Raw genomic sequence first — 71421 nt, 5'->3', positions numbered from 1 at the left:
TGGTTAACCACACACCACTTGCAGGCAACAGTTACTCCTATTGGCTCTCTCCAGATTCCTTCATTTGCATATTAGTTGCAAGTTGTTACATGTCTAGCATCCTGACTGGCCAGTTCTTCCAGACTTCAGGATCCTGGTTTGCAAGGAGTGCCTGTCTCAAGTTCACGCAACAAGAACCCAGTAAAACACAATACAAACACACCAATTTCTAGTAAACATAAATTAACATTTGCATTGTACGCCCCCAGAAGAATGTTGCACTCCCTGGATGATAATCTCTTGGTGGTTCCCAGCCTGAGAGGCATCTGGCTGTCCTTCACCAGAGCCAGGACATTCTCTGCACTGACTCCAACCTAGTGTAATTTTCCACCAAATAACATCCGTGCCCTGCAGGATCTGTTACAGTTCTGTAGGGCTTGCAAGGCAGAGGTGTTCTGCCAGGCATTCAGTTGAGGACGACAGTTCCATTTTGACACTCCTTCACAAGATAAAAGCATAATGGGGATGTTTTAGAGCCATATTCAGTCAAATTGTTGTGCTTTCTTGGTTTTTAACCTATATTATTGATGTTGTCACGGTTATGTTGTACACCACCCTGAGCTTGGTTTTATGAGGGAGGATGATTGGGGGAAAAAGATAAGATAAGATAAGATAAGATAAGATAAGATAAGATAAGATAAGATAAGATAAGATAAGATAAGATAAGATAAGATAAGATTGAAGACAGACAGATGAAGATGATAGATAGATAGATGATAGATAGATAGATAGATAGATAGATAGATAGATAGATAGATAGATAGATAGATAGATAGATAGATAGATAGATAGATAGATAGATAGATAGAGATAGGATTGAGAGAGAGAGAGAGATTAGATTGAGAGAGAGATAGACAGATAGATTAGATTAGATTAGAGACAGACAGACAGACAAGAGAGAGAGATGTCCAACTCCTTTTTTACCCCATTTGCAGAGGAAGGCAGGGTATTAATGAAGTCAATTGATCAATAAATCTTGTCATCTTTGTTCACCTGCTGTCTCTTTTTCCTTGTACTTGAATATCATTTGCATCGCTGATGTGCACATTTAAAAAGGGACAAAGAGACACACGTACAGAGAAAGAATGCAAAACCAAGAACAGGAAAAGGGTATCACAGTGGCTGAGCCAATCTATTGGTGGTTTACTGGTTCAAAGCATTTCAAAAATGAATTTGTTTGTTTTTAATGGTAAAGCTCATCCTACTTTTGTGAAGGATTCTCTTCTTCACAGCCAAATTTATCTTCTGTGCCATGCAGGATCAGTTCCAGGTTTTGTTGGGCCCTGGGCAGAGAGTGCCTAGGGGGCCTCTCTCAAACCCTTCTCTACCCACCACTGTACCTCCCATCAGCACTTCCCTGCACACTCACCTGTGCTCTCCTCCCGCCACTTCTAGGGTTGCCAAGTCCAATTCAATAAATATCTGGGAATTTTAGAGGCGGAGCCAGGAGACATTGGGGGTGGATCCAGGAGCAAGGTTGTGACAAGCAAAATTGAACTCCAAAGGGAGTTTTGGCCATCACATTTAAAGGTACAGCACACCTTTAAAATGCCTTCCCTCCACTGGAAATAATGAAGGATGGGGCACCTCCTTTGGGGGGGGGGGTCATAGAATTGGACCCCCCTGGTCTAATCCTTTTGAAACTTGGAGGGTACTTTGGGGAGAGGCAACAGATGCTATGCCGCAAATATGGTGTCTCTACCTCAAAAAACAGCCCCCCAAAAGCCCCAGATACCCACAGATCAATTCTCCATTATACCTTATGGGAATTGGTCTCCATAGGAAATAATGGAACGCCCAGCAGACATTTCCCTCCCCTCCCCCACTTTCTGATGACCCTGAAGCGGGAGAAGGGCCTCCAAATCGGGGATCCCCTTCCCCCACCTGGAGATTGACAACCCTACCCACTTCCCATCCATGCATCTCCCACCCATTCATTCATTTGCCAGCCCTCTCTGTGCCCATACATTCTATCCTCACGGTAGTAGGTGGTGTGCCCCCACTGGGAGCACTGCTGCTACAAATGCCATGACTGTTTTCCTCCCGCACACCCTGCCTCTAATAGTACTGGGCAGCATGTGCAGACAGGAGCGTGGGTGGTTGGAGGGTTCACAAGCAAACAGATGGGCAGCAGGAGAGGCCAAAGAGTAGGAAGAGGTGGCAGCTGCACCACCCACAAGACCTGGGCCTCAGCAGCTGCACCACTTGTGAGTATGGTGATCCATCTAGTTTTCAGTTTCAGTGGGGGTCAGCTTGGCTTTCCAAGTTTGTACTAGGAGCAGGGGCGGAATTCTATCAGGAGCTCCTTTGCATATTAGACCACACCCCCTTGATGTAGCCAATCCTACAAGAGTTTACAAGGCTCTTTTTTGTAAGCTCTTGGAGGATTGGCTACATCAGGGGGTGTGGCCTAATATGCAAAGGAGCTCCTGATAGAAATTCCACCCCTGACTAGGAGACAATTGGCAATAGGTTTGGCACTCAAGCACAGCATCAAGCTTACTGAGAAGCAATCAAGGCCCGCACGCACAGAACATATAGCCAATTATTAAGGTTGCGGATTCCAAGGAGCAAGAAGACTTTGTTGCAAAATTAATTGGCTTAGACACCTGTGACCAACACATTTCCCAAGACGTTACAGGGCAGGTGAGATCAGCTTCTCTGCATTTCCAACAGTCTGAATGAGCGGAAGAATTCGGGGAATGAGCACCACGGGAGACCCAGCAGAAAATTGTCAGCTGCTTTGATGTAAAATCCAGCAAAGGGCTGGTTATTTCTCTGAGTGCTGGTTCCAAAATGAAGTCAAAAGCAAAGCGGTGAATCTTCAGCTCCGCATAACACAGAGGAGAGTCCATGGCTGAGGCCTCCTCTCTCGTGAATCATTAGTTCCATTGTTTTCAGAAGTCGTGAGCTACCTCAAGAGTCTGTGTTAAGTGACAGAGCAGGAGAAAAGCTGAGGATGAATTAAGCAGGGATAATCTTAGAGCTTTTTTGATCAGGAGCGCACAGGAATGCAGTTCCGGCTGGCTTTGGTGGCAGGGGGTGTGGCCTAATATGCAAATAACTACCTTCTACACAAAAGCCCTGTGTAAAACAATGGTGATGTCAGGGTGTGTGGCCTAATATGCAAGTGAGTTCCTGCTGGGCTTTTTTCTGCAAGAATAGCCCTGGCCTTAGGTATCCATCACAAAATAATAATAATAACAACAACAACAACAATACTGAGCCCACCTGAAAGTGAATGAACACAAAGATGCCCATTAATAAAGGTGAGACTAAGTGTATTTCTTGGTTAGGGATGCCAACCTCCAGGGAATTCCCTGGAATTATCATTCATCTCCAGACCACAGAGAGAAAATGGATGCAGATTTGGGGGTGGGGGGTGATATTTTTGTACATATGGAGTGCTTTCACACTACACTAAATAACGCATTTTGCAATCAGATTTGCTATTCTCACACAGTAAAATCCAGTTGGAAAAATGCATTATTTAGTGTAGTGGGAATGCACCCATGAGAATAAAAAATCCTGTAAGGTCAAGATGAGTAGCACTAGCCATATTAGTATGTCTGTAGCAGTAGAAAAGAGCAAGAGTCCGGCAGCAGACTAACAAAATCTGTGGCAGGGGATGAGTTTTCGTGAATTACTGTGTATAGTCAGGGCTGCATTAACAATTAGGCAAAGTAGGCACTTGCAGAAAAAAGTAGGCACTGGTCCCATGCCTTTAGGGCCCCAGGTTGGCTACCCCCCCCCCCATTTTCTCCCTGCTTGCTAACTTCCCAGCCCGCATGATCAGCCAGCAACTGAGATGCTTTTTGCCCGACTTGCCTGGTGCAACTGCTGCTGGCATTGTCGCCAAGTTTGCCTCTCTCTGCCTTAGGGCTGCCAAGCCCCTGGTCCAGGTGGGGAATCTCCCGCCCAAGAGGTTTTCAACCTGCCGGCCCACATTGGGCCAGCGGGGGGAACCTCCCCCTGCCCCGCTGGCACAATGACGTCACCCGGAAGTGGCGTCATCAAAATGCTCTATGGTTTTTCCAGACGGTCTAGCCATTTGGGAGGGGAAACTCTATGGTACAATAGGTACCATAGAGTTTTAACCTCCCAAATGGCTAGTGCATCCAGGAAAATCATAGAGTTTTCCTGGAAACGCCTAGAGCGGCCCCACACAGGCACCGCCATTTTGATGACATCACTTCTGGGTGACATCATTGCATGCACGAATGTCCCCCGTTGGAGGATGAAGAGGACTTGGCAACCCTGCTCCGCCTCTCCCCTGCAGCTTAGTAAAAGGGGCTTTTGAAAAAGTGGCTGCAGGATGCAGTGGGGGGGCTGTGGGTGGCAGGGTGGTCATTTCAACTGAGACAATTTGAAAGGGGGCCCACGAGATTTTGACTGACTAGGGGCCTCCATAGGGTTTAATCCGGCACTGTGTATAGTAAATTAGTACATCTGAAAGAAAGCAGCACCATAGTCTGGATTTTTTTTTCCCTTGGGGACAGGCAGGGAGGCAGTTTATCACAGTGGAGGTTACTTTCAAGAAACTCTGCTAAGAGGATCAGGCTGCACAAAGAAATGGAGACTCTGTTGTTTTGTTTCGAAGCTCAGCTTCCACCAGCCTCACCCAACAACACTTTCGAAATGCTAATAACCACTCTGGCTAGAGATGATGATGATGATGATATTGGATTTATATCCCGCCCTCCACTCCGAAGAGTCTCAGAGCGGCTCACAATCTCCTTTACCTTCCTCCCCCACAACAGACACCCTGTGAGGTAGGTGGGGCTGGAGAGGGCTCTCACAGCAGCTGCCCTTTCAAGGACAACCTCTGCCAGAGCTATGGCTGACCCAAGGCCATTCCAGCAGGTGCAAGTGGAGGAGTGGGGAATCAAACCCGGTTCTCCCAGATAAGAGTCCTCACACTTAACCACTACACCAAACTGGCTAGAGACAATGAAATGGTTTAGTTCACATCTCCAGCTAGTCAATTTCTCTCCAGCCAAAGAAGACTTTAGAAATGCTAATGACCTCCCTGGCCAGAGACAATGAAATGGTCAATTCACACATCCAGCTAGAAGCTGACAACCAGCAGGGAAATGAAAACAGCTTTTACCTCCAAAAAGGTTTTTTACCCTTCAGTCTCTCTGTCTCTCCTACCAGAGCAGACATGGTACAATCAGTCTTCTGGCCAGGCTGGACAAATTGGGGTGAGAGTCCTCTTGTAGCTACAGGCCTGAAAGAAAGGCTTAGTAGAGCTCCTCCTTGGTATACTAGCTTACCACATGTAGGCAGCTTTTTACGTGGCGATATATATTTTTTTAAAATCCCCAGTTGCAATATGAAGCGGTACAGCACACCATTTCTGCAATGCAGGCTTCCTCGCCGTTCTGTGCAAACGGTGGAATAGCAGTCAGATTTACAGCTGCCCGGAGGTACCTGCGGCTGTTGCCGTGTGGCGGCTGAGAGGTAAGGCCATAACGTGGGCATCGGAGACGTTCCAAGTCTGCATTGCTCTCTCAAGGGCGACTGGAACTCTGCTGATTACAACTTTCTTTGCTTCGGATGCTTATTCTGCAGAAAGTGACAGCGAGGGTTCTTTGGACAAGTTCCGTTTCCCAAAAAGTTTCCACTTGCTTTTATTGTTTTGCGGCTGCCAAGCAATGCATCAGCTCAAAATAAAGCTGTCACAGGATACGTCCTTCCCAACTTCTCTAAACAATGCTAACCATGATCCTCCTTGTTGTTCTTGCAGACCTTCACTTTTTAAAAGGTTTTCCCAGAATCCCTACGCAGGTTAAATGCCTGAAAAGCGCCCTTCAATCTGCACAGGAGCATTTACATTCGCTTAACCTCCAGAGTCTTCCGAATGAGAAATCCGGCTACAGTTTTCTTTTGCAAAACCAACATTAGTTTGCTGCACCATTGGGTGAAATCCAAGGATTTAGACAGGGTTGTTTCCCTTGCTGCCTGGCTTAGCACATGTAATGAAAATTATGCCTTCCACAGCCATGCCAAGTGGAATACATTAGTTGCAAGAAATAACTGAGTCAGCACTCTATCAAGATAGACAGCACTGCAGAAAGTCAGCTAATGCATTCATATGCAGGCAGCAGGCAGCTTCCAAAATCTTAGAAGTAATGAAGAACGACTTACTAGATTTGAGGGTTCCTATTACAGCCTATTAGAGACCTTACCTGAGAAGGAGGAAATAACCCTATTAAAAGCCTTCCTAAGAATCCTGAGGATAGACAGGGTTATTAGTGATCATGTTCAGGCCTACCACCACCCCAAAAAAGAAAAGAACAATGCAGGCCCCAACTTCCTGGAATAGACATACAGAAAAACCAAAGAGTTTAGCAAGAGAGTTATTTCTTGGCTTTCACTACTGCCAAGAAATGCCCTTTATTGGGACAGCTAGGGTTGGAAGAAGAAGACTGCAGATTTATACTCCACCCTTCTCTCTGAATCAGAGACTCAGAGTGGCTTACAATCTCCTGTATCTTCTCCCCCTACAACAGACACCCTGTGAGGTGGGTGGGGCTGAGAGGGCTCTCACAGCAGCTGCTCTTTCAAGGACAACCTCTGCAGAGCTATGGCTAACCCAAGGCCATTCCAGCAAGTGGAGGAGGAATCAAACCTGGTTCTCCCAGATAAGAGTCCGCACACTTAACCACTTCACCAAACTGGAGAAACTCTACACCAAATTCCAAGCTACTGTGAATCTAGGGCTAGATCCAAGCGACTCGTAGGGCTGCCAGCCCCCAGGTGGGACCTGGAGATCTCCTGCTTTTTCAACTGATCTCCAGCTGGCAGAGATCAGCTCCCCTGGAGAAAATGGCTGCTTGGAAAGATGGGCTCTATGGCATTGTAGTGCCATGCTGAGGCCCTTCCTGTCTCCAAACCCCGCCCTCTTCTGGATCTGCCCCCAAAGTCTCCGGGTATTTTCCAACGCAGACCTGGCAACCCTAGGGGTGCCAATTTCTGTGTTGAGACAGCAGATCTCCTAGGATTGCAAGTGAACTCCAGACAACAGTGATCAATTCCCCTGAAGAAAATGGCTGCTTTGGAGAGTGGACTCCATGGCATTGTACTCCCCTCCTTCCCGTCCCCAAATCTTGGCCTCCTCAGGGATGCCCCACAAAAATAAAATCCTCAGGAAATTCCCAACCTGGAGTTGACATCCCTATGCGCAGGCTTGCCAATCCCCAGGTCCCAGTGGGTTTTGTAAGCTCTTTCCCACCCCCAGCCAGCTGGCTGGCAGAGGGAAGCCCCACCCCAACAGCTTCCATGTGCCTTTCTACCTGGGAAGGCTTAAGAAGACATGTGGGAACAGCTTGCTTTTTTGAAGGGGTGTGTGCGCCTTTAAATCTGAAGGAGACAGGCTGAACGGGGATAGGCAGAGCTGGCAGAACAACGTAGCAGTGAGAAGCAAAGGGAGAGCAGCTCAGTCCTTCCATTGGTTTTAGTCCTGTCAGAAGCCGTTTGCACAGAATAAAAAATAAACTAGAACCTTGGTTCCCCTGAAAAACTTGGTTGAATATACAGCATCTCGTGAGTAAGTCAATTGCCCCAGTGAGACCACAAAAGTGTGAACTAGCAAACTGTTTATTCTTGGCTCCTCTGTGTGTATGTGTGTGTGTGAGTGAGAGAGAGAGAGAGAGAGATCAAGGGGACTTGAGGCTGTGGGGGGGGGATGAAGAAAAGACTGTATTCAGGGGGACTTCAGTGCTATATTTTCATTTAATTTAGGTAATGGGGAAGTCTCCTGGCTCCACCCTCAAAGTCCCCAGATATTTTCTGAGTTAGACTTGGCAACCCTACCTACGTGACTCAAATAAGTTTATGAAAGCAAATGTTACTGCCTTTCCACCAGCAAGGCCCTGCGCTCACCGAAAACTTGCTGCTGAGGTTTGGGGGAGACCAATAAATCATGCAGCATGGGGGATGCAGAAAGAAGGGGAGGTTAACCCAAATCTCCCTACATTGGCTGGAGCAGAGCAGTTCTCAGGAACAAAAAAAAAAGAGAGCATAGTATCGATGGAGTGGGATTTTAAGGAGTGCTGCAAGGAAAGGGAGCAAAAACTATGGTTGCCACCAGCAAGCTGGCTGGTGGGGAGAAACGCTGCCCGCAAGTGCCCCCGAACATGCCTGGAAGTGACGTCATCACCAGGGGCAGAATTCTGGCAGGAGCTCCTTTGCCTATTAGGCCACACACCCCTGATGTAGCTAATCCTCCAAGAGCTTACAAGGCTCTTTTTTGTAAACTCTAAGAGGATTAGCTACATCAGGGGGTGTGGCCTAATATTCAAAGGAGCTTCTGCTAGAATTCCACCCCTGGTCATCACATTGCCAGTGTTTTAGTTTTTTGGAGAAACTCTGGTGAAATTGGGCTCAAAGCTTCAGGAGGAAGATTCCAGAAGATTCAGGACTCTGGAGCCCCCTGCTGGCAGCCAGGTAGGACCTGGCAACCCTAATAAAAACGGCTCTTGATGCCAAACGTTATCCAGATCATTGCACAGAGCTGATGGTGACAGAGGGCTGGGCCACTGCTCATTCTTGTTGCACCTTCAACAATTATGCAAGCAGTTCATTCTTGGGGCAGGATGGGCTGCAATAGGGCCCCTTGTGTAAAACAATCAACCATGAATGGGAAACTACCTCCCTGGACGGGAGCGGAAATCTAGGCCCAGACTCGGATTGGTGTGAGGTGCAAGGGAAAAGGATTCTTTTAGCTGAGTGACAAGAAGCAGTCTTGGGAAAGTGAAAAAAAGTGTGCTGTTGGAGATGGAATTTAAGGATGGAAGAGAAGCCCTGCTGGATCAGAACTGTAGACCATTTAGCCCAGGAGTGTCAAACATGCGGTCTGGCTCCTATCAGGCTCGTGAGCAATTCACTGACATCTGCTTCCTTCTCCCTCTCTCTTGCTTCCTTCTGCATCACAGCTTGTTTTGCCAGGCTTGCTCAATCACACAGGAGCTACAGAGCAAAGGGAGGACATGGGAGAAGAGCTAGCTTTGCCAGGCTCTCTCAATTGCCCAGTAGAGCTACTGAGCCAAGCCTCTCTTCCTTCTGTTGGCTGAGGCTCAGCAAGCCAGTGAGATGGATTAGGCTGAGTGTGTGTGTTTGTCTGTGCCCTTTATAAAGTTTATATCTCCCTGACCTGGCATTACATTTTATGACACACATGGCCTGGTCTGGCCTGGCCCGACAAGGTCAAGATCAGGCCCTCATAGCAAATGAGTTCAACACCCCTGATCTAGCCCACAAGGTTGTCAGGTGTCTGGTATTGATCCAGATAGTCTGGTATTTTTTTCCTGGATAGTCTGTGAAAATACCAGACTGTCCAAGTCAACTGGCAACTTTGCCAAGTCCCAAGAGCCAAACACACTATTTGGACTGGAAAGAGGCAATGACAAGGCAGCTCGAGAGCAAAATACATGGACTGAGTGCTCCTGCCAGGGCAAAGAGCATGTTCCAAGGACTGACTGCCTCCCCATCAACTCTCTGTCAGAGGAACTGAGCATCTGAACCCAGAGGCCTCAGATAAATTGGCTAAAAATGTATAAAAATACTTTGAACAAATGTTGGACATTATTGTTAGAAGAACAGACTGACGATGTGCCTTGCTCAGTCCTCCAAGACGACAAACACCATAGAGCAACCTAGATAGATAGGTTTATATCGGTCTCCTTCCTATCTATTCTACTGTCACTCACCCTCCCTGATTAGTAGAATGTAAACTCAGAAAACTTCCTGTTTCCTGTTTTCCTCTTCCTTCTTCTCATGCATCAAGAAGAACAGCATGGTGTCTCTCCTTCTGAACTGAACTAAGCAGATGGTCTACAACAATCCAAAGCCATCCAGTTTAGTTAGAATAGTTTAGTCACTCTTTCTCTCCACAATGTTTATATGTTATGTTTTCTTTAAATAAATCCACCAGTTTTGGTTTCTTAACGTAAAGCAAGGCTCTCTGTGCAATTTGTGAGATATTGTGGTACCCATTAGACTAGGCCGGGTGGCCAATGGTAGCTCTCCAGATGTTTTTTACCTACAACTCCCATCAGCCCCAGCCATTGGCCATGCTGGCTGGGGCTGATGGGAGTTGTAGGCAAAAAACATCTGGAGAGCTACCGTTGGCCACCCCTAGACTAGGCCATGCTATTGCACTGAAGCTCAGGAGCACTCTGCTAAGTGAAGGTAAGGATGTCTGCCTGGCCAGTCCAACCATCCTAAACCAGACCCAACAATAATGAGCAATTTGAAGGTATTTTATATGTGGTGGACTAGTAACAAAGCTAGGGGTCCTGTGATGACGTAGAGTGGTAAAACTGCAGCACTGCAATCTGAGCTCTCTGCTCATGGCCTGAGTTTGATCCCAGCAGATGCTGGGCTCAGGTAGTCGGCTCAAGGTTGACTCAGTCTTCCATCCTTCCAAGGTTGGTAAAATGAGTACCCAGCTTGCTGAGTGTAAAGTGTAGATGACTGGGGAAGGCAATGTCAAACCACCCCATAAAACATCTGCCATGAAAACACTGTGATGCAACATCACCCCACAGTCAGAAACGACTGGTGCTTGCAGAGGGGACTACCTTTACGTTTTAGTAACAAAGCTAAAAAATGTTGGATACAAATGCATTCAATAATACAGTAGATCTTGAAAAATTAGCATACAATTGAAGCCAGAAACTTTTCTTTTAGGACTGATGGACAGTCAACTTGGCATGGGACTTTTTTTGTGTGTATGGTTACAGCAGCCCAATTACTTTATGCACAGAACCGGAAATCTACAAAAATAACTACAGCAGAAGAATGACGGTTAAAGATTTGGAACTTGTGGAAATGGCCCAGTTTACTTTGATTAAAGAAAGGACATTATTTACTTGTATTGTGAGTTGAAAACCCCTTATTGACTTTACGCATGCCATGATTTGATGATTTGCAGTTTTGATGAGTAAAGAGAATTTTAAATAATAGAGAAGAATAAATGATTTGGTATATTGCTTATGATATTCGAGAATATGGTTATGTTTGAATTTTAGATTTAGTACTGAGTGATTGTATTTGGCTTTGTCGTGGAGGAAATTTTGTAAGTTCTTTAAGGATATGTTCCTCTGAGTCTTTTTTTTCTCTTTTTTTCTCTTTTTTCTTTTTTCTGTGTTTTTTCCTCAATTTTATTCTCATATATGAAAATCTGAATAAAAAGTTTTGTAGAGGAAGCCGAAGAGGAGGAGGATGACAATAACGATGACAATGCTGATAATAATGATGGGGAAATTTACACCTCGCCCTTCACTCAGAGTCTCAGAGTGGTTTACAATCTCCTTTCCCTTCCCCTCCACACAACAGACACCCTGTGACTGAGAGGTACACAGGACTGAGAGAGCTCAGAAAAAACTGCTCTTGAGATAACAGCTCTGACAGAGTTACGACTGACCCAAGGTCACTCCAGCAGTTGCATGTGGTGGAGCGGGGAATCAAACCTGGTTCTCCCAGATAAGAGTCCATGCACATAACCACTACACCAAACTGGGTCTCCAGAACCCATAGGCTCCATCATCGATCAGAGCTAACAACCAATGGTAGAACCATCCTCTGTAAATATCCTACCATAGACGATCTCCAGTGGATTATGCATCTTCCCATCTTTTCAAACTATATATAAACAGATATTGCAAATATTGTTCCACTTGCAGAACTGTCAGGTTGCTGTGAAGGTATTAGACATCTCTAGATACTGCCCTTGTGGTAGAGCTGTAACTGAAACTCACTTTGTATTTAGTTGTTATTTGTATTTGGTCCATAAGAGCTAAATAAATATTACCTTTATTGAGCAGGATTCCTTCCCGTTCACATGACTTTCATCTGTTTTATCTTTTGGCTGGTAGTGATCGGCAAGTTACTTTGTCTGTGGTAAAGTTGGTATTTTGTGCCCTTAGAATTAGGCAGGCATATGTTAGAAATATCTCTGAGGTTAAGTATAAGCAAGCTGTTGTTATATCAGTTTTGATTTTGGGGCATGTAGGTGCTCTGATTTTGAAACAGGAACAGATATTGCAAATGTGCTGCAAGTCAGCAAAATGCCATTGTTTCTGAGAAACTTGTGACTAGGGATGGGCATGAACCAAATCACAAATCATGATTAATGCTAAAAATGGCAACTTTGTGGTTCATTCTGAACTGGTTTTGTCTGATCCTGCTGCACCTGAACATGAAATGAATTGGCCCTTTTTTCTTGGGATGTTGTTTGGTTCATGTTTGCTTTGTTTTTCCAGATAGGCTGGCACCGGCATGATTCACCAGCCCCTGAAACTGACTAGAAACTGACTAGAAGCAGCTGCTCTGCTCTGCCCAGTCCCCTGAGTTTCTGGTCAGTTTCCAGTGAAATAGACTAGACACCACAGCTCCACTCTCCTCAGCCTCCTGCGACTTCTAGTCAATTTCACTGGAAACTGAAGAGAAGCAGGGGGAATTGGGAGAGCAGAGCTGCCATTTCTAGTCAGTTTCCAAGCTTCCTGGGGATGAAACTGACCAGAGATTGCAGGACAGTTTCCTTTTCTTTCCCCAGCTTGACTTACTCCCAGGAGAGCAATTTACTGGGGGCACCTGATTTGGCCCCCTGGAATCCAATTCACATCAAACTTGGCAAGCAGGTAGAGAAGAGTCTACTGAAGAGTTTGCCACAAGTCTGGCATCTCTAGCCCAATTTGAAGGCATTCTACACCTTCCTGAACTGAACAAACCAATGAACCAGGAATTGTTCAGAAAATTGAAAAAAACACAAACCAAACCAAACCACTGATTTGGGCAATCCATCGAACCATGAACCAAACTAATCAACATGTTGGCATTCCATTCCCATCCCTACTTGTGACCATTCAAGACCACTGGAAGCACAAAAAAGGGGATTGGGGGAAAGTGTGGGCTTATGCTGTCTGACTGGATTGTTTTTACATTTCGTAACTTGCCTTGAGTCTCAGTGAACAAGGTGAGTTTGAAAGAAAGCTATTCCCTAGCAAAAAAAAGAGCCCACATTGCAGAGATGAATGGCCGCTCTCATACGGGGCAAAAGTTGAGCTGTACTGTCCTTCGTCTGCTCACCCTCTGCCTGTTCTATGCCAGCTCTCTTGATTGCAGCAATTGTATTGACTTTCTTATCTGCTAGAAAGTGATGCTGAAGATTTTCATAGCGCTGCTCAGCTCCCACTGAGTTCGTTTCCAAGGCACCCACCTTTCTGTACCTGGCAGCATACTTTTCAATTTCAGCCTTTTTTCTATTATTATTACGCCAATCATTCCAGTTTTGCGATGCCCTTCATTTCTCCTGGACTGGCCCATGAGTTCGAAACCAAACGGCCACTAACGGCCACCCTCTTGCTAAGTCCTCTTGCCCATTTGCAGAATCCTCCATTACTCTAATTCTTGGTCAATATCCAAGTCAGCTTTCTGCACAGCATCAAAACACGAAGGCCGTGAGCTCATGCAGCCCTCTCTGCCAGCTCTTCAGAGTGACAGTCTCCTTCAAGGTCCCTTTGGTTAGAGGCAGTGGGGAGGGGAAAGAGACCTGTACCTTGTAGCAAATGTGGCTGCAAGGGGAAACTAAGCCAGAGTGATGCATGGCAAGGGATTGTTGATATATTATAGCAAACAGTACTCGCCACATTTCCAGCACACAAGACCTGCTGAACAACAGTATGACTGGGCAGCCTTGATGCCCCTTAGCAGCAGGCCCAGGGTGTGGGTTCTGTCATCCAAGGAAGAACCCCAACACACGCCCCTCCCAGTAGGTGTTTTGTGATGTCATCATGCCGGGCGTTCAGCGAGTCCCCTCCACAGCGCTTGCGGAGTTCTTGGCTTTAAGGGGTCGGAGGAACTCCCTCGACCCCTTAAAGCCAAGAAAAAACACTTGGAACTTTCCCCTCCACGGTGCTCGCCAAGTTCGGCAGGCGCTGCGGACTGGAAGTACCATTTTTTCTTGGCTTGAAGGAGCTGTGGGAGGGATTTCAGTGAAGCACAATGCTGTGCAACCCTCCCTCCAAACCAGCCATTTTCTCCAGGGGAACGGCCTTTTTGGGTCAGGCAATCAATTGTGATTCCAAGAGATATCCAGGTCCCACCTGGAGATTGGCAACCCTAGCTGTGGCCAGGGCTTGGAAGAGAGGCTTTGTGGGATTCTTACATTCATTGCCTTGAGTTTGATTACAGAAGGAAGGAGAGGAGGAGAAGGAAGAGGAGATTGGATTTATACTCCACCCTCTGCTAGTCAAAGCTGTCTCAGTGCAGCTTACAAATCTCCTTTCCCTTCCCCTCCCCACATCGGGAAGATAGATATTGGGGGAGAGCCTAAAGCTGCTTCTTCCTACCTGTGGGGAGGGGAGGCACAAATCTCCCATCATGCAGCTGATGCAAAGCCCTTGTGTTCCCCAATGAACAGCAGGACTTTGCAATGGACAGATAAGCCGAGCCAATTTCATACTGCCTTTACTAAGCAGGTTTCCCTGCTGCTTGCATGATTCCCATTTCCTGTATCTTTTGGTTGGCAATGACCAGAGTGTAACTTTGGCTACAGCAAAGTTCATATTTCACGGTCTTAGAATTAGGCAGACAAATGTTAAAAATAATAATTCTGGGCTGAAGTACTAGGCAGGCAGTGACTAAGGGTTCTATTCAGGCCTGTAGCTACAGTGGGGCCTGGGAGGGGCCAGGCCCATCCTTTCAAACCCCCCTTCCAACTATATGGCCCCACCATTGGAGGGCCCCCAATCTGTCCTTTTGATCACTGCCACTCTGAACAAGTAGTAGCATTGCGGCTGGTCTTTTCTCTTTTTTCTCTTTCCTCCCCTAAGACACCTTGCAGAGCAAAGCGGGGAAAGAGAGTCAAGAGGTCTCTGTGAGAGAGGGGCACATAAGAAAGGGGTGGGGGGAAGCAGAGCTGCTGTCAGTGCCCGGGCACGAAGCGGGGTTGGCTTGCGGGGCTCAAGGCAGCTTATAGTGCCAAGAGCCTCGGACTACCAAACCGGGTGGCCCCCTGGCCTATTCTGCTATGGGCCCCATCAAAGATGAAATCCTGGCTACGGCCCTGGTTCTATTTGTTTCCTCAGTGCCTTGGGGCATTCTGATTTTGAAACAGGTATAGCCATCTTGCTATATATCTCCGTGTTAGATGAACAGACTGGCGATGGCTCTTGCTCAGTCCTCCAGGACTACCAACACCATAGAACAAGTCAGATAGCTAGGTTCATATCAGTCTCCCTCCTCTCTGATTCTGCTATCACTCACCCTCTCTGGTGGTAGAATGTAATCTCAGGGAACTTCCTTCCTGTTTGTTCTCCTCCTCTTCCTTCTTCTTTGCTGCTTGCATCAGGAGGAGCAGCATGGTGTCTCTCTTCCTGATCTGAATGAAGATGACCTACTGCAATCCAGAGCCATCCAGTTAGCTAGAATAGTTTAATCACTCTTTTCTCTCCGCTACACTTTTATGTTATGTTTCTTTTGAAAAAAACCAGTATTGGTTTCTTAACTAAAAGCAAAGGCTCTCTGTGCAGTTTGTGAGATAGTGTGGTAACCATTAGACTAGGCCACGCTGCTGCGCTGAAGCTCAGAAGGAGTACTCTGCTAAGTGAATGTAAGCATGGCTGCCTGATCAGTCCAGCCATCCTAAACCAGACGCAGCACCTCAGTCCCAGGCGGCAGGAGGAAGGAGAGGTAGTGGCTCCCACTTTATGTCAACCCAGGCCACAGCTACCCTGGCTGAGGTCGGCCTTAGGGTTGCCAATCTCCAGGTGGGTAGCAGAAAAAAGCACAAGGCTTCCATGATTACCAGCCTCAATCAATAATAGTAAGAGTCAAAGAAACTAACAAAACTTATATAATATGTAGTGAAAATAAGCATAGAATCAATGCAATCATTTATACAAAATAGAACGTTTCAAAAAAACACCGGAAATAAAGTCCAACTCATAAGCAATCTGACGCTGTCTTCTTGCCAAAGAATCCGATGATGAAGTGAAGAAGGATGATGTCCCAACAGTCCAATTTGATTTATAAGCAGCCAGCAGTCCAGTTGTGGCAACAAGGCTGTACGAACGTCCTTGTTTCTCAGTTGCTTCTTCAAGCTTCACAAATCCATTTCAGATAACAGGTATGAATGGCAGAAAATTTCTTTCAGATCACTTATAGCAAGTAAATTGGGGAGCTGTTTTGTGAGGCAGAGGCACCAAATTTTCAGCATAGCATCCAGTGGGGTCCAGTTCTATGAGCCCCCAAAGAAGGTGCCCCCATCCATCATTATTTCCAATGGAGAGAAGGCCAGGGCTTTTTTGTATAAAAAGCCCAGCAGAAGCTCATTTGCATATTAGGCTACACCCCCTGATGCCAAGCCAGCCGGAACTGTGTTCCTGTGCGTTCCTGCTCAAAAAAAAGCCCTGGAGAAGGCATTTAAAAGGTGTGCAGTCCCTTTAAATGTGATAGCCAGAACTCCCTTCAGAGTTCAATCATGCTTGTCACACCCTTGCTCCTAGCTCCACCCCCAAAGTCTCCTGGCTCCACCCCCAAAGTCCCCAGATATTTTTGAGTCAGAATTGGCAACCCTAGACAGCCTTGAGATAGGGAGGGGGGCAGAAGAGGGCTTTCCTCTTTAGCAGGCCTCAGCCCTTCTTACCCCCAGCTACCAGACAGAAGAAGATGATATTGGATTTATAACCCACCCTCCACTCAGAGCAGCTCACAACCTCCTGTATCTTCCTCCCCCACAACAGACACCCTGCAAGGTGGGTGGGGCTGAGAGGGCTCTCACAGCAGCTGCCCTTTCAAGGACAACCTCTGCCTGAGCTATGGTTGACCCAAGGTCATTCCAGCAGCTGCAAGTGGAGGAGAGGGGAATCAAACCCGGTTCTCCCAGATAAGAGTCCACACACTTAGCCACTACACCAAACTGGCTCTCAGAGACTCATCTTTGAGGAGGACTGCCCCATTGCAATTATGTCCAGGGAAGGAAGGATAAGGATGAGGCTGGTGGGAACAGCCAAGCTAAGAGAGGCTTAATAAAACAAAAGTCCAGTGGTGCCTTGAAGATTAGCTGTATTTACTTCAATATGAGCTCTGAGTCACAGCTCGCTTCTTCAGATTAGCGAAGAAAAAATAATAATTGCAGTGGGACTCTGCTATCTTTGGAAAGCTCAGACCCCTCCTGAGTATTCGGGTTGGTGCAGAAGTTTCTGACAATAGACAAGCTCCTCTACAACCACAGCCGGAAGGAAGGAAGGAAGGAAGGAAGGAAGGAAGGAAGGAAGGAAGGAAGGAAGGAAGGAAGGAAGGAGCAGTCTGGATAGCCAAGAAGTATCAAACACATTTCTTGTGAGGGTCAAATCTGACATAAATGAGACCTTGCCAGGCCAAGCCATGTCAGGTTCGGCTATGACATGGCCGTACCTATTTATGATTAGGTAGCAGAGATATAAACTTTATAAAGGACACAAACAAACACAAAGATTTTTTAAAAATGGCCTTAAAACATGCTTAAAATGTTAGCACTCTTGGTTTTAAAGGTGCTTTCTTTGTATTACTCCCATGAGGCACAGGGAACTGGGCGAAGGAAGCTCTGGCTCTTTCCTTCCTTCCCCAGGCGACCAGGAGGGGGAGGAGTCTCAGCCAACAGAAGAAAGAGAGGCTTGGCTCAGTAACTCTGCAAAGCAAGCTCTGCCTCCCCCCCAAAGGAGGAGCCTCAGCCAATGGAGAAAATAGAGGTTTTGCTCTGTAGCTCCTGTGCTATCGAACAAGACTGGCAAAGCAAGCTGCGATGCAAAAGGAAACAAGAGAGATGGAGAAAGAAGTAAATGACAGCCAGTTGCTCACGGGCCTGATAGGAGCCCTCCATGGGCCTGATTTGGCCCTGGGGTGCATGTTTGACACCCCTGAACTGGGGGGGGGAGGTCACACAGGCAACAGCGCCACTCATGTTATCACAGCGCCCCAAGCAGCCTCTTGAGTCCGGAGATGACTTGGGGAAGGTGCGGGGGGGGGGGGGATCCACCTCCACAAACTCCTTTGGCAGAATCCATTTCATTAGTAAGAAGCTTGATTTTGGGACACACTACTCTCCCAAATGCCATACATTTCTCCGGTTAATGTGGAAAAATACACTTACGGGTTGAATATATCTTCAAAACAACCAGCAAAGCGCACTGAACCAAAACAATCTAAATTGAAGCTTTCATGGTCTCCACCTTCTTCTATCGGACTGCCAGGCTGCAAGTGAGGCCTGGGGATCTCTCAGAATTACAACTCATCTCCAGATGACAGAGATCCGTTCTTGTGGAGAAAATGGCTTTGTAGGATGGATTCTATGGCATTATACCCCACTGCAGGACTTTTTTTGGAGCAGGAATGCAGAGGAATTGGTGTCAGGAGGTGTGGCCTAATATGCAAATGAGTTCCTGCCCCACTGGGTTCCCTCCCTTTTCCAAACCCCACCCACCCCCAGGCTCCACCCCCAAATTTCCAGAAATTTCCTATGCCCAAAACCAATGCTTTACCTAACGTAGGAGAAAATTCAAATCCAGTAGTACAACAAAAATCCAGGATATAAACTTCAAATCCAGTAGTACAACAAAAATCCAGGATATAAACTTTAGTGAATCAAAGCTCCCTTTGTTAGATGCCATTTCCATAATAGGCATCCCAGTGTAGCTTCAGCTGTATTACTAGCATAAGAACTAGGGCTGCCACCTCAAGGTTGGGAGATTTTAGGGGTGGCTTCTAGGGAGGGTGGAATTTGAGAGGGGAGGGACCTCAGCTGGGCATAATGCCATCCATAACATCCTCCAAAGCAGCCATTTTCTCCAGGAGAGAGACTTGCTCCCTATAGCCTGAAGTTCAGTTGGAATTGCAGGAGATTTCCAGCCACCACCAGGAAGGTGGCAAGCCAAATAAGAACATAAGAAGAGCCCTGCTGAATCAGACCAACAGTCCATCTAGTCCATAATCCTCTCTCACACAGTGGCCGACCAGTCCCTCTAGAGGGTCAACAATAGGGCATAGGGACCAAGGCCTTCCCCCGATATTGCCTCCTGGCTCTGAGCTTCAAAGGATTAGTGCGTCTGAATGTGGAGGTTCTCCTCAGCCACCATGGCTAGTAGCCATTGGGAGCCATGACTCTATCTAATCCCCTTTTAAAACTATTCCTGTGGCCAGGGCTTTTTTGGTAGAAAAAGCCCAGCAGGAACCTATTTGCATATTAGGTCACACCCCCTGACCACCATTGTATTACACAGGGCTTTTTTCGAAAAATCCCAGCAGGAACTTATTTGCATATTAGGCCACATCCCCTGACATCATCATTGTTTAACACAGGGCCTTTTTTGTAGAAAAAGCCCAGCAGGAACCTATTTGCACATTAGGCCACACCCCCTGATATCACCATTGTTTTACGCAGGGCCTTTTTGTAGAAAAAAGCCTAGCAGAAACTTATTTGCATATTAGGCCACACCCCCTGACATCACCATTGTTTCGCACAAGGCCTTTTTTAGTAGAGAAAGTCCAGAAGGAACTCATTTGCATATTAGGCTACACCCCCTAACACCAAGCCAGCCGGAACCGCATTCCTGTGTATTCCTGTGGCCCTTACTACATCCTCCGGCAGCAATTTCCACTTTTTAACCACTTCGCATGGCTTCCTAAGCTGTTCTTCAGCTGTCTGCAGAGTCCCATATTTTATTGGAGGCAGACCCACAAGCTGACATCTTTGTGATGGGTTTTCCCCCCTCCCTACAGTTGGGCAACCCACGTAGGCAGAACAAGGCAAGCCTATTTGTAATCAAAGTGATATGGGCTGAGTTTACACTGGGCAAAAGATCCAGTAATGCTGCGCTTTCAAAAGTGATCATCTACATTACAATGTGCCTTGACTTCTGTCTTACTCTGGTGTTTTGACTGTCATTTACATTTAGATCCCTGAATTGGCTCTGGCACCATTTTCAGCACGGAGTTGCCCCTGACTTTCCAAGACTACTTTTGAATGAGGGTTTTCCAGGAAGCGCATTCCACAGGACCATAAAGAGGATATTTTTCCTGGGAAACAGGGCAATAAACTGGTTTCTCAAGAAAGAACAAAGGAACTCTTAAACCTGCCCCCCTCCAGTAAAGCAAGCAAGTCCAGGAGCAAAATTTTGAGTGTAGATTAAAAAAATATACTCCAGATTTCTAGAAGGCGATTTCAGTGCTCAGAAATTCAGACCCCAACATGAATGTAGAATCAGCCATGATCTCTTGCTCACATCTTCCAAAACATTTCCTTTGAAAGCTTAGCCAGGTTTTAACTAGCCTAAGGCAGGAAAAAAAATACCTTGCAGAATTTAGACATTTGCTCCCAGTGTTAACCACAGTTCAGACCTCTCCTCGGGATCAGGAGATAGCCTTAGGCACGCCAGCCTCTCCGCCTCATCAAACACACCCTACCCCCGCCCCCTCCAAGATGGAAGGAAACCCATTTAAACATGACGGTGCTGTAAAGATGATTAAACAGGATTCTTGTGGCAGGATAATGACTAACACATTTTAAATCTAGACTAAGCTTTTACTAAACTAGACTAAGCTCAAATACTTTGGCCACCAAATGAGAAGGGAGCACTCACTGGAGAAGACCCTGATGCTGGGAAAGACAGAAGGCAAAAGAAGAAGGGGACGGCAAAAGATGAGATGGCTGGACAGCGTTACGGATGTAACTAACACGAATTTGAGCAGACTTCGGATGACGGTAGAAGACAGGAGGGCCTGGCGTGACTTGGTCCATGAGTCACAAAGAGTCGGACTCGACTGTGCGACTGAACAACAAAAGCTTTTACAGAGTAGAGTCCACTTTGTAAGACATATGAAGTGGCTCCTCTCTGTGCAGGTAGACAGAGGCACGGAGGGTGAAGAAAAAGGTAATCAACAGCAGGCAGCAGTGCATTGGTCGTTGTAGCCACTGGGAAAAATCCAGGTGGGGTGGGGTTAGACAACTGCATCTCTTGGAGAACCAAAAAACTTACATGCCATTGTGTTAGTTCAGTTGTAGGGTTGCCAAGGTCAATTCAAGAAATATCTGGGGACTTTGGGAGTGGAGCCAGGACACTTTGGTGGTAGAGCCAGAAGTCATTGAGGGTGGAGCCTGGTGGAACATCTCTGCCTTGCAGGACCTGCGAAACTGTAAATATCCTGCAGGGCCCTAGATGCTGAACGTCTTGTTCTTCTTCTGGACAGGTAGCTATCACCCTTGAACACCCCCCACACACTATATTCCCTCTCACCCCTGTATTTTTGCTATCTTTTGTGCTTGTTTCCAATGTGCATTTTTCTCTGTGTGCAGGCCTGCCACTAGGGGTTCTGGTGCCCCTAGGCCAAGGCCTGTCCCCCTCCCCCCAGGCTCTTGCCGTGCACACAAAGCGCGCGTGTCCCAATGACATCACCGAAAGTGACGTCATTGGGCTGTGTATGCGAGTGCTTGACCTGGCCCTGCCTTTGAAGCAAGGGTGGACCAGTCTGAGCGCTCATGGAAAGCGTCTTCAGGCATGGGGAGGTGGGTGTGGGGAGGCGGGGGGAGAGGACGGCAGCAGGCGCAAGGAGGCAGAGGGCAGTGGGTGCAGGGAGACGGAGGGCAGCAGGTGTGGGGAGAAGGGGTACCTCATGGTGCCCCTAGGCCAAGTGACATCCGAGGCGGCCGCCGACTCCCACGCGCCGGTCCTGTCTGTGTGAGTGCATTTTATTATTTCCTCTTTCAACAAAACAACCTCTCTCGGTTAAGCAACAGTCTGGTTAATTCTGAGAGGTCTCTGTAAACACTGGTAGCGCATCCTTGCGCATTACTCCCCTCTTGAAAGACCTCTGTCTCCTTGCTAATTCCCCTACTCAAGTCCCCATTGAGACAGCACAGACCATTTGGGGGCAGCAAAGATGGCAACACACGTCTTGATGAGTTCTTGTTCAATAGGTTCAGAGTCTCCCTCTGAAATGTTTTAACTGGAAAATAGTGACTTTTCGATAAGCAACCGCATAACCGAAGAATTCTCCCACTGGGTTTCTAAATACTACAGTGTCTAATGTCATATTTGTGTCTAGGGCTATTTTTGTAGAATAAGCCAAGCGGGGACTCATATTTGCATATTAGGTCACACCCCTGATGTCACCATTGTTTCACACAGGGGTTTTTTGCAGAAAAAAGCCCAACAGGAGCTCATTTGCATATTAGGCCACACCCCATGACCCCAAGCCAGATGGAGCTGTGTTCCTGTGCGTTCCTGCTAAAAAAAAAAGCCGTTTGTGTCTATTTGTTCTTTTGCATCGGGACCAAGCTATTTATCCTACAAAGGGAGAAGAAGAGGGCCTTGTTGACACCTGATGGCAAATACCACGTGTAGTGCAGCAGCCATGTAAAGAGGTTTTTCTGATGTTAACAATGGTTTTGGCCTGCTTTCTAAAAAATCTTAAGTCTGTGTTTCTTTGCAGAGTCTGCTTAGTGCTAACGAATGTGTTTGTTGCAGAGATAAAGAACATCTGCAAGGAGTACACTAGCTAGATTCTCTTTCAATTAATTTGTTAGCCATTTCTGCTCAGTTACTACCATGTGAACTTAATTATTGCTGAAATTGCAGATCAGTCCTGATTGTTTACCATGCACCCATCACTGGTTTTGATTGGCTTTCCAGGATGGACTTAGATCATCAAATTGAGAAGTCATTGGGTTTCCCTAGTTATCCCACGAGGGTCCTTGAGGCATAAAAGTAATTATACATGTGTAACGCCTGGCCTAGCCTAGAGTCATGCCTGAAAACCTCCTGACTTGACTTCCTTGTGCAACTACCTGATTATATCTGGACAGTGGACTCTGTCTGTGGGTAATGCCTGGGAAACTATGCTGTACTAAAATTAAAGGTAAAGGTAAATTACTTGGGGAACTCCTTGCTGCAAAAGAGTGGCTTGGTTTTCCTTATTTTGTCTCCATTAGGCAGAGGTTTGATTGGGGCCTCTGTGCTAGAAAGTAACCCAGCCTGGTGGCAGCCTCCTCTCCTGGTGTCTGGGGTTTGAAACAGCAGGCTTTGTTTATGTTTTGGGCTACCTGTTAACAGCTCTGCCGGCAAGACTCGGCAAGAAGGCTGGCAGACCGTGTTACACCACAGATTGTGGAGCTTTTTATTGTTGTTGTTATTATCGGTCCATAGAAGAAGAAGAAGAAGATATTGGATTTATATCCCGCCCTCCACTCCGAAGAGTCTCAGAGCGGCTCACAATCTCCTTTACCTTCCTCCCCCACAACAGGCACCCTGTGAGGTGGGTGGGGCTGGAGAGGGCTCTCACAGCAGCTGCCCTTTCAAGGACAACCTCTGCCAGAGCTATGGCTGACCCAAGGCCATTCCAGCAGGTGCAAGTGGAGGAGTGGGGAATCAAACCCAGTTCTCCCAGATAAGAATCCGCACACTTAACCACTACACCAAACTGGCTCTCATAGAACATACGGCTTCAGTATACGACATCTTTCATTTTTCACCTTTAATCAGAACTAGATGGAAATATTATTTACAACTCCATTTTGCATATTTTGCTCTGTTCAATTGTCAGATCAGCCTACGAATTCACTTGCTGGCCTTATGCAAACCTCTGTCCCCCCCCCGCCCAAGGTTTCCCTTTGATTTTTTTATCTTACTTTTTTTAACGTAAACAATTATAAAAGATTTGGCCATTTTAAAATTCTACAGGACGTTTAGGGAGGCTGGAAAACACCCCAGAAGTTCTGAATCAAACTTAGATACCCTGTTAAAACAATGCCACGAGCTTATTTGCTTTTAGCACAAACAACTTGACATGTGTTTCCACTTAGATCTCAAAAGCTGATATTATCTGACCCTAAATGAAGATTACACATGCTGGGGGGAAAGCAATAGGAGTCAAAAGGAATAGAAACGTGTGTAGGTATAAAAGCCCCAAAATAAATTGCAATGTTTAAAACAACAGTAAAATATTGTCTAATTTAAGATTAGAAAGTGAAAGAATATGTCCTTTAAAACGCACACAAATACTCTTTTTAATAATAGTCACGCAGAAAACAATAGGAAAATGAATGTTTATTTCACTGTTCCGCAGTATGGGGGTCATCAATCTAACCTCGCATATTGCTTTCTTTTTATCATCTTCAGCCTGCAAATGAACATGTTCTTACATTTGTGTGTGCAATTCAATTACAAAGAAATAGAAAATGGGGCCTGAAATCAATAGCCTATTACAGAGAGGCTATGATAGGTCATTTCAGCTCTATTTAGCCCACTGAAATATAAGCCTTTACTGTGAGTTCAGAAGTTCCACAGCACCAGAGCAAAACTCCTTAGACTTTGACAGGTGAGAGATTCAGTTTCTGGTGCCTGATTCTATGGCAAGCTGAATTCTCAGAATCTACTGAATGCCCTTGGATTGGTACAGAATCAGTAAGGCTAGCCTGCAGGGCTTTTTTTGTAGCAGGAACTTCTTTGCATATTAGGCCACACACCCCTGATGTAGCCAATCCTCTTGGAGCTTACAGAGCTCTTCTTACAGGGCCTACTGTAAGCTCCAGGAGGATTGGCTATATCAGGGGGTGTGTGGCCTAATATGCAAAGGAGTTCCTGCTACAAAAAAAGCCCTGCTAGCAAAACTCCTGAGGGCTATTTGTTTTCCAAGCAGGTCCATGCTAAACAGCAGAGAATCAATGCTATGGAACCATGGTCCACACTAAATAGCAGAGAATCAATACCAGCAAGATTCTTTTCTGGACCTGATAGTCACATGGTCAATGTTAAAACTGGCTACAGCAGCACATACGCACATCTGTTCATGCAGTCATATGCATGCACACGTGCACAGCTGTATAATATTTTCCCAGCCTTCTAAACCTCTTCTCCCATTATAGGAAAAACAATTAGTCTCATCGATCTCCGTTGAAAAGCACACAGGGAGATACATACGGTCGCTTGGCTCTGGGATGATGCTCTGCAACCACTCATCAGCACCGCGTGGAAAGTTATGTTCTTTCTTCTTGTCTTGACTGTAAAGGTCGGTGGCTCTCAGACTCTAGGCCTGGATAAAAAGGGCAATGCCTGGAAGGAGGATGAGGAAGAAGAACAGGGAGAAACGGTGGCTCAGTGGCAGACCGGGCTTTTTTTGTAGCAGGAACTCCTTTGCATTTTAGGCCACACCTCCCTGATATAGCCTATCCTCCTGGAGCTTACAGTAGGCCCTGTACTAAGAGCCCTGTAAGCTCTTGCAGGATTGGCTACATAAGGGGTGTGTGGCCTAATATACAAAGGAGCTCCAGCTACAAAAAAAGCCCAGTTGGTAGAGCATCTGTTTGGCATGCGGAAGGCCCTGGATACTTCAGTGTATAGGCAGCTTTGTAATTTGAACACAGGTTTGGGGGCAAAGAAATAAAACAGGAGGTGGAGCCCCACAGAGAGAGAGAGACAGAGAGTCCAAGTGCAGAGGAGAAGGAAATTAGATTTATACCCTGCCCTTCACATGGAGTCTCAGAGCGGCATACAATCTCCTTTCCCTTCCTCTCCCCAAATCAGAAACCCTGTGAGGTAGGTGGGGCTGAGAGAACTGCTCTTGAGAGAACAGCTCTGAAAGAACTGTACCTGACTCACCCAGCAGCTGCATACGGAGGAGAGGGGAACATGAAGAGGAGGAGTAACTTAATACACTGGAAAAGAGGAGTACGAGAGAGAGTAAAATGAACACTGGGGTGACAGAGGCCACCCAAGCCATGTTATTTTAATTGGTACAGCCAATCAGATCTTCAGTGGCCAATCAGAAGCTGTGCTAGGTGAAAGCCCTGCCCAGTATCTGAAAACACTTGGCAGACACTAGAAGAGGTGTCAGTGGATACTATATTGGGGACTTCATAGCAGGTGATGATATAGCTTTCTGCCTAAGATCCTGGAGAGTTGCTGCCAGTCTAAGCAGACTATACTGACCTTGATGGACCCAGGGTCTGATTCAGTATAAGGCAGCATTGTGTGTGTGTGTGTGTGTTCATATGAGAGAGGAGGCTCTATGGGAAGTTCTGCAAACTGGGCAAAAGTGCCAGTTGTCTGCAGCATGGAGTTTCTTCCCAAGTAGGTCCTAAGAAACCAGGGCTTTTTGTGCAGCAGGAGCTCCTTTGCATATTAGGCCACATACCTCTGATGTAGTCAATCCTCCAAGAGCTTACGGGCTCTTCTTACAGGGCCTACTGTATGCTCTTGGAGGATTGGCTACATGAGGGGGTGTGGCCTATTATGCAAAGGAGTCCCTGCTATGAAAAAAGCCCCCCAAGAAACAAATTTGGAAATGGGTCCTATTTCAACAAGTCTGAGAATGACAGCTTAGGTACAATCAAAATCCCAAATTAAAGCAGCGGTGCAATGGACTCCAACCTACAAGAAACCGGGGGTAGGGGGATCACAGAGCTTTGGGAGGAGAAGCTGTAGTTTGTACTGTGCTGATGCTTGAAAGCTAGTTTAAACTTGCTCCTCCAGACACCCTGGAGCATCCTCTTCAGATATGGACAGGAGTCTGTGAAACCTGGTTGCAGAGGTTTGAGTACAACTGAGAAAGCCCAGTATAAGAGATACTATTGAGATGGACATGTATAGCCAACGGAAGAGAGTAAAAATGTCTTCCTGAGAGAATGGAGGGTGTCCCGTGGGCAAAAGAGCCTGTGAGGCTCAGAAGATACTGGAACGAACAGATTAGAATACAAATAAAAGAAAAAGAACTTTTGTTAGTTTTAAAAAAAAACAGATTGTAGGAAGCCTCTTTCTTCCTTGCTTGCTGCAGGGGAAACGAAGCTGAATACTGTTAATTCAGCTTATTTGTGTCTCAGGAGAAATAAATATTTGGATGTAGGGAGGACACAGGCATGTGTTTAATCCATCCTCTCCCCCACCCCCCTGCTCACTAGCATTTATTTGCTTGAATATTTTCTCTCCTCTGTAATGACTGATTGTAAATTAAAGCTTTGTTTTTTTAAGGCATCCGTTGCCGCAGCAACATTCTATTTTGAGCCATATTGACTATTAAAGGTAGTAGGATACCCCTTTCCTAAAATTTCTACTTGCTAGAATAGGCTGGGATAAGAAGCAGCAGCTTGACAAACTTTGTGGGTTTTTTAAAAACAACAAGCGAGTTACGTTCAAGAGGACTCGATCAGTAGCTCCCTTCTGCCCTCTAGTGGCGCTGGTGGTTAAATGTTTTATACACTGTGGGAACGGGATATGGCAGGAAGGCCACTCACTTAAAGACCCCCGGGCGGTCATTCTCTCTCCACCTGCCGTACCTCACAGGACTTCTGGAAGGATGCAGTGAAAGAGGGGAGGTCTGCAAACATCATTCTGAGTTCCTTGGAAGGGAAGGTGGAATAAAAAATGTAAGCAGATTTTATTAATAGAATCACAGAATCATAGAGTTGGAAGGGACCTCCAGGGTCATCTAGTCCAGTACCCTCCACAATGCAGGAAATTCACAAATACCTCCCCCCCCCCCTACACACACACACACAAACAAACAGTGACCCCTGCTCCATGCCCAGAAGATGACAAAAAACCTCTAGGATCCCTAGCCAAACTGGCCTGGAGATAATCACTGACTGACCCCAAAGCAGCAATCAGCATTTCCCTGGGTAAGAAAGGGCCATGAGAACTAAGCACTGATGCAACCCTGATGCAGCCAGTTTGGCATAGTGGTTAAGTGTGCAGACTCTTATCTGGGAGAACGGGGTTTGATTCCCCACTCCTCCACATACACCTGCTAGAATGGCCTTGAGTCAGCCATAGCTTTCACAGGACTTGTCCTTGAAAGGGCAGCTGCTGTGAGGGCTCTCTCAGCTCCACCTACCTCACAGGGTATCTGGTGGGGGGTGGAGGGAAGGTAAGGGAGATTGTGACCGCTCTGAGATTCAGAATATAGGGTGGGATATAAATCCAATATCATCATCTTCTTCCTACCCTCCCTCTCATGATCTGCCTAAGTGCACAGAATCACTGCGGTCTAGAAGCTTGGTCAGCTGGGTTTCTCCCTGCCCAAGATGGGGAAAACCTGTAGGGTCCTTTTCACCAGAGCACATGCCTGACATTTAAACAGGCTCTTTTCTGACACTTTGTAGTATTTCATCTTCTACCTACCTGTACATTTTGACCAGGAACGCACAAGAATGCCGTTCCGGCTGGCTGGGCATCAGGGGTGTGGCTTAATATGCAAATGAGTCCCTGCTGGGCTTTTTCTACAATAAAGCCCTGTGTGAAACCATGGTGATGTCAGGGGGTGTGGCCTAATATGCAAATGAATCCCTGCTGGGCTTTTTTTCCCCAGCAAAAGCCCTGCCTGTACAACAGGCAAACACCATTGAAGAACCCATCTGCTGGTTCAAGAATAACAACAAAACGGCACCTAATTTCAATCAGCATTCATGTCTCATTTTCATATCATGTGAAAGCTCGGGAACAGGGAGGCACTTCTAAAATTTCAGCAATCAGCCACCCTGCCTCATTTCAGGCAATCAAAGCCTAAAATAACTAGCTGCTATGAAATGCAAAATTAAACAGGATTTTCTCCGAACGCACCCGGTATGCATATGAGCCCATCTAGTCGAAGGCTGAGAAAATTGCACGACTGCTGCACTTACACAGATCTTGCTATCAGTTGATTGACAGCAGCAGCAGTTGGGTTGCGCACCAAGACGCCACTGTGAACAACTGCTGTCTCTCTGGTTCCTTCCATAGCTCGACACCTTCAGCAAGACACCACTAGATGGCAGGCAACATCTACTGTATGAAGCATATGTGGAGTAGGGGTTGGGGGGGGGGGGCTTTTCCTTATCCAAAATTCCTGTTTGCAGATTGTTCCTTGACAAAGGTTATTTTAGCCCTTTGCAGAAGAAAAGGCTACATGGTTTCCACTGGATACTAGTGGTTTTCTCTAAGACTATCCCATATTTCAGTATTCCTTGTTTCTCAAATTCAGTGTATTGTGCGAAAATAGAGGAGTGATGGTGGATGGTGTTCCTTGAGGGCTAGAGACTTCCCACCCACAGCTCTTAGGGTTCAACGTGTGGAAAAGGAGTCACACAGATATGCCAAGCAACGTGCTAATAAACAGGGAAGCTTGAAGTATAGTCCAGAAGCACTAGAGCAAGGGTGTCAAACACGCGACCCGGAGGCCAAATGAGGCCCTCAGAGGGCTCCTATCAGGCCTCCAAGCAACTGGCTGTCATCTGCTTCCTTCTCCCTATATCTTGCTTCCTTCTGCATCTCAGCTTGCTTTGCAAGGCTTGCTCAATCGCACAGGAGCTACAGAGCAAAACCTCAGTTTTCTCCATCGGCTGAACCTCCTCCCTTGGGGACAAGGGGTGGAGGCAGAGCTTGCTTTGCCAGGCTCTCTCAGTCGCACAGCAGAGCTACTGAGCCAAGCATCTTTTCCTTCTATTCCCTGAGGCTCCTCCCCTCCTGGTCCCCGGGGAAGGAAGGAACGAGCCAGAGCTTCTTTTGCCCAATTCCCTGGATCCCATGGGAGAAATACAAAGAAAGCACCTTTAAGACCAATGAACGCTAATGTTTTAAGCATGTTTTATTTTTAACATTTTTTTAAAAAAAGCTTTAATTGTGTTTGTTTGTGTCCTTTATAAAGTTTATATCTCTACTGCCTAATCTTAAATAGGAACACACATGGCCTGGCCCAACAAGGCCTCATTTATGTCAGATTCGGCCCCCACAACAAATGAGTTCGAGAACCCTGCAGTAGAGATTTGTTGGCAGAAATCAGCTGTTTTCTAGTAACTGAAAAATACCGAACTTCCTTTCTGTAACAGCCAGCTAAGATGGTGGTGCCATTTGCTGAAGCCCTTAGCCAATGCTCCCTCTAAGCTGTGAAGTTTTGTGACCAGCAATTCGACTTTGTGAGCTACAGGCATTAAAGTTGTGAGCTACCGGATAAATTAGTTTGCTCTGGGGCCATGCCTCAGCTGAGGCTAAAAATGTGTGAACCGGAGGCTAAAAAACCCTCTAAGCTCACACTGACTCAGCTTAGCGGGAACACTGCAGCAAGCCTCTTCACCTTCGCAATTACAACTTTTTTATAAGCTGGGTCCCAAAAACTGCACTGTTCATAAGAACATAAGAAGTCATGTTGGATCAGGCCAATGGGTCATCCAATCCAACACTCTGTGTCACACAGTGGCCCGATCCTGGACCTATGAATTCAGTAGTAAGTCCCACAGGATTTAATGATACTAGTTCTCAAGTAAATATGCTTGAGAGCTTTACTTTGGAAGTCAAATAAGTATCTAAAGCAAGTCTTCAAAACAGTAAATACATCTGAGCAGCAACGGCGGCGGCTGGTTCAAATGGATTTGGTCCGTGAGCAATTTACAAATGTACTAAGGGGCTACACATCAAAAATCTGAGCCAGAAATATGTCAGTTCCGTGTCATCACTGTGGTCCTGGGCTTCCTTTTCACGAGATCTGATGCCAAATCAAATTCACAGATTTGTCATTTGGAAACCATCCTTCTCAAATGTGAGATTCTCAGCTAGCCTTGGTATCCTGAGTGCTGCTGGCAGAAGATTCGTGCAGAATCAGACAGAGCTCATTTGCCAGCCTCTTTGGTGGCAGTGACAGCAAAGGGACTGTTTTCCACTATTGATGAGTCAGCTGAGTCCCATCCAACTAAATTATTTGTGGTAGCCCGCAATTATATCATTCCTAGGACGAGGCAGTGATTGGGAGATAAAAAGGTAAAGGTAGTCCCCTGTGCAAGCACCAGTCGTTTCCAAATCTGGGGTGACGTTACTTTCACAACGTTTTCACAGCAGACTTTTTATGGTGGGGTGGTTTGCCATTGCCTTCCCTAGCCAACTGGAAATCATCGTTTGGCTTTAGACCAACAATTGTGGATAAGTCCAGGCGGGCAGTCGTGTTGGTCTGAAGCAAGGCTCTTTTTCTAGCAGGAGCTCCTCTGCATATTAGGCCACACCCCCTGATGTAGCCAATCTTCCAACAGCTTACAGGGCCTGCTGTAAGCTCCAGGAGGACTGGCTATATCAGGGGGGCATAGCCTAATACGCAAAGGAAATAGAAATAGAGCCCTGGTCTGAAGCAGCAGAACAAAGTAGGAGTCCAGTAGCACCTTTAAGACCAACACAGTTTTATTCAGAATGTCACCTTTCATGTGCATGCACACTTCTTCAGACAAGGAATGAGGTACAGCGAGCAGAGCTACATAGAGCTGGTGGGCAGTGGTTTAGAATGCAAAGTGGTACAAAGCTGAAATCCAACGGCAGAAGAGCAAAATCAACAAGTTTAGAAAATCTTTGATCTGGGTAGCATTAGCAGGTGAAACCAATAAAACAGCAACATGACAGAATGTAGGAATGACTTAATTATTCTATTGCTAGTAAGCTTGAGCCAAAATGAGGATTTTGTGGATAAGATCACTGACATGATCTGACTTGGATGGTAAACTTGGAAACCGATTGGGAAATAGAGGTGCCACTGTTTTTTAAATATCACCTTTGGTCTTCAACATTTCTAATGCCGGGACTGCCTTTAACTACCGAGTGGCAATATGGGACTTGCTAAACTGCGCACCCATGACATCATAGTCATATACCAGGAAGTAGTTGAAGTTATGATCTCACCCAGAACAGGAGGACAATGTATCAAGAAAGCTAGAGACAAGAAATACGATGTGATGGTGTCCAACAGCAAGGAACAGCCCATGAAGAAAGGATTTTTTCTTGGAAGTTGGCAAGCAGCAAACCTCCAGTTGGCATTTTAAAAGGGTTTTTCCCCCTCTAGGCAGGGAAGTGTGGACAATGGCTTCCCAGCTTAAAGGTAAAGGTAGTCCCCTGTGCAAGCACCAGTCGTTTCCAACTCTGGGGTGACGTCGGATCACAATGTTTTCACAACAGACTTTTTACGGGGTGGTTTGCCATTGCCTTCCCCAGTCATCTACGCTTCCCCCCCAGCAAGCTGGGTACTCATTTTACCGACCACGGAAGGATGGAAGGCTGCGTCAACCTGGAGCTGGCTACCTGAACCAGCTTCTGCTGGGATCAAACTCAGGTCGTGAGCAGAGCTTTGACTGCGATACTGCAGCTTTACCACTCCGGACCATGGGGCTCTTCCCAGTTTATCTTTATACAAATGTTAATAGATCTAGGAGAGACAATGAAATGAGTCTGTTCACACACACATCCTCCTCTTAGCAGGGAACATAGATTTGGAGGACTGAGAATACCAGAGAGACCATCAGGATGGGGATTTCTAGAACCTACAGGAAAAGCTCTGACCCCTACCTGACCTGGTCAGTGGAAGGAGACAGGGATTTATTAAAACATCCTGACAACAGGAATTAGGTCTCTTTTTCTTACGGGATGCTGAGCTGAAAATGATTCTGAGCCCTGGTCTGCAAACTGGCAGCCAATGAAGATGCGTTCGCCTGGGGAAGCTGAAGCTAACTTTGAGGTAATGGGAGATCTTTAGAGAATTCAGAATGCCTAAGGTAAAGAACCTGCCGTATATTTTACCATCATATATATTGAAAGGGACAAGAGGATGTGCGTTTTTACCAATTTATTTCGTTTTCCTTGCTCAAATATGGTGTTGAAATAAGAGTACATGTATAAGCAGCTTCCTTTTAATAATTATTTAAACTTTTGATTCTGAAAGCAGTTTTCTGTAGCACAGACCTCCATTTCAGACACGCTATTTTAAAAGGGACACAAGGCAGTCAGTTGCCAAGCGGCTATTCCTCTAAGGGCTGCACAAGACTGTCATCTGTCTCCATGGTGGGCGGGCACTGGGCAGCAGGAGACAAAACGGTGGGGCCTCAGAACTGGGAAAGGAGGCTGGGAGTCCTGATCCTTTCAGTAGGAAATCTCCGTATTGACAGTTGAGCCTTTTTTCTGTAGTATTCCAATGCTTAGTAATCCCAGCAGAAGGAAAAGCCATCCATTTCTTCCCTACTGGCTTTTAGGAAGGCTTGCAAGGTGGTTTAATTCCAAACCCTCTTCTTCCATGGGGTTAACTGGCTACTGCATTGCTGATTTTGACATGGATCTTTTTTATATTTTAAGTTTTGCTGGTTTCCAAAGCTGTTTAGTTTCACTGCTTGTATCTTGTAAAATACGGAAGAGGTAATATTAAAATATTTTAAATTAAAAAGGAAACAAAGTATAAGGCCTGAAACATCAAAGGCAAAGAACACTTAGTCATATTTTAGCAATAAATAGCAGCAGTAGAAACCAATGGGGAAAATGTAGCAGAACTAACTGAGACGAACCTCGCTAGCCTAGGTAAGGAACAACATTCAAAGAGCTGGAAGGTCTCAGGTTTCGGCTTGCAGGAAGCAGGCTGATCTCCCACTGGGCTTCCGCACTTCCCCTCAGATTCATCATGCCCAGCAAGCAGGACTCAGGCTTCTGAGGACCACCAAGGCTTACATGGGAACACTCATATGTTGGGCTTTGGGAGGAAGCTTCAACTTGCTTGAGCCCAATTAGAACTCAAGCAGTGGCTGCCATTTCTTTTTCCTTAGGTCAGCCATAGCTCTGGCAGAGGTCGTCCTTGAAAGGGGAGCTGCTGTGAGAGCCCTCTCAGCCTCATCCACCTCACAGGGTGTCTGTTGTGAGGGAGGAAGATAAAGGAGATTGTGAGCCACTCTGAGATTCGGAGTGGAAGGCAGGATATAAATCCAATATTGTCCTCTTCTGTGCAAGAGGAACTGCAGCTGCCTCGGAGCAGTTGTTGTGCACTACGCCACACCTTGTGCTAGAAGCATTATGCTGCATACGACCTTCTCTTAGTGGGACAGCATACATCCATCAGCACAGGGGTGTCAAACATGTAGCCCACGGGAAGGAACAGCCCATTCAGGGCTCTTATCCATCCCATGAGCAACTGGTCATTATCTTTATTGCCAGATGACAGAGGCTGTGTGCATTATGTCCCTGTATACTGTCCCAGTGCCAGTGTGTGACAGGCAATGGAAGTCAGAAGACTGGAATCAGGGAGATACTGTGAGGAAATACTCTTAATACTTTTCAGAGTGTTAATGTTGTAAGCATGCTTTTATTTTGAATAAAAAAAAATATTGTTAACTAGGTTTGGCTGAGCCCTTTATAAACTTTAGATCTCCAGTACGTGGTGTTACATTTTATGGCAAGCATGTCCCAGGCCAGCAAAGTCACATTTATGTCAGATCGGCCCTTGTAACAAATGAGTTTAACACCTTTGCATTAGTAGAGTGTTTCTTCAAGAGTAGAGATGTGAAGGCCCGGAAAAAAACTGAAAAAATTCGGAAAAAAACTGATTTGCTTGCTTTTTGTTTTTGTTTTTTTCCGAAAAATTGGAAAAATTGAAAAAAAGAAAAGAAATTGATTATGGGACATTTTATTTTAACATGATGAACAACATATTTTAAGACAAGGTGTTCAAATATTTTCCAAATCATTTCTAAAAAATATATATGGTATCAGATAATTCTAATTTCTATGCACTGAGAACAAGCAAGTCCTAGGTCATGCCCATTCATTGAAACTTAGTCCTACACTCCCTTCTATATACTTCCCCCCTTCAATTCTTTTGATGAGAATGAGGGTTTTTTAATTTACTACTGTGGAGAGGAAATATGAATAATTGTTACTTCTGAATTTTTAAAAATCGTTTTGTGGAGGGTTTTGTCTGTTCCAAATAAACTAGTAAACAGTTCAGGAGATTGTTGCTCCATTTGTTACAATTACAAATAAATATTATTTCAAAAAGTAAATTCTGTTTGTTGTAATTGTTTGGATACACTATATTTTTAATATGCTGGTTGGACAATTTTACTTGGCATGAAATTATCACATTATCATATTTTAAATGTTCCTAAAGTAACAGAATGACTTTCAATCTGGAAAAGAAAAAAGTGCTAATGTAGCATTTTTTTTCAATTTTCCCAAAAATTTCTATTAAAAAAAATAATCCCAGGAAAAAACTGGGCGTTTTTTTCTGAGTTTCAAAATTTCCAGAAATTTTACAACTCTACTCAAGAGCAGAGCACTTAACACCACTAGAAAAGCGCCTCTGGAGCCAACCTTTAGTTTCTAATTTCCAGGAACTCATTATTTCTGCCTCCATGCTTTACAGTTACACTGCAACCATACAACTCACAAGTATCTAACAAAAAGCTACCTCAGACCTACATACAAAAAAGCTATCTTAGACCTGCATGCAAAACACCTAATTGGTTCAGTAGAGGAGAGTTAATAAACATCATTTTTAATGAAAACTGGAGCTACATCTCATCTAATCTGAAATGAAAGGAACTTCTAACCATGTGGCTATGTACTGACAATCTGTGTCATGTGAAGAGGGAAGCTACTGCAAAAAAAAAAAATGGTTCATTTACCAGGGAGAGTTGCATGAAAGGTTTAAATATTTAAAGCTTTTCTTTAGGCACTTCAGTCAATCTGGTGACTTTTCAGCCTACACGGCAGGAAAATCTTTATCCTTCACAGATCAAACGTAACATCAATCTCTACTACTCTCAGTAATGGGAAATGTCAAAGCAACAGTTCCAGGCGAAACCTGAACCAACATTCCTGTGCCAGCCAGTACCAAGCACGTATTAGTATTTTAGCATCAAATTCCATGGGCGTAACAGTCTTTGCCTGTAACAGCGCAACGTCCCAAACGGTCATGTGGCATTTTAAAGACCAAGCATACCTGCTGTGGCAGAAGCTTCCACAGAGAGAGAAAAAATAAGGCCAAAGCCAATGGTGCAAAATATAGTAGATATATTTTATTAATTCAGAATTAATTCCCTACACGTTTTACCAACCGCCTTCTTCAAGGGAGTCTGTTCATCTTGAGCTTTTTCTTCAAACAGAGCAGAACAGTAGCCGGTTGTTTCCCCTTATATACCTCCATAGGCCAAACCCAATTCCAGATGCATAAAGCAGTCACTTCAAGGGACCGTACATTTCCTTACAAAGTGACGCCAAAAGGCCAAAAAGCAAGAGTGTGCAGGAAGCCTGACACATGACTACAAAGGATGGATATAACCCGTACCCAGGTTATAAGTCACCAGTGGTGAATGAGCACTGCAAACTGGATAGTGCAAACACAGAGGGATGATCACTTTCTGTAACAAGAACTTTCATACTTGCTTTTAAGTCTCAGCTCCAAGTCTTCCCTTTAAATTTTTTTAATGACGTATGGAGATTGTAAGGACTGCTGCAGATTGACTAGGGCAGGGGTGACAAACATGTGGCCCGGGGGCTGAATCAGGCCCCTGGAGGGCTCCTATCAGGCCCTCAAGCAACTGGCTGTTGTCTGCTTCCTTCTCACTCTCTTGCTTCCTTCTGCATCTCAGCTTCCTTTGCCATACTTGCTCCTGCACAGGAGCTACAGAGCAAAACCTCTATTTTCTCCATTGGCTGAGGCTCCTTCCTTGAGAAGGAATAGTTTGCTTTGCCAGGTTCTCTCAATCACACAGCACAGCTACTGAGCCAAGACTCTCTTCCTTCTGTTGGCTGAGGTTCTTCCCCCTCCTGGTCCCCTGGGGAAGGAAGGAAAGAGCCAGAGCTTCCTTTGCCCAATTCCCTGGGTCACATGGGAAAGATACAAAGAAAGCATCTTTAAGACCAATGAGTGCTAATGCTTAAGCATATCTTATTTTAAGCTTTTTAGAAATCTTTTGTCTGTATCCTTTATAAAGTTTATAACTCTGCTACCTACATTACATTTTATGACACACATGGCCCAGCCCAACAAGGTCTCATTTAGCTAAGATCCAGCCCTCATAACAAATGAGTTTGACACCCATGGGGGTTCAAAGAACAGCTGGAGACTATTTTAGTGTTCAATCTGTGCCTGTGAATCACTGTTCAACCTCTTCTGTTGTGCTAGTAGCTACCAAAGCCCCATGCAAAATTTTAAAACAAAAGCACTGTTAGTCAAATTTTGCATAACTGGGTTCGACTGCAGTATGTGGAGAGAGATCTGTAAGCCCTCGCTGCTGAATATATTTCCCAGACTTCACCTTAACTATTTGACGTGGGTAATCATATACTTTAAAGTTTCCAAAACAGTTTGATTTCATGGGTTTTGAAATAATAAACTTCGAAAAGGCAGTTCTGTCTCTAATTCAAGGGGTTCCAGATACAGCAGTATTTGTACAGAGCCAGTGCGTTCTTTAAAGATTCACGCAAACCAGTAGGTAGTTCGTATCTGTAGCACCACAATTTTTATTAACAAAAATTCTTTAAAACTTTTGGGACACCTGATGATTTAGAACAAACCTAGCCAAAGTTCATATGAATGCTGATCAATGCACGGAAGAACATTCAAACTAAAATATTTGGTTTAAAATTGGTAAAGCCTGTCTGTTATCTTTACACAATAACCAATATCAACTTAAGGCTGCAGCAAAGAATAGCATATTTTCAGAAGACAATTGTGCCACCAGGCAACTATGAAAAGCATCACAATGTTTTGAAAGCAAGACTCATGTGCGATGTGTAAGTCAATTTTCACTTGAGTCATGCAACCACTCTTAAAGACAGAATGTCAAATGCTAGCTGCAATGGCTGAACAGCTTAAAAGTGGCGTACACCCAGCCGCTCTTTAAAGTGCAAAACACACATGTGCCAAAGTTCCTTTTTCAAGGGGTGGACATCTGAAGCGCTGCTGTGAACAAGTTATACAACTAACCAGCAGTCATGTTACATCCTCCAGCAAAGTGGACTCTAGTATCTCTTATTACCAGCCAAACATGTACTCCATAGCTTTGGACACGATGCTTTCATCTTTCCTCGGAGTCTGTCTGTCAGAAACCACCTAGAAAAGAAAGTCACACACATGGTAAGCATACTTTTCTGGCCAGTTGTTGGTTTATGGTTCTTCTAGACGACACCTGGAATCCTTTTATCTGACACTAATGTGACCAAGACAGTTTCCTCACTTACATTCCTACGTACCTGATAATCACTAGTTGAAGCTTTATAGGCTGTAGCAAGAGGTCTCATTGTAGAAATCCTTTGAACACCTGGAGACTGTACAGGGGTACCTAGTGTTCTCATTGGAGGCGTGAAGGCTGAAGAAGGGGACGATGCAGAACTTCTGTCTGTATTTTCCATGACGCTCTGCAAGCAGAGATAAAATATCCCATTTAAAAACTGTATTCTAGTTCTTTAACCATCTTTTTCAGAAGTCAGCCAGCCTTAGAGGCTGTGATCACACATACTAAATAATGCATTTTCAAATCCACTTTCAATGCACTTTCCAAATGGATTTTACTGTGTGAATGGGTAAAATCCAGTTGGAAAGTGCACTGAAAGTGGATTGAAAGTGCATTATTTATAGTGTGTGTGATCACAGCCTGGATTTCACATCTAGTCTGAGAGGTTGGGTCAGCCCAGCAAAGAGAGAGGGCGCAAAAGCTTTTGCTTGTAGCTGCTTACTGGAATATCTTATCCAGCGATCCAAGGCTACGTGAAGTCAGCAGTGAAGACGGACAGGCAGCAAGATGTATGTCAGACAAGTAACCTGCTAACTGTAGCCATTAGCTGAGAGAAAAGGAGATATGACAGTATGCATTAAGAAGTCTTTATGTTTCCATGGTACAGGGCAAATAATTAATATGGTGTTTATTTTGGAAAAAATATTATGTTTTCAACAAAAAAACCTGCCATGTTGCTAGAACACGACTATCTTACTTCAACCAAACAACAATTTAAGTATTTAAAGTAGACTGTCCTTTAGTTTATTATTCAATCAGAAAAGGTCTCGCAGCTACTTGATCATTTTGCCATTCCAGAATGAAAGTAAAATTCCGAACACAGAACCAAAAACCTTCTGCATTGTTATTCCCACCTGTATCTTGTTATCTGTATTTGTTGCAACAATTTGTTCATTCCCATACCTGATCATGCACAAAACTAGAAGGCTAATGGATACACCTGTCTAGAGCATCAGAACAGATGGGAAATTATCAGGGGAAATGCTGTCCTTCTAAACACTATCCTGACTCAGGGCTGTACTTATTCCAGAGTGCTGATCTCAGCAGGGCAGGGCGGGAATCGACACAACATCCAAGCTCTGTGATGCGTTCGTATTTCTCACTTCATTCCGGATGGCACTTTTAAAGATTGTAATATACTAACTCCATGATTTTTATTAATGTGATGCAGGCCCTCTGAATGCCAATAGTGCACTGCTAATATTATTAATCTGAACCAACTCAAGTCACCAAAAGTGCTCTTAGCAGCTGAGACTATCATTCGACTGGCTCCTATGAATAGTGAGCACTCCCAACAGCCTGACATCTCTCAGAAGCTGAATGGTAGAGTCACAGAAGCACTCTAAATGAAATTCAGAAGCAATGATGTGAGAATAGGTGCCTGGCAACACTGTTCCTCCTTTTGAAACTAAATCATATGAACATATGAAGCTGCCTTATACTGAATCAGACCTTTGGTCCATCAAAGTCAGTATTGTCTTCTCAGACTGGCAGCGGCTCTCCAGGGTCTCAAGCTGAGGTTTTTCACACCTATTTGCCTGGACCCTTTTTTGGAGATGCCAGGGATTGAGCCTGGGACCTTCTGCTTACCAAGCAGATGCTCTACCACTGAGCCACCGTCCCTCCCCGTCCCTTTTCCTCTTGAAAAGACAGAAGGTATGCTGGTTGGGAAGGCAGAGGTCTTGAAGGACATTATACACCCTGCTTTGGATGGGTTCCGCTGACTCAGTTAAGAACTTGAGGTTAGACTGGGCCCAACATTATCGCTGCAGAAGCAAGTTAAGGCAGCTGCAAAAAAGGCTTCCTTCCAACTCAGACTAGCTTGAAAAATGGCCACTAACTTTGTTCTGGCTGATCTGGCCACCTGGATCCATGGCACAGTGACGTCAAGACTAGACTACTATACACAGATCTCCCATCAAAATCCATTTGGAAGCTCCAGTCAGTGCAGAATACCATAGCTAGGCTATTACTAGAAGTTAGATGGAGCATGCACATTACTCCCATTCTGCAGTCGCTCACACCGGATGCCCATCTGCTATCAGGCTCAGTTTAAAGTATGGCTACTACATGTAAAGACCTTGGACCCTCATATCTGGGAAACTGCCTTTCTTTCCCCCATAAGCTTCACTCATCTGAGCAGGGCCTTCTGCAGGTGCATTAATCAACAACTACCATTACATGTGACTCCTCTGTTGTGGAGGTCAGGAGGCTTCCATTCTCCTGGCTTTCCACAAACTCAGCAAAACTGAGTTACTCAAGAGGACTTTTCTATGTACCTCAGGGGTGGCCAAACTGCAGTTCGGGAGCCACATGTGGCTCTTTCACACATATTGGGTGGGTCTCAAAGCTCCCACTGCCCCTTTGGTCAGCTTGGAGAAGGCATTTCTCTCTTTAAATCACCTCTCTAAACCAAGCCAGCTGGCAGCTTAAAGAATCCATTACCTTTAAAGTTGCTCTCTTTCTACTTCTCTCCCCCTCCCCCATTCAATTGCCCCCCTCCCTCCCTGTCTTGTGGCTTTCAAACATCTGACATTTATTCTATGTGGCTCTTACGTTAAGCAAGTTTGGCCACCCCGATGTAGATAATATAGTACCGCTATACAAAATGATTCATAAACCTACTTATATAAACTACTAGGGACCTGTGGTTTTGACTGCTGTGTACGTGTTGCTGTAGTTAGGTCACTCTATATAATTTTGCATCATTCAATGTTAACAATTTTTGGTTCCATTCAGGGTTTTTTTTAATTTCTGGTTGGTTCTCCAATCCAAATCCTATTTCATTATATAATGAAGGTTCCTTCCTGTTGACTGTATTTGCCTCACTCAGCACAATCCATCTTGAGTCCCAGTAAGAAAGGCAGACTGTAAATAACAAAATAAATAAATAAACTCACTTTATCTATGCAGGGTTTCACCCCAATCATGATGGATTCACCAAAAATTCTTCCATCTTTGCTCAAGGCTTTCCGGGCCTGCAATTTTGACTGGTAATGGATATGCATCCAATTCCCCGTGTTGGACATCTGTATAGAAAAATGAAAATGGTTATTAGAAGCTAAAATTAACAAAGCAGGTGATTTTAAAAAAATGTAAGCCACAGCTTTATACTCACCACATGCTTCAGTATGTTTCCATACTGTGCAAACTGTAGCAGGATATATGAAGCAGATCCTTGAGGAAACCTGAAACAGTAATAGGAAGAACCTCACATTACTATTTAACTATCAGAAATAAAATTTAAAACCCTCAATATTAAATATAACTATGCCCTTGGCAATGTTCCCAGAAATGCAGATGCAAGACCCAGCCAGTCTTCAAATACGGCCACAATCACTACTTAGATCAGTCTTGTCACCAATCCCAAAACCCTTACACTTTAGCTTCAGCCTTACACAATAAATAACTATCATAGAATCATAGAGTTGAAAGGGACCTCCAGGGTCATGTAGTCCAACCCCCTGCACAATGCAGGAAACTCACAAACACCTCCCCCTAAATTCACAGAATTTTCATTTCTGTCAAATGGCCATCTAGCCTCTGTTTAAAAACCTCCAAGGAAGGAGAGCCCACCACCTCCCAAGGAAGCCTGTTCCACTGAGGAACCGCTTTAACGGTCAGGAAGTTCTTCCTAATGTTGAACCGGAAACTCTCTTGATTTAATTTCAACCCATTGGTTCTGGTCCTACCTTCTTGGACCACAGAAAATAATTCCATACCATCCTCTATATCAGGGGTGGCCAACGGTAGCTCTCCAGATGTTTTTTGCCTACAACTCCCATCAGCCCCAGCCACTGGCCATGCTGGCTGGGGCTGATGGGAGTTGTAGGCAAAAAAAATCTGGAGAGCTACCGTTGGCCACCCATGCTCTATATGACAGCCTTTCAAGTACTTGAAGATGGTGATCATATCACCTCTCAGCTGCCTCCTCTCCAGGCTAAACATCCCCAGATCCTTCAACCTTTCCTCATAGGACATGGTCTCCAGACCCCTCACCATCTTCATCGCCCTCCTCTGGACCCGTTCCAGCTTGTCTATATCCTTCTTAAAATGTGATGCCCGAAACTGAACACAATACTCCAGGTGAGGTCTTACCAGAGCAGAGTAAAGCGATACCATCACATCACGTGATCTGGACACTATACTTCTGTTGATACAGCCCAAAATTGCATTTGCCTTTTTAGCCACCGCATCACACTGCTGACTCATGTTCAGCGTATGATCCACTAAGACCCCTAGATCCTTTTTGCACATACTATTGCTAAGACAAGTCTCCCCCATCCTATAACCATCCTATAACTATCTCAAGGAATATTTGAGCAGTTGGGAAGAGTTCAGGGCCACACATAAAATATAGTTTCAGTCTATAGCCCTATGCACACAATTAGGCACCGTGCAAGTGGGGGGCCTCCCTTAGCCTCATCCCTTTTTCTTATCTTTCTCTACTTTCCACCCATCACCAACACTCCTCTCTAAGCTGTGGAATCTTGTGAGCAAAAATTCCACTTCGTGAGCTACTGGCATTAAAGGTATGAGCTACTTCATAAATCAGTTTGCTCGGGGGCCATTTTTCCTGAGCTAAAACAAAAATGTGAGCGGGAGGCTAAAAAACTGTGAGCAAGCTCACACTAACCAGCTTAAAAGGAACTCTGCTCATCAGGCAACCAAGCTTGATCTGCTCCTGTCTTTGGCTTTCCCGCCTTCTCTCACCCTGGCAGCTTCCACACAGGAAAACGATGGCCCTTACACAGTACTAGCCTCTGGGCTGGGCCTAGTTGTGCAGGGGGGAATTCACAAGTACTTACAAGAGGGAAGACCTCACTTTCCCTTGTAGTCCCTTCTTCACACACTACTTGTTCTCCCTCCTCCTGGTAACCCTTCACATCTTCAGCTTTCACTGCTCCTTATCTTGTTTTCTCTCATGCACTAACCTACCTCTAACCTGCTCCCCATTGTCAGCTATATTATTTACTTCATGTACACCCTTTCCCTTTCTCAACAATGGGCTCCAATGAAGCTCACATCATTCTCCTGTCCTCTATGTTGTCCTCACAGCTACAAAATCCTCAGGAACATTAGACAGAGAGCATGGCTGGCCCAAGGTCACCTAGCAATCTTCCACAGCAGAGCAGGAATTCAAACTTGGATTTCTCATATCCTAGTCTGAAATTCTAACTACTACATCACACTGGCATTTGTGGGGTGCCCCCTGTTGAACAGTGGGAGACAGCCAATCCTGGATGAGTCGTGCAAGTTGCATGGTATCAAGTGGTGGTAGCTGTCGGGCCTGGCACCAATGAGTTCTCCTTCAAATGCCAAAACAGCCCTACCTCCTCCCCCTGCCCTTTACTGTCAGAAACCAACCTTGAAGGCTAGCAATACTGTTGTGGTTGCTTAGCAACCTCTTCAACACCCTTAATGCTACATTTCTTAAAGCTACAGGAGCTGCTTCCATCCAATATTTTTTAAACATTACCAGATTTTTCTGTGAACATGGGGCTTTTTTCCAGGTTTGTAGAAAGACATGTCTTATTTTGTTCATGGGTCCAGTCTCTAGAATTAAATATCCAGAAATTTGGCCATGCTGAGAATAAGATATATGGCTATGCAAAGAGGGGAAAGGGATTGCGCTTTATGATCCTTAGCTTCCACAAGTCCAGCTGCACTATCATAACAAGCCCTGTGCTTGTACAAGTACACACATCAAGGCTCTTCCATGAAATTGGGCAAACAGGCTAGCACACTTCCACTCTCATATATGTAGCATACAAGCTTTAAACATCGGCAAGAGGTTTATGAGGACATTAAAATTCAGGAGGTCTTATTTTTACCTGAAACTGTTTGCCAGGACAGGAAACAATGCTGCATGAATCTTATTTATCTGATTAGCTGATCCACAATGAAAGGAAAATCACATCAAAGGGGCTTAGCATCCATGATCTTACCCTTTTATTCATGCTTTTGTCATGATTAAACAGGGTTTATTTGACATGGAGATCCAAGACCTTAGAAGTCTTGCTTCTGGGCACTGCTCTTCCATGCAATGGGGAATTCCTTTTAGTGGTTCACTTGCAGAGTATTTTTCTTGTTTGATTGATCCCCATATTCAAAGGATGTTTATGTTGGCCCATTTTAACACGCTTCCTTCTGCCATGTTATATGGGAGATTTAAAAAAAATACCACTCTGATAGACTATGTCCACATGCACCTAGCAGAACTGCTCGGGCTGTGTGTATCACCTACCCAAACACAGTTACCCAGGTGTCATCAAGATGATCCTCTGACGTTAAGGCATCCCCTTGGGTGTAGAACGGATCTAGCTGAGCTGGAGACATTGTTGTCTTCCTGGGTTGTGCAAGACTGGCTGGACTGAACACACCTGAAATTGGCAAGTTTTAAGATGATAAACCTTTCCAAGTGACAGTAGCAGAAATGGAACTGGGCGTTCTAACAAGAAACAGAAAGCAAGCACCAGTGAAGTAACACTAAAACCTACACAAGAGTGCTCAAATGAATACTGCCGACATTTCTAAGCATTTGAGAAGCTTCGGAAGAGAAGGGCTGGGGACAATATGCTGTCCCAAGGCCAGCAGTCAGCGAAAGCTGCACAAGTAATGCCAGCAAACAAAATAACACAAACCAGAATTTTAAATCAAGAGTCCCAAAAGCCCACAAACGAGAGATTTATCATAAATTATGAGCAACATTTTGATGCTTATTTTCTGCCTATTTCAAGCTAATGCTCTACTACAGTGTTTCCCATTTGTGATCTGATACTGGGCCACAAGAAAAGCCAAAGCTAGCCCCACCCCCAGCAAAGCATGACCTCTGTTCTGCTTCCTTCCTTCCGTCTCCCTGTTGTGCAGAGAAAAGCTAGCCTTGAAGACTGACACAGGCTGCAAAGCCTGAGCTCCGTTTGGCTTCCTTCCCCCGTCTGTGTGTTGTACAGAGAGGAGCTGGGCTGCGTCTCCTTTCTTCTCCCCACTCCCAGTGTTTAAGAGAAAAGCTGGAGTCCACTGGCACTTTAGACCCATGAAGTGTTCTTCAAGGTATGAGCTTTCATGTGCCTTGCAGTATGCTCTTTTGGGGAGATTTCCCCGGGAGGTCTGGGCGGCAAAGAAGAGAGTGTGTGTTTTTTTCAGCGGCGACTGGGCTTTCCAGTAGCTATTTTTTTTTACCAAACGACCCCTGGGCAGAATTGTTGCTGGCAGGGGCCATCTGATGGTGAGAAAGGCTTTTTTTTTTCCCCCTCCTTTCTTTCTTTCCTTTCCTGCAAGTGATGCTCTGTCTGTATTCTTGGTGCTGGAAGGGGGGGAGGAAGCAACAGTGGGAGGGCTTCTAGTGCCCTGGCCCCACTGGTAGACATTCTGGTGCTTTTTGAGCATTGTATGAGAGAATTTTGGACTGGATAGTCCACTGGCATGATCCAACATAGCTCCTCTTATGTTCTTTCTCTCCATGTTTTTCTTTTCCTCTCCTTCTATTTCATTTTTTCCCTTTCTCTTTCTTTCCTTCCATTTTTACTGGATGAAACTTTTCTGTTCATCATACTGTTGTTGCAGACATAGGACCTCTGCCAATGAAAAGTTGGCACCCCCAGTTGTAGCCAGCTGGCCTTTCTATGAGATTTCAGTGTGAGTGTGAGAGGTGTGGGCCAGAAAGAGATTGGAGATTACTGCGGTATATCTCAACAGTACTGGAAGTGATGGTACTATGAACTTGGCACCATTTTACTGATCCTGCTTTTAACAGCTGTCTGACACCAAAATTAAACTCCTCCTGTAGATGTTAAAAAGGATGAAAGAAGTTCACTGGCTAAATATCTGCAAAACAGGTTGCTTTTTAAGGCATGGGAAACACAGCCAGTAAAAAGCTGCAAGCCCCTCATAAATATCCTTTTTGGGATAACTGCAGAAAAGCTTGTATGAAGTTCATATAACTTGAAATTAATTCATTAATTGCAGTACAATTCTCTGCTACCTTTCACAGCAATTTCCCAGTGTTTCAGTTAAAGAAAAGTATGAAAAATAGCTGTCAAAAGATTTTCTTGAAACCAAACAAGCTTGGTTATAGCTTGAGTCAGGGTTCCAGTAGTAGCAGCTGAAGGAAGGGTCTACTAAATGTTTCAGCATTTTTTGAGGTAGAGCAGCTGCCAGGGCCCAGTATGGGTGATACACAGTGCTGTCATTCCTGACAGCGATGTCAACAGCACTCCCAACTTCATACACTGGCCAGTGCTGTTGAGGAAGGGGTGTGTAGGTGGTACAGGCAATTGAACATGGGCATTAGGAGTGCTTGCAAGCTGGAGAAGAACACACGAACAGATAGGTGCATGCAGGTGTGGGAGTGGAAAGAGAGGACTGCCCACTTTTCACTCCCATTTTGACTCAGCATGAGTTTCAGAGAAATTTTTCTGAAAACAAAGTTACTTCAGAAGAAGAGGCAGGTTTGGAGAAGTGCCCTGGAAGTGACATCACAGGAAAAGGTGGAGTTTTGGTTCAGTGTGCCCCGGAAGTGACATCACTTGGCCCTTGACACCACAGGAAATGACATAATTCCTGTCTCCTGGCTCCACCCCCAAAGTCTCTTAGCTCCACTCCCAAATTTTAGTGGGCCACGAAGGAGAAGTATAAAAATAACTGGGGCACAGGAAAGAAAATTTTGGGAAACCCTGCTCTACTAGAATGTTCTAACAGTACTATTCTAAGCAGTTACCTGAAAACAAAGGGACTTACTTCTGAGTAAACTTGCACAGAGTTGTGCTATGAGATAAGCTGGACCTACAACCGCATTTAAGTCAGATCCAGAAGAAGAGAGGAAAACTCCAGCAGCACCTTCAAAACTAACAAAACTTGTAGCAGGGTATGATGCAGTTATACTTCACTGGGTTCACAGATGCAGTGATTTGCCTAGCTTGCCATAAACACTGCACGAAGCAGAGTATTCTTTTTGGTATTTTTGTCTTTTTATGTGCATGTGTGCATGAAAGAGAGTGTGCACCTGGAAGTCATGGCAACCTCTGGTGACTGAGCCCTACTGGGGGCATGGAGGATATTCAGAAAGATGGCTGAATAAAACCTGCCCCCAGCCTCCTGGCTCTGATATTCCAAGGAGGTCTCCCATTCAAGTACTTGACAAGAGTCGACCCTGCTTATCTTCCAAGGTCCACCAAGATCAGGCTTGCCTCAGCTAACCAGTCTAGCCAAGAAGAGTATTCTTGATCGGATGTCCTACCTGTGCCAGGGGCTGTTGGCATAGATCCAGCCATTGGACTCTGCGTTACTGAGAAGCCAGCCTGCATAAAAAGACAGAAATCTGCCATTCAAAATGATTTTGCAACCTCAGAAAAGAAAAGTAGTTCAATAGTGTAAAGAGGCAATTTGACAGTAAGACAACGACACTGATATGAAAACATTCATGTGAACCTAAGAATTTGCCAGGAAAAATAAGTGAGCAAGTTCACCTTGATGGAAATAAGGACAAATTATTTATTATTTGAAGTCTAAACAACAAAGGGATGATATAGCAATGAAACTGGGGCGCACTTGCTTGCATTGCCTCCAGAGGTACAGTCTGGCTAATCCAATGCCCAATTTGCATCCTCTGTCTTTTTGGCAGTCATACACAGCCACAGATGAAGTTCCATTCTTCTGCAATGCTGTGATAGATTAGTCAAGGCTTATTGCTCTCCAAGGGCAGAACAGGGTAAATAAGAGGAATACACACTGATTGACACACTGGAATGAGAACACAAGAAATGGTGAATGCTCACAGGCTTCCACAGCTTAATACAGCAACAGTTGGGTTTATCTTTTAAATTATTTGATATGGGGTGAATTTGTAGTAGAACTATGTAGTGCAGGGGTCCCCTGGGCTGTGGACCGGTACCAGTTCGTGGCCTGCTAGCATCCGGGCCGTGAGTTGTATAATTATTTCATTATATATTACAATGTATTAAGAAGAAGACAACACCGGATTTATATCCTGCCCTCCACTCCGAATCTCAGGTTGGCTTACAATCTCCTTTATCTTCCTCCCCCACAACAGACACTCTGTGAGGTAGGTGGAGCTGAGAGAGCTCTCACAGAAGCTGCCCTTTCAAGGACAACTCTGTGAGAGCTATGCCTGACCCAAGGCCATTCCAGTACCTGCAAGTGGAAGAGTGGGGAATCAAACCCAGTTCTCCCAGATAAGAGTCTGCACACTTAACCACTACACCAGCCTAATAGAAATAAAGTGCACAATTTCATCATCCCGAAACCATGCCCCCCCACCCCGGTCCATGGAAGAATCGTCTTCCACAAAACTGGTCCCTGGTGCCAAAAAGGTTGGAGACCACTGATGCAGTGGATTCTGAGTTGTTGAGACCACTTCTAACTTTGTTAGCTGTCCTGAACTGGTTGGAAGGGTGGGATACAGACATGAAATATCTAGGCCAGTTTTAATAGGGCTGCAATATTAAAACATTATATAAAATATATTTATCTTGTTAAAGTACTTTTCTATCCCACCCTTCCCTCGAAGGTGCTGAAGGCAATACAGGTTTTTCTCCCCTTGCCCAGGTTACCATGAAAACCTTTAAATAATTATCATCCCACAACTACCACAGTATATAACTTTGTTTCACAGCAAATATTCATCCAAGTTCACAGGGAGAGCCTGATTTCAAGCCAGATTATCTGAGGGGAAACAGTTGGGCTGCACAGCATACAGCACAAGCCCATCCCAAGAAAGGCCTGTATTTAGGAGATTTTTTTCAATAATTTAGTTTCTATGTTTGTTTGTTTTAAAGTAATGTTACAGTACTGTGCGTTGCCTTTTAATGTCATCTAGCTCAAAATGCAAATAAAGTTGAACATTCTTAATCCATTTGAGTTTTCTCCACTCTTTCTTTTCTCCAGCCTTCAAAGCTAAGCTTTGAAAGAACTACCCGAAGAGATATTTCAGCAGGGTTTCCATTTATTGTATTATTTCGCTTTTTAAAGACTTTACAAGCACTGCTAGCAGTTCTGTACAATCTACATGCAAGTCTACTCTGATTGAATACAAACTATAAACGTTTACCGTGCTGTGTTGCCACAAGGACACTAAGAGAAGCTAACAAAATTAAAACTATTGCAGTAAGCCACTAAGTAAATAAAGGATTATGGATGAATAAATATGAACTAATGAGTGTAAACTGAACAAACGGAACAGCAGCACCATCAAATTAATTTATAGAGTGATAAAAGAGCAATAAAAAAACAGTGGTAAAATAAGAAAGAAGTCAATAATTATTCCACTTTTTTGGCATTACGGCATTTGGTTAGATCTAAACTTCTCTTGGGTCAATAAAAAGGCTCTTCTGAAGGTGAGGAGGGGGCACAGAAGGGAAAAGATATGGCAATTCCCCCCCTGCACTCTGACCCTATGTTGTACCCAACAGGAGCCCCTCCCCCATCTCAAACAATATACACAGCACTTGGGACAACAGTAAGCAAGTACAGGATGGCAGAGAAATCATTTTGTGATCCCACGTGCAAAAAGCTCACTCTTCTTTCAGCTGCAACTGCTGTTGCTGCAAGAAATAGTGCAGGCTGAAAATGCCTGGGCTCATCTAAAGTGGAAAAGAAGCTCGGAGAAACGTGTTTTTTCCCCCCTTATCTTTTTGGTATAAGTGTATTAGATGCAACAGATTTATTTTTTAATTCATTTAATTTTAGTAGATTTTTATTCTGCCCTTCCTGTAAAGCAGTTTCAGGGTAGATTATAACAAAAGAAAACGTAACACAATGGTTAAAAAAATCCAATGGTTCAGTAATCAGAATCCAATGGTTCAGTTAAAAAAATCCAACGGTTCAGTAATCAAAACCATCTAATATAAGAGCAAGTGACATAATTTACATTTTAACATACTGCCAGATGAGGGTTTCTTAACTAGCTCAATATACTTACGTTCTGTGTATGCAAGAAAATATTCTTAAACAGTATGTTGATTTTAAAAGGCATCCCATTAAACAAAGTTTCTGTCTGAAATGCTGAAGAACTATTATCAGAGTTCTGTTAGCCTCAATCCCAGCCATCTTGTGGTTGGCTTCACCTGCCATGGCAGCCATTTGAAGGTTGTGCCCTCCACCCTCTGTCAGAATTACAAATGTGTTGGCAGGCTCAAAAGGGATGGAGCCCCACAGCTTAGATTATTCTCACCCATTGTTTTAGGGAAGGGAAAAGGGTAAAGAAAAGAAACACTGAACATCAGCATGCTTTTAAAAATGGCTTTTATATCTTCCCTACCTAACCATACAGACGATACCATGTTAAACTGCTCTGTGCACAAAGTAAGCCTATAAACATGGTGAGTACATTTCTAGGACCTATAGGATTTTGGTTGTTTTTAAAGCAAACACACCTAGTGACAGTGGAAGATTTGCTTGAAAATCTGAAAAAAGCAGAACAATTCAATTACCAGCTGCATATTTCAATGTAACTTTCCATGCTTGTTTTATGGTCACTTACAGGCCTTCTTGAAGTTAAGGGTGTGGATCCCAGACCTGGGCTAGCTACTTCATCATATATACTTCTAACTGGTGGAGCACCCCCTTTATCTTTGTGCGTTGGAACTACTGGCTGTGGAGGAGATCCACCTAAGTGAAGACAGAACAATTAAAATGGTATTAGAGCATCTTAGAATCAACTCTTTATCATCTGTAAAATCTTCCTACACCTAGTCAAAATGAGTCACTTGCAAAACAACATTTACATCCTAAGAATAAAAAAAACTAATGACTAAGTTTGAGCACCAATGATTTTGCATATTTTTATTCTCATATGCCCCATCTTACTAACAAATAAGGCAAGAGTTTGTGAAATACAAAGTAGAGAATCAACATCTTCCTTACCCATGTTTACAAAAATGAACTGCAACTCTCCTGTGTTTACAAATCTCTCATATTTACTAAAAAAGCAGCATAACAGAACAAAATATTCCACAGCTATATTTGGATTAGAAAACAGCAGTACTGACATTGCCTTAACAGCCACCATAAACAGCGAAGAACAGTGCTCTGGCAAAATCTGAGGTTGTTTTTTTTTACTAATGTAACACATCAGAAGTGATTAATCATTTCATTAAAAAGCACACTGAAACATGCCAAGCAATCCTCCAATATATCTTGGTGATACTCTAATTTCAATTTTTCAGGCAAGAGAACCAAGTTTTAAAACAAGATGTCACTTGACCAGCATTGTTGATTTCACTGCTAAACAGATTTTCAAGTGGCCTCTGAGGCTATAAGCCAGTATGAAATAAGAGTAATTCAAATAGAGTAAAAACATCCTTGATGTGGGATTCCAACACAAGAGATGACATACTACAAGCTTCACTCTGCTGGACTGTTTTGAATCCATCCCATAATAAATACAGATGCAATAGTTCACTTTGCTGGATAGATATGAAAAAACAGTACCTGCATTTTCCAGAAAGAAAGAGATAAATGATCATAGTTCCTAACAGCCAAAGTGCACACAACATTTAAAAAGAAAAAAGCGTACACAGGTGATTTTCCTTCCAAACCAAAAAGTCCAAAACTGTCTTATTGCTATTTGGAGGAAAGCTGAAAAAGCAGCTTTCCAGCAATCTTCTAGGCCGTGAAGTGCTCTTTTTATATCTGCAGAAAGCAACTGAATATGGATGATCCTTGCATCCAAGATTAGATAAATGGAATACATACTACTACATTAGGCCCACAGTACTGCATTTAGACTCACCCTTGGAAGGTCAAGACTACTCAAAGGTTTGGCCTGGGCAGATACTCTCCTTATAGTGCAAGTTCTAATTCAGACCTATCTTACCAGCAAGCAAAGGAGATCTCATTTCCATTATCCCAGCTGAAGAGCCAGTTAAAGAACGAGTCTGCGGTGTCACTGGAGTTGGTAAGTCCCCCATCAAAAATCCAGGAAGGAATTGAGCACCAGCACTTGGCTTTGGAGAAGTAGGGGAGCCGAGCGTCATTGGCTCAGCACCTATGTTGGAAAACACCATTTGTGAGAATTACCTTAACAAGTCTGTTCAAGGCAGCTGAAGAGTAGTCTTGCCAAAGTCTCCATGTGCATCACTTTAGAGGCTAACAAAACACCCTAGAACATTTACCATGCAACTCTAGGCAGTGTTACTGTAGCATAGCTCTGTGCGCTTTGACTGGTGAAAGTCTGCACAGCATCACACTGTTAGCTTCTTGATTTGTACCCAAATGAATTCAGTAATACAAGGGTATGTGCTCCCCTTTAAAAGTGAGAAGCACTATGTATCTGAGGCTACCCCCAAGCATTTGCGCTTGAAGGCTCAGACAAATTCATGGTTAACTAGTAAGCTTTCTGGCCATGCACAGGCTGGTATGCCACAACTCCCAATCTAAGACCAGCTTGCTTTTGACATTGGCCTCCTAGTTACCCCTTTAGACACCAGGTTAAAAGCCCCGTGGCGCAGAGTCGTAAAGCTGCAGTACTGCAGTCCTAAGCTCTGTTCACGACCTGAGTTCAATCCCCGGTGGAAGCTGGGTTTTCAGGTAACCGGCTCAGGTTAACTCAGCCTTCCATCCTTCTGAGGTCGGTGAAATGAGTTCCCAGCTTGCTGGGGGGTAAGTGTAGATGACTGGGGAAGGCAATGGCAAACCACCCTGTAAAAAGTCTGCCGTGAAAACACTGTGAAAGCAACGTCACCCCAGAGTCAGAAACAACTGGTGCTTGCACAGGGGACTTTTGCTTTCCTTTCCTAAAATGAACATATTCTCCCAGGTCTTTAAACAAAACCCCCAAACCTATCCGTTTTGATGGCTGCTTCTCTCTCTCTCTCTCTCAGACAATACAATTTTTTAACATTGTGGGGCTTCTATTTCCAAAGGGGTAGAAATATTAACAAAACTAAATCAGAGTGTAGTAGTGCCTTGAAGAGACAAAATTTAATCCAGTACCAGTGGTGAGTCAGAGTTAATTTAATATGACATCCCTGAGCTCTGACTCAGGATAGCTTATGCTGGAATATGTGTCAGCACAATAGTAAGGAGTCCAAGTAGCACCTTTAAGACTAACAAATCTTATTGTAGTATAAGCTTTCAAGCCACACAGCTCTCTTTGTCAGATGAAACACATTCATTAGCAGTGTTTCCTGAAACCTTATGCTACAATAAAACTTGTTAGTCTTAAAGGTGCTACTGGACTCTTAACTATTTTGCAGCAACAGACTAACATGACTAACTCCTCTGGATAAGTGTGAGCAGGTGCTGCCGAACTCCTGTTCCATTCTGAGACTGCAGAAATATGAACATACTGTCACAGCTTTTTTTTAGCAGGATCGCACTTGATGTCAGAGGTGTGGCCTAATATGCAAATGAGTTCCTACTGAGCTTTTCCCACAAAAAATGCCGTGTGAAACAATGGTGGCATCAGGGGGGGTGGCCTAAAATGCAAATGAGTTCCTGCTGGGCTTTTTCTACCAAAATCCACCTTGCATACTGTTTTTAAACAGCCATTTCAATACATTGGGGAGGCAGGATCAAATGAGGGGGGTGTTGTTTTTAAGAAAAATCAGTTTGTTGCTATAACATTTTTGGTCTGGGCCCCTACCTGGTGGAATGATCCCCCACTGGAGATCTGGGCCCTGCAGGACCTATCCACATTCCACAGGGCCTGTAAGATGGTGCTCTTCCACCAGGCTTTAACTTGATCCAACGGGTGTCCTTTTAAGTCACCGCTCCCCCCAGCACACTACCATCAAGGTGCTCAAGTTGTGCTGAAAGCTTCCAGCCTACACGCTGTTGTGAGGTCTTCTGCCAGCTGTACAGATTACTAGAATACAAAGCAGTAGTCAAGTGCACCTTTAAGACCAACTAAGTTTTATTCAGAATGTAAGCTTTCATGTGCTCTAAGGAGACTTCATCAGACAAAAATGGCAAGCAGTCCTAAATATAGAGAAAGTTGGCAGTGAGCTAAGATGCAGAGCAGGGGTGTCAAACTCATTTATTATGAGGGTTGGCTCTTCCATAAATGAGACCTTGTCGAGCCAGGCCAGGCTATGTTGGGCCAGGCCATGTGTGTACCTATTTAAGATTAGGTAACAGAAATATAAACTTTTTAAAGGACACAGACAAACACGACTAATATTTTTTTTTAAACTTAAAACATTAGCACTTGTTGGTCTTAAAGGTGCTTTCTTTGTATTTCTCCCATGGGATCCGGGGAACTGGGCAAAGGAAGCTCTAGCTCTTTCCCTCTTTCCCCTGGGGTACCAGGAGGGGGAGGAGCCTCAGCCAATGGAGAAAATAGAGGTTTTGCTCTGTAGCTCCTGTGTGATTGAGCAAGCCTTGCAAAGCAAGCTGAGATGCAGAAGGAAGCAAAAGAGAGAAGGAAGCAGACGACAGCCAGTTGTTCAGGGGCCTGATAGGAGCCCTCCTGCGGCCTGATTTGGCCCCTGGGCCACATGTTTGACACACCTGATGTAGAGTCATGGAAATGTTTTTAGCAGATTAAAAGAATCACAAATTGGGGCCTGTGTTTGTTAGTGTTGTTAACTGGCTGAAACAACAATGGAGGGTGATAAAAAGCAGATTGATGTAATAGGTGTAAAGTGCCATAAATAAGAGTTTGTTGTAAGTTCTGGGTTTAAATAGAGGGCATTAGTTTCTCAAGAGGTTTACACATCATTCTAGTTTGCCATTAGAAAAAAAGAATACATTAAAATATAGTAGAAGATGGGTTAGTATATGTAATAAGATAAACAGCCAATATCCCTTATTTGAATAGGTCAATCCAAAAAAACCCCAATATTCTGATACACTTCTCTAAAGGAGAAATACATTCTAGGATTAGTGTTCTTGGATCTGATTTCATATATCTGTAGTTATGCTTTTTAATTTTGATGTGGTTCGTTTTAATGTTGTTTAAATGCTAAGCCGCCCTGAGCTCGCCTGTGAGATAGGGCGGGGTATAAATTGAAAAATTTAACTTAAATAAAATAACTAGTAAAAGGCGGAGAATAACTGCATAAAAAAAAACCCCAAATCAATAAAGAAGCTCTCCAAACACTGTCGGGATTGGACCTCCTCCTTCAAGGCATACCTGAAGGGCTCAAGGCAGTGTAACTTTCCCCCGAGAAGCAGGCGCAGGGACGGGGCGAGAGCGCTTGAGGGACTTCCTTTGCACTGAGGTTCACCCGCGGGCGCCCAGCCCATCTCTTGTCAAAGTTCGGAACCCCGCTGACGTCACAGGCCGCGAACACCTGAAGCGCTCGCTCTCGCCTCTCCCCCCCCGCCACCTGTGCGCATGCGCTCGCCTTAGAACCCTCTCGAGGCGCCGGCGCTTGGACGGCAATGCCTAACCCCACAATCGCCAAGAAGGCGAAAGGCGCGGGAAAAGGAAAGCTCGCTGGCCCGCTCACCACCGAAAGGAAGGAGCCGCGGCGCCGAAGAAGCTGAGGAGGCCACTCACCCACGGAGGGAGTCAGCGGCAGCTCCATGGCGAAGGCGGCCATACGCCCCACACGCGGACAGGCTTCCCCGTCAGGCAGGACTGGGCACTTTCAAATGCAGCGGAAGCGCGGCGGGATGGCAGTCGTCACTTCCTGCAGAGAGAGGGCGCGTCGTGGGTGTCGCCATTTTGACCATAGAGAGGACGGACCTAAGGCTAGTTCCTAGTGGAAATCCCACCCACCCCGTTCTCGTAAATGAGCGAATCGGAGTTCCGTGGCACTTGAGGAATTTTCAGTTTTTATTCCCGCCCTGTGAAGTTCCTGCAGCGTGCAGAAGTAGGGTTGCCTGATCCAAATCAAGAAATATCTGGGGACTTTGGGGGTGGAGCCAGGAGCAAGGGAAATAATGAGCATTGGAAATAATGAAGGGGGGCACCTTCTTTGCTCCAATCTTTTTGAAATTTGGGAGGGTATTTTGAGGAGAGGCACCGGATGCTGTGCTGAACATTTGGTGCCTCTACCACAAAAAACAGTCTTCCCCAGATACCCACAGATCATTTCTCCATTATTCCCTATGGGAATCGGTCTCCATGGAGTGCCCAAGAGACATTTCCTCCCTCCCTCAACGTTTTCTGATGACCCTGAAGCAGGGGGAGGGCCTCCAAACCGGGGGATCCCCTGCCCCCACCTGGGGTTGGCAACCCTATGCAGTGGGGTTAGAGTAGATGACCCGAGGGATCCCTTCAAACACGATGATTCTGTGATTGGTTCATCTTGAAGGTGCTGCTGGAAGACCAGCTGTTAATTTCGCTGCAGTGATACCCCAATAGTGTTGCCAATTCCCAGGTGGGGGGCAGGGGATTCACGGTTTGGAGGCCTCCCCCTGCTTCAGGGTCATCAGAAAGGAAGGGAAATGTCTGCTGGGGACTCCATTATTCCCTATAGAGATCGATTCCCATAGGGTATAATGGAGAAATGATCTGGGGCTTTGGATGGGGGGCATAGCATCCAGTGCCTCTCTCTAAAGTATCTAACAAATTTCAAAAGGATTGGACCAGGGGGTCCAATTCTATAAGCCCCCAAAAAGGTACCCCTGTCCATTATTTCCAATGGAGAGAAGCCATTTAAAAAGAGCATAGTCCCTTTAAATGTGATGGCCGGAACTCCCTTTGGAGTTAAATTATATTTGTCATGACCTTGCTCCTGGCTCCACCCCCAAAGTCCCCAGTTATTTCTTTAATTTGACCTGGCAACCCTATCCCCCAAGCTGATGGCTTTAGTTCACACTAAAATCCACCACCACCACCCCCGACAAAATGCGTCACATTTTTCATTAGGATCTAACCAAAATGCCCCTAAACGGTGTGCAAGCCTTTGGGTTCTACAGAAGTGATTGTCATGTTCTTAGAGAAAGGTGAGGTGGGGGAGGGATATCATGCAAATCGAAGCTTATTTATCAGGAGAAGTTTGTGTTTCTATACATTAAGCCTCTATTAAAAGGGCAAGACACTTTGCCAGACTTGTTGGCAATTCTATGATTACGGTCTCTTTAACTTTTTAAACCATTCTTCATACTTAATTTAGAATTTTAAGGAATTACAGAAATGGACAAGCAAGTAGTAAAAACTCCAGTTACCACTTGGAGGTTAGCAATATATTTTTTTATTTATTTCATAAAATTTGTATCCCACCCTCCCCTTATGGGCTCAGGACAGCTAACGACATTTTAAAATCAACAATTCAACTTAAAAGCAAGACAATATAATAAAAATAGCAATATACCAACTTACAAGCTATAGGCTAGTCATCCAAGATTCGTAATCCTACCTTTATGCAGAAGTCAAGCTTAAAGGCTTGATTGCTTGGATTCTCTGCAGTAAGCTGTGCTTGCAGAAAGGGCCGTTGTATCACCACCAAAAGGCTGGCTATGTTTTGTGGTGGTGAGAGCAGGTCCTAGTTGTGTGGTGGCTGCTGCTGTTAGTGGGCCAGGCCTAAGGGCACCATAGCAACTGCTGCCAAGCTGGGCTAAATCATATTGGTGGTGAGTTTCTAGTAGTTGCTACTGGGCCTATCATTGGTGAGCCCCTCTCCATCAGGGGACATGATGATCTGAGGGAATGGGTCTTTCCAGGCCAGTTTCGGCCTCCCAGTCTACTCCTGCTCTCCTTCCCACAGCTTTGCTTTCCAGAAACTGAGGCTTGGACTGCTCAGCAATAGTGCTGTGGTTTCCAAGCAACTGCAATAGCCACAGAGTTCAGTGGACATTCTTAAAGCTACAGATGTTGTTTCTGTTCTTTTCGGGAATTTTAATTCCATGATGTATTGATTCCCTCAGATTTCAGATTTTTCTCTTCAAATTCAGGATTGTTTCAGGTTTGAAGTGAAATCCCCACCCCCAGTCTGTCCCTACCTCCATTTTGCTGCTCTATCAATTGTACTGTAGCACAGCTGAGACTCAGATGTATGTCTAATACCAGGAGAGTTTCAGGCCTGTCTGAAGCAGATATGCCAACTTCCAGGTGAACAAACAAAACCAAAAAGGAAGTCGTGCACAGAAACCAAAACAACAAAGCAAAGAGCTCATGGCTATAACAAACTGCAAAATGTTATAGAAATCATGCACACAATGGAAAGTCAAAGTGCTTAACTCGCAAAGCATAAACCAAACCTGAAATAATAAATGCTGACTGGAGAAAAAATACAGCGCTGTTTTGCGCGGGCTGACTTTACCATTAGTTCTTAAAGAGCCCAAGCTCCAATTCCTCCAGCAACCGTTTGTTGCCTCTCTATATGTTCAGTTACCATTGCTAGTAGCCATCAATGGGTCTCTTCTTGAATCTGTCTGTCCCCTTTTGAATGCTATCTATGCTTGTGGCCATTACTACCTCTACTGGCAGTAAATTCCACAGTTTAATTACTTGACGAGTACAAAAATGTTTCATTGTGGCTGTTCTGAACCTATTCCCCAAGAAGTTCACTGGGTGCTCCTAAGTTTTATTATGGGATGGGGGGAACCCTCCCTTGATTCACTTTCTCCACCCCATACATAATTTTATCAGCCTTTTTCATGTCTCTCCTTATGTATGCTTACACAGAAGGAAGTCTTACTTTGTCCCACCTGTTACATGAGGAAATAATAAAGATTATAGGCTGCTTAGTGTATGAGGGAGAACACCCTAATAACATTTATGAATGCTATAGAATACAGAGAGAATATCTCATAATATTAGACTTTAGAGTAATTTAATTAAAGAAGTCAGCAGTAGGTTCAGAAGAGACAAAATGAAGCATTCTTCTATGCAATGTGTAGTTAAACAACAGGTTCACTTCCACAGGTATGATGGCCAACAGCTTAGATGGCTTTAAAATACTTGTTAAATTCATGGGAAGGATGTCAAACATGCAGCCCAGGGGCTGAATCAGGGCCCCTATTAGGCCCCGGAGCAGCTGGCTGTCATCTGCTTCCTCCCTCCTCTCTCTTGCTTTCTTCTGGATCACAGCTTGCTTTGCCAAGCTTGCTCAATCACACAGGCGATACATAGCCAAGCCTCTATTTTTTCCATTGGCTGAGGCGCCTCCCTTGAGGGTGAAGTGATAGCTTGCTTTAAAGGAAGCTCTGGCTGTTTCCTTCTTTTCCCAGCGGACCAGGAGGGAGAGAAGCCTCAGCCAATAGAAGGAGAGGCTTGGTTTAATAGTTCAGCTGTGCAATTGAGAGAGGCTGGATTGCACAGGAGAGATTCAAAGAAAGCACCTTTAAGACTAACAAGTGCTTACATTTTAAGCAAGCTTTAGTCTTAAGGTTTTTTTTCAAAAAATCTTTGTGTTTGTCTGTGTCCTTCATAAAGTATCTCACATTTTATGACATATGTGGCCCAGCCTGACAAGGTTTCATTTATGTCTGTTCCAGCCCTCATAACAAATGAGTTCTACATCCCTGGTTTAGAAGCCATGTACCTGCATGAGATAAAATCATTGAGGAATGAGAAAAACAAGGGAGACGTGTTTTCTTCATGTTCTGCTTTAGCCAATTACGTATCAAAATGGTGATATATGGTACAGCTTCCTAAATATTTTTATTAAAATATTTATTTTCAATTTAAATATGTGGACAATATTTCTGAAACTGCTGGCAAGCATCAAGCTTTATATAACAATACATGCTAGTAACAAAAATAATTGTGCCGTGTCTCTATTTCGTTTCATAATTTCTGATTAGTGACTGTTTTGCCTGGAACTCTCTGCATGGCTTTCTGTCTTATACAGACTTTTAAGGGCTGGGTTGCTAAGGGCAACCCTAGAATGTATTGTACAGCTCCTGTGATGCTGATGTTTAAAAATAAATGCACTTCTGTTTGAAGCGGTCAAATTTGGCTTTTGATTCATTGAGGACTTTCTGCTGTGGCAGGGCAGAGGGCTAGTTTATGGAGGGCCAGGAAAAAATAGTTAGAAAATTATAAATGTTATTGACACATTTCAAAGATAAAATGAAGAGATGGTTTGTTTTTATAAGAATGCTTTATTATCTAGATTTTTACAATCATGAAAATTGAATGTACAAGGCAAATGGAGCAATGGGCTGGCATGTTTCTTTTCTAGCCACCTACCTGCACTTCTCAGGAGAAAAACTTAAATTTTCTTCTGTTTGATCCACCTAGCGAGCCAACCCACCCCTCCCCTTGATATTTAATCACTTTGGTAAAAACAAACTCTTGTGACAAATCATTCCTGAAGAAAATGAAGGACAGCTATGAAATAATTTTGTCTCTTGCATAGATGATATGCCTGAGCTGCAATCATAAACAAACTTGCAACAGTAGTAGAGTTGCCAACTCCAGGTTGGGAAATTCCTGGAGATTTGGGGACTATGGGAAGAGCAAGGTTTAGGGAGGGACAGACCTCAGCAGGGTATAATACCATAGAATCGGACCTTCAAGGCAGCAATTTTCTCCAACGGAGCTGATCTCTGTTGTCTGGAAATCTACTGTAATTCTATGAGATCGCCAGGTCCCACCTGGAAGTTGGCAACCATGGTTCAGCAGAGGACAGTTACATGCAAGACAGCAACCACCAAACCAACCAGTCATTGCAAATCCAAGCTGATTCATTATTGTTACACCTATTACTGTGAGAATTTTTTTTAAAAAAGCAAACAGAATAATTAGAAGAGGGGAAATTAATTTAGAATAATGTATGAGAGCACGAAGGTTAACTCCACAATCACAGCTCAGCTTCAGGGGCTAATTTTGGGCATGTCCCGTGACTGCAGCCCAACGTGTCAGCTGCATCTTCCATTCTAGTGCAACCAAAGGTTCATCCTTCCCCTTTCGCCATTCAGATATTATTTAAGGTTCCATTTGCTTTATTATTGCGCTGTCGGTATTTTTGAAGCTGCTCCATAAAACCGGAATTTGGACAAATGGCCGGTCTCGCATTTTTCACCACAGAAAAAGCCTGAGAAAAACTGAGTCCTTCTGAATGCATTAGAAAGCCAATGACGATGGCCGCAGCACGAGAGACTCCCGCATTACAGTGAATGAGCACCGCGCCATCCTGCAAGAGAAAAGGAAAGAAGTCAGCATGTTTAGAAAACCACTGCAGTCAAAATAGATTTCACAACCATTGGATCTTCAGCTGTAGGATTTTCAGAGGTGCCGTTCTGGTCATTGATCTTTGAAAGGCCATTGCCAGAGCTGGAAAAAGTACAGAGATGGTTGTGGGTTAGAGCATCTTTCCTGCGAGAAAAGGCAGAAGAGTCTGGGACTTTTCAGTTTAGAGAAGAGACAGCTAAGGGAGGGGGACATGATAGATTTAACTGGTTTAATTGGTTGGCATGCAAATAACTGCATGCCAGACCATTAAATCTACATTTGATAGGAACATTGGCTCAGCCTAATATGGTGCCTCCTATTACTAAGCAGCTTCTGTTATCTCCTAAACAATGTAGCTGTCTGCAATGAATCACATAGGAGCAGGCCTTGGATTCAGCAGAAGGCGCAGCTCCTGAACCTTTCTGAGGGTTCCCCCTCCTCCTTGCCACCTACCTTGTCCATTGAATAGGTGCAGCTGCATAACAATCCCTGGATTAGGAGAGCGGGCAGCCAGCCAGCCAGCCACCAGGAGCTTTACCACACCTCCAGCAGCCTTCATTAACCCCTGGAGAAGACCACACCACCTTTTCTCCATTTATGTGATTTTGGGTGGTGGGTGGCTTGCTGGCCTTTTGATTGGGGGGGGGGGTGGCCAAGGAGAGCCCCAGGGGAGAGAGGCCTGCTTGGGCTGGTGGATTTCTAGCCATCCCAAGCAGGCCTTGCTCACCCAGGGCTCCCCCTTCTTACGTCGGGTTGCTTTGCTAATGAGTTACGCTAATCAGTTCCATCACCTATTTTTCTACAAAACGACCCCTGCCGAGGAGGAATCATAGGAAAGCATCGCCTCCAAGTTTGGCCTACATGCAGGAACGTAAAGCAGGCCGCCACCACCTTAAGCAAAAGATGAAAGAAATCTCTTGCTTGCTTGGATCACTTCTGCCAAGTGGGGCAGTTAATTGCTCGAAACAGCGAGAGGCTGTCTGGACTAGCAGACTGGCTCCAATTAACTGATAAGGACCAAGATCACGGGAGCCAGGAGGAAACTAGGTCAAAGCCTCCCATTTGAAACCCTACCTCAAAATCTTCTAAACAATGATTGCGTCGTAGCTGTTGCACTGCAGGAACTGGTAAAAAATTCACTCAAGGGAGACCGCCTCTCCCTAAGATATATAAATGAAGAGTATTTGGCTGGTGTAACTTTGTATTTATTCACCGTCTTCCAAGGCACCCTGAGAGTCATGCCCCCCTCCCCCTTTCGTTGGGTTGGCCGAAGACACTTCTGAAAGATTCACCAGCTACACTGGTTTGAATCTTTGTAAACTGTCTTGCCCTGACTTGGGTAGCCTAGGAGAGCCTGATCTCATCAGAGCTCGGAAGCTAAGCAGGGTTGGCCTTGTTTTAGGGTTGCCAATCCCCAGTTGGGGGCAGGGGACCCCCCGGTTTAGAGGTCCTCCCTCCGCTTCAGGGTCATGAGAAAGCAGTGGGAAGGGAGGGAAATGTCTGTTGGGCCCTCCATTATACCCTGTGGAGACCAGTTCCCATGGCATAGAGTATAATAGAGAATTGATCCATGGGTATTGGGGGCTCCAGAGGGGCTGCTTTTTGAAGTAGAGGCACCAAATTTTCAGCATAGCATCTGGTGCCTTTCCTCAAAACACCCCCCATGTTTAAAAAATATTGGGCAAGGGGGTCCAATTCTATGAGCCCCAAAAGAAGGTGCCCCTATCCTTCCAAATGGAGGAAAGGCATTTAAAAGGAGTGTGGTCCCTTTAAATATGGTGGCCAGAACTCCCTTTGGAGTTCAACCATGCTTGTCACAACCTTGCTCCTGGCTCCACCCCCAAAGTCTCTAGATATTTCTTGAGTTGGACTTGGCAACCCTACCTTGTTTAGTACCTGGATGGGTGATCACCACAGAATACCAGGATCGCTACACAGAAACAGGCAATTGCAAACGACCTCTCAACATTTCTTGCCTTGAAAACCCTATGGGGTCCCCTTCAGTCAGTTGCGACTTGGAGCCAACAACGACACAGAAACTAAAGAGTTATTATCCAATAGTAAGCATTCATCTTTGTGTATGGGTTAATAGCCTCTCTTCTTCCCCTCCTCATGGATAACAGAAAGACAGCCTGCGAATTTTCCCTCATTTTCAGATGTAACCCTGGGCTTTTCCAGAATTTATCTAATCACACAATAATATGCAGAAGTCCTCGGTTACAGATTTGTTTGCCTCACAAAGTCTATTCATAATCTTGTTTTATTAACTTGTGCTACTTTATAACAAGGATTTTTTTGTGAGAGGTAAATTATCTAAAGTTTCCATCCGTCAAACAAAAGCATCTTGCATTACGGAGCAGTGCTGTAATGAAAGCGTACAATGAGCCCTTGAGGATAAAGAACTGAAAAATTAAACTTCGAAGGCACACCGGTGGCGCAAGCATTGCAAACCTAAGCAGAGCGCCACCCTTTGTAGCCCGTTGATTCCACAGGGTTCAGAAGGGCGTTAACTCTGCTTAGGACTGCACTGTCAGAACGGCAAGTCTAATTTAGAAATGAAGTGGAAACTGTAACCAGAAACCTCCAGGAGGGCATTAAGCGAATGCCCGTTTCAGGTGACTTGTAAACAATATGCTGTGCCCCTTCCTTCTAAAATAGCACAATGTGCGATGAAGCAATATTATCTCCCTTCATTCTAAACTATGTAAATAATGAAAATGACAGAGCTCACGGAATGACCCAGAATCAGATTTGACCAGGCGCTGTCACCTTGCGGTTCACATGAAGAGGTTATGTGAAATGCATTCAACTGATGTTTGTTCGTACAAGGTGGGCTTTTATAACATCATAATTTGTGCTTTCGACACAAGAGATGTTTCAGAGGTGGCTTGCCGCTGCCTGTCGCCGAGTCACAACTCCGGTATTCCCTGGAGGTCTCCCATCCAAGTACTAGCCAAGGGCCGACCCTATACAGCTCCCGAGATCTGACGAGATTGGGCTAGCCTCAGCTACCCAGGTCAGGGCCAAAAACTGCTGCTATAAATATCTGCTGTTAATTTTCATATTCAGCTTAGTGCCACCGGCCAGCAGTGTAAAGCTTGCTTTAAACCCATTCGCATTGATTGCTGGAGTCCAGTAGCTTCTTACATGAAGAAAAAGCACATCAGTGACATAAGAGGAAGTTTGCGCTCCCTTGACCCTAAGGGGTGGCTTTTCAGGGCACAGAGCACTGAAGCAGGAAGGAGGGGACAGGGAAGACCTGTTCTACTTGCACTTTTTAGGATCCAACCCGCTGGGCTAATATCAGAGTTATCAAAAATAATTGTATTGTTGTGATACTATGCCCAGTTTCATTTTACATTCAGGTTTTCTCGGTCAGCAATTAAGAGAAGCCCAAGTCTCAGCAGCAGCATTAAGACCATCACATCACAACAGACACTTGAACGTATGAAGCTGCCTTCTACTGAATCAGATCCTCCATCCATCAAAGTCAGTATTGTCTACTCAGACTGGCAGCGGCTCTCCAGGGTCTCAAGCTGAGGTTTTTCACACCTCTTTGCCTGGACCCTTTTTAGTTGGAGATGCCGGGGACTGAACCTGGGATCTTCTGCTTACCAAGCAGATGCTCTATCACTGAGCCACCATCCCTCACTTGCTCATTTTTTTCCCCTGCTGAAAAATTATTGCCACGCAACACTTGCTCGAGTGATTTACCTTCAACTTGGCTTGCTCAATAAATTCAAAGCACTCAGGGAAATAAGACAAAATGTCAGTCTCGGGAAGATCAAGGATAGGAATGGTCCTGTACGTGAAGTCATCAGGGAAGGCGTTTTCAACTCCATAGGCAACATTTAGAACGTGAGTAACCTAAAATACAGAAGAGCAATAGTCAGGAAAGCAAGCTGCTTCTGAAGTCTCCAAAATTTGGCAGGGCTGTGGATCTCCATCCAACACTGAGTAATCTGTCATAATGATCATTATTGTTGTTATGAATTGGCACAGATACTTGACTGGTAGATAGGGTTCTGCAATTCAAAATCTGTTGACGCTTTTGGAAATTCCAAATGCATTTTCACAGGATTCTTGATGCTCCAAGCAACACAGCCTTCTGGGGTTGAGCTGGTGTTATTTGCATTGTCGTTGTTATTTATTATTATTATTATTATTGGTAGCCATCTTGGTCTGAGTAGTAGTAGTTGTAGAAAAAAATTCAAGTCCAGTGGAACTTTTAAGACTAACAAAATTTTATTCAAAGTTTGAGCTTTTGTGTGCATCAAAAGCTTATTCCTTGAACAAAACTGTGTTGGTCTTAAAGTTTCCACTGGACTCAAACTTTTTTCCACTACTACTACTACTACTATTAATTACAATTATTATTATTGCATTTTATACTACCCATCTTCCACATGAGCCTAAACTAAATACTTTTCAGTAACCATTAATATAACGCCTTGTATTATTTACCTAATGTGAAGTAGTGAAGACAAAGAAGCATATAAGAACAGCCCAAATGAACCCGCCCTCAGTTTTCCAGTAGAAGCCTTGTCACCTAGGTTCCAAAGATATTACAAGAATAAGTCCCTCGTATTTTAGCAGACCTTATTCCATGCCTATATCTGTTGGATACTGTCTAACAAAAGGATCAGATGCCCTTACAATCTGCAACACCATTCAGTTATGACCAAAATGTTTTTGGAGGGGAACATCACATCTTTTCAAATGTTTGATTCATGCTCAAGCCAAGAAACTTCTATAGCATTATTTCTCATTACCCTGTATTTTTTCATGGTCTCGAGGTCATGGGCAGCATCCTGCGATCCTGTGAGGAGAGAAGACACTGTTTGAGAAAGGCATGACATGCACCTGGTCTCTTATAGAGAAAGGTGATTGCTAGGAAGCAAGGGTACCAAACTAGAGGCACGCAATAAACATTCAGTAGTTAGAAGTAATGCTAAAGACATATCTGACAGCACACAGTTACAGAAAAAAAGATGTATACCCTTCCATCTCTCAAAGCTCATAAAAGATATGTTAGTGCAGTTTTGGATTTGTTTTAAAAAAACGTACACAGACCCCATTTCTTTGGCTCCACCCGCACACTCACCCAGCAAGAGCCACGGTTTCACGACGCCCACTTGCAGATCCAAGCTCAAGTCCTGGACGTAGCCGCAAGCATCCCCATCGTTCAGATCAGCTGCTTCCACCACCTGCATTCGGGCATCTTTCCACGTCTCTATAATTCTCTTCCCGGATAAAGTGGTGACTCGGGTGCATTGTTTTCTTAAATTAGTCCGGGAGAAGGCTCTGATTTCTTGAGTGAGCGAGTGCATTACATGAGCAAAGACGCCTTCAGGCTAACCACGACCAAAGGGAGTGGTTGAGGAGGGAGCTTATCTGCCTATGTGACTTTCTTTCTGTGGGTGTAGCATCCCCAGCGTGTGAACACAGTGGTACCCCCCTCCTCTGCAAACAGCAGCTGGGCAAAAACAGAGACCTTGTCTTTTTAGCTTCCTGTGCCTTAGAGCCTTGTGTAAGGCAGCTTTTCATTGGCCTCTGAGACAGGATTCCTGATTGGTTAAGAATCCCTTTCTGTCAAGCAGCATTAAGCCTCTAGCACAGATGAAATGACACACGAGTGCATGCTTGGATCCCCTCACACTTTTGTTTTTTTCACCTCCTTGTCAAATGGATGTGTTCACTGGGGAGGGGAAATAGCTTTTAAGCAAGGAGAAGTCAGCAAAAAGAGTCCTTAATAAAGCAGAGACAAAATTATAATAGCTGAGAAGAAGAAGACTGCAGATTTATACCCCACCCTCCTCTCTGAATCAGAGACCCAGAGCAGCTTACAATCTCCTATATCTTCTCCCCCCACAACAGACACCCTGTGAAGTGGGTGGGGCTGAGAGGGCTCTCACAACAGCTGCCCTTTGAACATATGAAAATATGAAGCTGCCTTATACTGAATCAGACCCTCGGTCCATCAAAGTCAGTATTGTCTACTCAGACTGGCAGCAGCTCTCCAGAATCGCAAACTGAGGTTTTTCATGCCTACTTGCCTGGACCTTTTTTAGTTGGAGATGCCAGGGATTGAACCTGGGACCTTCTGCTTACCAAGCAGATGCTCTACCACTGAGCCACTGTTCCTCCCCAAGGACAACTCCTATGAGAGCTATGACTGACCCAAGGCCATTCCAGCAGCTGTAAGTGGAGGAGTGGGGAATCAAACTCCATTCTCCCAGATAAGAGTCCGCACACTTAACCACTACACCAAACTGATATAGCATGATAAATCAATTTTTATTAATCTGGTATGTAAAGTAACTAGCTTACAAGCAGAGAAACTGCAAGGACTTGCTGGGGTCATTTTCCCCATATCCCTTTTCCCACACTATTTTCTTTTCAGTCCTCCTGGAATTCCCAATATACTCCTCAGTTTGCTGTAGTAGTTAAGAGCAGTGGACTCTAATCCGGGAGAACTGGGTTTGATTCACCACTCCTCCACATGCAGTCAGCTGCGTGACCTTGGGCCAGTCACGGTTCTCTCAAGAGTAGTTCTCGCAGAGCACACTCAGCCCCACCTACCTCACAGGGTGTCTGTTGTGGGGAGAGGAAGGGAAGGAGATTGTAAGCTGCTCTGAGACTCTGATTGAAGGACAGGGCATAAATCCAATCTCCTTCTCCTTCTGCTCCTCTTCTTTTTCCATGCCCCTTTGAGAACATAAGAACAAACTGAAGCCATGTTGGATCAGGCCAATGGCTCATCTAGTCCAACACTCTGTGTCACACAGTTGGCCAGAATCCAGGTGCCATCAGGAGGTCCACCAGTAGGCCCAGAACTTCAGAAGCCCTGCCCCTGTTTCCCCTCAGGCACCACTAGTTCTCCCAAGTTCTCACCCACCAAGAACCACTCAGTAAGCAACTTACCTTTTACCACCCCTTATCATTAGCTATATTCAGGGGTGGGATTCTAGTAGGAGCTGCTTTGCATATTAGGCCACACACCCCTGATCTAGCCAATCCTCCAAGAGCTTACAAGGCTCTTTTTTTTGTAAGCTCTTGGAGGATTGGCTAGATCAGGGGTGTGTGGCCTAATATACAAAGGAGCTCCTGCTAGAATCCCACCCCTGGCTATATTTATTATTTATTTACTTTGCTTTTAGGAAAGCACTAATTTTGTTTCCTTGCAATCCTTTAAAAAAAAAATCAGCATGCCACCATCAACACCTGTCCTTATCCAAAATCCATTTTTGCTTCAAATGAGATGCTGCTTTGTTGATTTGATTTTGTTATACTTTGTCACTTTTCCAACAGTCACCCAAAGTGGCTTAAAGGGAGACAGGCACTGTCCTGGGATTTATCATCTAAAAAGACATGGCCCCACAAGGGAAGCAAGAAAGGGGAACTGGAAAGGGTGATCTTGCTCATTGGTAGATAATCTTGCTTGGAGGGAAGTGATTGAACTATCTTCTATAGCAGGGGTGGCCAATGACTGGGGCTGATGGGAGTTGTAGGCAAAAAACATCTGGAGAGCTACTGATGGCCACCCCTGTTCTATAGCACCTAGACCACTCACTGGGGTCAAAAACATCTTTCTCTCCATCTCCTGAGAAGTTGAGATGAAGGTAAAGGTACTCCCCTGTACCAAGCACCAAGTCGTTCCTGATCCATGGAGTGACATCACATCATGAAGTTTTCTTAGCAGAAAGATGGAAGGCTGAGTCAGCCTTGAGCAGACTACCCGAACCCGGCTTCTGCCGGGATCGAACACAGGTCATGAGGAGAGCTCAGATTGCAGTACTGCAGTTTAGCACTCTGTGCCACAGGGCTCAGTGGATTATAATCCTCCATAAAGATTTTATAGATGAGGGGCACTATAGGGTACAGGTGGATTTAAACAGGAAGGTAGCAGGATTGAATCATTTACCTGAGTAGTTTCTCAGGTGCCCAGTCTCTCATGCTCCGGGCTGTAGTCTGCAGATCAGTTGCTATTCTGGGAGATCTTCAGGACGTACCTGGTGGTTGGCAAATATGCTGTATCACTTGAAATTTCTCTTATGCTTCACCTTCATGAAAAGGTGAAGCACATTCATTGCTTTCAAGGCCTGGAATATAATTGGAAGAAGAAGAAGAAGAAGAAGAAGAAGAAGAAGAAGAAGAAGAAGAAGAAGAAGAAGAAGAAGAAGAAGAAGAAGAAGAAGAAGAAGAAGAAGAAGAAGAAGAAGAAGAAGAAGAAGAAGAAGAAGAAGAAGAAGAAGAAGAAATTGGATTTATATCCCACCCTCCACTCTGAATCTCAGAGTGGCTCACAATCTCCTTTATCTCCTTTCCCCACAACAGACACCCTGTGAGGTGGGTGGGGCCGAGAGATCTCTCACAGCAGCTGCCCTTTCAAGGACAACCTCTGCCAGAGCTATGGCTGACCCAAGGCCATGCTAGCAGGTGCAAGTGGAGGAGTGGGGAATCCAACCCGGTTCTCCCAGATAAGAGTCCGCGCACTTAACCACTACACCAAACTGGCTCTCATATGAGGTTTCTTTAATTTCACCATATGAGGTTTCTTTCATTTCACCACCTCATAAAGAGGTACGTAGCCAATGACTGAACAAACAAGAATGACTTAAACGAAGACAGATTAATTTGTTGTGATACTTCCAGAATGCAGAGATGAACAGACAGGCTAGATTTGTCTGTGTCGGGCTTGGTTTCCAACACTACTAGAATTTGAAAAGCACACACCAAAAAGAATTTCAGCAGTTCAGTAAATTTACCAAAGTTTGTTGCTGTTATTGTTGCTGCTGCTGCTGTTGTTGCATCAACTGGCATCTAATGTCCCTTGTAACCAATCTACTTATCTATGCTCTATTGTGCTCCTGTTATCTCAAGACTGGCTCTGCCACCCACTTGAGTCTCAAATGATTCAGATCTGCTGCATTATCAGTTAACACGGCTTTATGTAATATAATAGCAGCGTCTCGATGAATTCAAGACGATTAGGGATATCAGACGCTTCGGAAGCATCAAACTTCAAGTAGCGACGAAAGTATGTTGCTATTTTTGGCAGAGGGTGATTTTTTTTATACAGTTTGCCGTTGAGTAAGAATTTAGGTGGTAGCAGAAAGTACTGTCAGATCACAACCACTGCACCCCTGTGGAGTTTTCAAGGTGAGAGATGTTCAGAGGTGGTTTGCCATTGCCTGCCTCTTTACAGCAACCCTGGACTTCCTTGCTGGTCTCCCATCCAAGTACCAACCAGGGCCTGCTTAGCTGAGAGCCAGTTTAGTGCAGTGGTTAAGTGTGTGGACTCTTATCTGGGAGAACCGGGTTTGATTCCCCACTCCTCCACTTGCACCTGCGGGAATGGCCTTGGGTCAGCCGTAGCTCTGGCAGAGGTTGTCCTTGAAAGGGCAGCTGCTGTGAGAGCCCTCTCCAGCCCCACCTACCTTACAGGGTATGTGTTGTGGGGGAAGAAGATATAGGAGATTGTGACCACTCGATTCAGAGTATAGGGCGGGATATAAATCCAATATCATCTTCTTCTGATGAGATGCAGCTAGTCTCAGCCATCCAAGTCAGGGCATAGAACTGTAATAAAAGGAAAAGTGAGCACACCTCAGTTTCAGCTCAGCCGTGCTGCAGAATTTTTGCCACATGGTCTTGCTTCTAGGGCTGAACCCAGTACAGTACTTGAAGGCACTATTGTGCCCATAATGTATTTCTTGGTGACCAGCAAGGCTTTTTTGTTTTGTTTTTTAAAAGCCCAGCAGGAACTGATTTGCATATTAGGCCACACCCCCTGATGCCAAGCCAGCTTGAACTGCGTCCCTGTGCGGTTCCTGCTCAAACAAAGTCCTAGTGACCCAGCCACTCGTTTCCCTGTCTCCCTATTATTGGCTCAAACAGGTATGAAGTGAGACCAGGTCTCACTCAGGAAATATCTGGGGAGTTTGGGGGTGGAGCCAGGAGACTTTGGAGGTGGAGCCAGGAGCAGGCTTGTAACAAGCATGATTGAACTCTGAAGGGACTGCGTTCCTTTTAAATGCCTTCCCTCCATTGTAAATAGTGGAGGGGGGCACACTTTTTTGAAGCTCATAGAATTGGACCCCCTGGCTCACTCTTTTTGAAACTCGGGGGGTATTTTGAGGAGAGTCAAGAAACTAGGGGGGGGGTGATGAGAGGCACCAGATGCTATGCATAAAATTTGGTGCCTCTACCTCAAAAAACAGCCCCCTGCAGAGCCCCAGTGACCCACAGATCGATTTTCCATTATACCCTATGGGGAACAGTCTCCATAGGATGTAATGGAGTGCCCAGCGGACAT

The 71421-nt window shown here is 44.7% G+C and overlaps 2 protein-coding genes across 2 annotated transcripts; both read right to left on the bottom strand.

Moving 5' to 3' along the window:
• Window positions 1–37271: 37271 nt before the first annotated feature.
• Window positions 37272–57708, bottom strand: NUP35 (nucleoporin 35). The gene is made up of 10 exons (XM_060256898.1): window positions 57343–57708; window positions 55536–55668; window positions 51906–52076; window positions 50571–50698; window positions 47310–47370; window positions 44319–44454; window positions 41190–41259; window positions 40972–41100; window positions 38031–38195; window positions 37272–37890 (listed from the first exon to the last, which is right to left on the bottom strand). The coding sequence occupies exons 2-10, from the start codon at window positions 55576–55578 to the stop codon at window positions 37813–37815; spliced, it is 981 nt and encodes a 326-aa protein (XP_060112881.1). The 5' UTR covers window positions 55579–55668; window positions 57343–57708; the 3' UTR covers window positions 37272–37812.
• Window positions 57709–60011: 2303 nt separating this feature from the next.
• On the bottom strand, window positions 60012–66621 carry DUSP19 (dual specificity phosphatase 19). The gene is made up of 4 exons (XM_060257420.1): window positions 66208–66621; window positions 65876–65922; window positions 64818–64970; window positions 60012–61065 (listed from the first exon to the last, which is right to left on the bottom strand). The coding sequence occupies exons 1-4, from the start codon at window positions 66431–66433 to the stop codon at window positions 60847–60849; spliced, it is 645 nt and encodes a 214-aa protein (XP_060113403.1). The 5' UTR covers window positions 66434–66621; the 3' UTR covers window positions 60012–60846.
• Between the last annotated feature and the right edge of the window lie 4800 nt (window positions 66622–71421).

This window comes from Heteronotia binoei, chromosome 16 (assembly GCF_032191835.1).
Source record: "Heteronotia binoei isolate CCM8104 ecotype False Entrance Well chromosome 16, APGP_CSIRO_Hbin_v1, whole genome shotgun sequence".
Classification (NCBI taxonomy): domain Eukaryota; kingdom Metazoa; phylum Chordata; class Lepidosauria; order Squamata; family Gekkonidae; genus Heteronotia; species Heteronotia binoei.
This window is presented reverse-complemented; position numbering and strand designations above follow the sequence as displayed.

Coding starts and splice junctions, on each gene's coding strand:
- DUSP19 (XM_060257420.1), bottom strand. CDS start 66,433: ATGCACTCGCTCACTCAAGAAATCAGAGCCTTCTCCCGGACTAATTTA. Junction 65,923..66,207: donor GAAACCGTGGCTCTTGCTGG/GTGAGTGTGCGG, acceptor CTCTCCTCACAG/GATCGCAGGATGCTGCCCAT. Junction 61,066..64,817: donor TTGAGCAAGCCAAGTTGAAG/GTAAATCACTCG, acceptor TTTCTCTTGCAG/GATGGCGCGGTGCTCATTCA.
- NUP35 (XM_060256898.1), bottom strand. CDS start 55,578: ATGGCCGCCTTCGCCATGGAGCTGCCGCTGACTCCCTCCGTGG. Junction 41,260..44,318: donor ACCTGGGTAACTGTGTTTGG/GTAGGTGATACA, acceptor TTACTGTTTCAG/GTTTCCTCAAGGATCTGCTT. Junction 37,891..38,030: donor CTTCAACTAGTGATTATCAG/GTACGTAGGAAT, acceptor TTTCTTTTCTAG/GTGGTTTCTGACAGACAGAC.